Source organism: Conger conger, chromosome 15 (assembly GCF_963514075.1).
Source record: "Conger conger chromosome 15, fConCon1.1, whole genome shotgun sequence".
NCBI lineage: Eukaryota > Metazoa > Chordata > Actinopteri > Anguilliformes > Congridae > Conger > Conger conger.
The window spans coordinates 37,998,694-38,070,782 of NC_083774.1; positions in this window are offsets into that span (position 1 = coordinate 37,998,694).

Below are 72,089 nucleotides of genomic sequence, written 5' to 3' on the forward strand. Positions count from 1 at the left end.
GGAAAAGGTTATAAAGCCATTTCTAAAGCTTTGGGACTCCAGCGAACCACAGTGAGAGCCATTATCCACAAATGGCGAAAACATGGAACAGTGGTGAACCTTCCCAGGAGTGGCCGGCCGACCAAAATTACCCCAAGAGCGCAGCGACAACTCATCCAAGAGGTCACAAAAGACCCCACAACAACATCCAAAGAACTGCAGGTCTCACTTGCCTCAGTTAAGGTCAGTGTTCATCACTCCAACATAAGAAAGAGACTGGGCAAAAATGGCCTGCATGGCAGAGTTCCAAGACGAAAACCACTGCTGAGCAAAAAGAACATTAAGGCTCGTCTCAATTTTACCAGAAAACATCTTGATGTTCCCCAAGACTTTTGGGAAAATACTCTGTGGTCTGACGAGACAAAAGTTTTTGGAAGGTGTGTGTCCCATTACATCTGGTGTAAAAGTAACACCGCATTTCAGAAAAAGAACATCATACCAACAGTAAAATATGGTGGTGGTAGTGTGATGGTCTGGGGCTGTTTTGCTGCTTCAGGACCTGGAAGACTTGCTGTGATAAATGGAACCATGAATTCTGCTGTCTACCAAAAAATCCTGAAGGAGAATGTCCGGCCATCTGTGCTCAAGATGACCTCAAGCTGAAACGAACTTGGGTTCTGCAGCAGGACAATGATCCAAAACACACCAGCAAGTCCACCTCTGAATGGCTGAGGAAAAACAAAATGAAGACTTTGGAGTGGCCTAGTCAAAGTCCTGACCTGAATCCTATTGAGATGCTGTGGCATGACCTTAAAAAGGCGGTTCATGCTCGAAAACCCTCCAATGTGGCTGAATTACAACAATTCTGCAAAGATGAGTGGGCCAAAATTCCTCCACAGCGCTGTAAGAGACTCATTGCAAGTTATCGCAAATGCTTGAGGGTGGCCCAACCAGTTATTAGGTTTAGGGGGCAATCACTTTTTCACACAGGGCCATGTAGGTTTGGATTTTTTTTCTCCCTTAATAATAAAAACCTTCATTTAAAAACTGCATTTTGTGTTGTCTTTGACTAATATTTAAATTTGTTTGATGATCTGAAACATTTAAGTGTGACAAACATGCAAAAAAATAAGAAATCAGGAAGGGGGCAAACACTTTTTCACACCACTGTAAGTGTTACTTCTTCCTACTCCTTTTCGCACATGTAAGTAGGTTTAAGTGCTGGTGGAGGGAATTTATGACATCTTTTTACATTTTGTGGTTCATCTGTTTTTAACTACTGTTTTGTTACTATTTTACATGTTTGAAATAAAGATATCAAATCAAATCAAATCAAAACACCAAGACTGATGTGAATTGTATGAATAGGCTACAACTGCCTGAGCCAACTATTAGCCCAATTTGCTAAAATGTCACATTCTGGCAATCTAAAACTGCTCTAGAGTCCATTCTGATCAAAAGTTCAGAATTATATTCTGAATAGGGTTATATAATTTGTAAATGTAAAAAGTAGCAGGTGCAGCCGCCTTTAATAAAACGGACTGCGGTGGAGGGGGGTTAGGCTACTGGTGCACGGGCCGGTGTCTCCGTCACAAACATTGGCAAGCAGAAGGTGAATCGGTCCGCTCTTAGCCAATTCATTTTGTGGTGATAAAGATCTGAAGTAGGTCTACGTTAAGGCACACAGGCCCTTAAGCGAACCTCTTAAAGCGATGGCTGTAGCATGTCGGGTGAAGCTTTTAGAAGGGGAGAGTTGATGCAATAATCACGTTGTGCTTTCCACACCAGATACCATCATTATGAATGTGTTCATATTTTCCACATTAACCAGTGTTGAATAAAAGTGGGGTGTTTTTGGTAGAAAAAGTAGCCTATACAGTGCATATTTAAGTTAGCAGAGAAAAATGCGTTGAGTTTTAGTTTTTTCACCCACCAATCTGCGCTAGAACGTCAAAGGTGTTAAACGAACAAACTAAAATAAAAAAAATACTGTAGGGTAGGGGCAGGGTGGAGGGCCAGTAGCGACTGAGGTTCGACCCTTGAAGGCGAACTCACAAAACAGAAAGTGGGATACAACAATAAGACCTTCTCCCGGGACACAGAGAGGAACAGAAACTAACCCGTAGGCGGTAATTGGAAAGAACAGAAATTAAGCCCCAAAAAACGGCTGTAGAAAATAAAAACAATCCTCAGAAAACAGGGTGAATACACAAACCAAATATAGTGCTGGGAAGTGAACACTGTGAGTAAAAATAGTGAATATCCCAAATAAAATTACAACCTAGCAAAAACCACTCGGTACAAAACAAAAACCCATGAGGCGCAGCTCAGGAAGAAAAACACAAACTAAAATACAATACCGGGAACAACGTCCCTCTACCACCGGCTCACACGAGCCCCAAACAAAATGGAAGAAATTAAAACCTTTCAGGAACGCGTCGGTGAACAAACACCACAACCGAGCGCCTTCCTTACCTATTTTTTTGGTAGTCTCAGAGAGTTCTGATAAATTGACCAACACCGTACCGACTCTACCAGTACAGAGTCTACCTGGTGTCTTACCGGCTTTGTGCAAGTGCGAACGTTGAACACAAAAGCACTGAAGGGAGTCAGCACTGGCTTTAAATACTCTTGGGGAAGGTAATTCCCCAGGAGTTAATGAGGAACAGGTGGAACTAATGATCCTCGGCCCTCTGGTGGGCCCACCGGGTACTACCTCCCACCATGACAGGACCCCCCTACTAAGGAGCAGCCCCAGATTCCCCTTCAGCCCCCTGCCTGTGGAATTCACGGATCAGCTCCGGGTCCAAAATATCCCTTGAGGGGACCCAACAGCGCTCCTCCGGGCCAAAACCCTCCCAATCTATGAGATATTGTCTACCCCTGCCCATGCGGCGCTCGGCCAGGATGCAGCGCATGGTGTAGACCGGACCCCCGTCAACTAGCCTTGGAGGTGGTGGCCGAACGGCATAACCAAGTACTCATAATGGCCCGAGTGTGTATTAAAAGCGGTTTTCCACTCGTCCCCCTCCCGGGGGACCGGAGGAGGTCCAACTTAGTGAAAAGCGATGCCGTTTGCAGACGCTCGAATGCGGAGTTCATCAAGGGCAGGGGATATCTATTCTTTATAGTTATAGCATTCAGCCCTCTGTAGTCGATACATGGCCTTAAGCTACCGTCTTTCTTTTTGACGAAAAAGAACCCTGCTCCTGCCGGTGATGAAGAGGGTCTGATGAACCCGCTAGCTAGGGCGTCACGAATGTACTCCTTCATGGCCTTACTCTCAGGCACAGATAGCGAATAGAGGGAATCCCGAGGCGGAACGGTACCCGGATGCAAGTCGCACAATCGTACGACCGGTGCGGGGGTAACGAGGTAGCTTGTTGCTTGCTGAACACCTCAGCTAGCTCAGAATAAACCCTTGGGACGTTGGTTGGCAGCGAAAACTCGACCCACCATGACAAATACAGAAGAAAAAAAAACTGAATGATAAACGTGTTGTAGCCTATGCCTTTATTACAAAGATCTCTCACTTAAACAGCAAACGTTTTTTTGCGGAAATATATCACCAAGGTCTATGTAAAAAGCAGACAAACCGACTAACCCAGTCCCGATGGTCTGATATAGCTGGAGTTAAAGTGCGCGATGGTCCTACGTTAAACAGATGCAAGTTAGACATATGCAAGTTGCAATCATTACGCTTCGCCGTTTTCCACCGCGGCATGGTTATTCTTTCATGCAAACGTATTGTTAGTTTTGCGTTATTAAAGACAGGCTTCCCCGCAGTTCCACATTTAGATGTGAAACATGCTAATACTTTTTATTCACAATACGACATAGCTTAGGATTGTATCTGCATAAATAAATAATCATGATAAGCAACAAAACCTCCCTGTTAATTTACTGTCGCTACGTAGCGTCCCAATATTTTACTTCAATTGCCCGATATACTCTTATAACAATGTTAAAAACAATTTGGCGTCTGGTAGTTAACGCAAATGTGTTCTTATCTAACTTACTTGGCTGGTCGTACTTCTGAACTGTTCCTCAATTCTTTATTTCTCAGAACTAGTTTGAGCTGTAGCGTAGTGGTTAAGGTAAATGACTGGGACACGCAAGGTCGGTGGTTCTAATCCCGATGTAGCCACAATAAGATCCGCACGGCCGTTGGGCCCTTCAGCAAGGCCCTTAACCCTGCATTGCTCCAGGGGAGGATTGTCTCCTGCCTAGTCTAATCAACTGTATGTCGCTCTGGATAAGAGCGTATGCCAATAATGTAATGTAATTAAAATTAACCACCCAGGGACATAATTTGCCCACGTGATAATAACTTCCAAGCACTCCTTTAAAATAAACATTATTATGACCACGGGGATATCATCAATCATTGTGCATGCAGTATTCATTGTTTAGAAGAGTAGCCACATTTAACGTTTTTTTTATTTCCCCAACACATCTGAAAGTATAGCTTCCCATTTGAGCTGCTGTCCTATCCTGAAATATCTCCCTGGATTTGCAGAATTTACTTTTTTGCACCATTACTATAATGACTCTTTTGATATGACACTTTTTGTATGATGCGATCAATCAGGACTAAGATAAAGGAAAGATAAATGATGACGTGCACACAACAGCCATTCAGCAAGAAAAAGTGGAAATGCCTTTGTTCCACAGCCACATCGCTCACCTCTACGAAACCAAAGACAACCATCTCATTTTAAATGGAAGACAAGCTTTGGCCAGTCAATCACTACTTACTTTTTCAAATAACTTTCCAATGACAGATGTAATCAGTTTAAATCTGGAAGGAAGTCATCTGGCCCAGCATAGGTACATTCAGTATGTCTTTAGCGAATTCAGGAAGAAGGGCGTTCGCACAAAGTTCGAATATGCCTGCTGATGAGTTATGTTTCTGGAAATGGAAAAATGTACTCCCATATAATGTTCCACATTTGCTCTTTTTTTTTTAAAGATATTTTTGAGGCCTTTTTCAGCATTTATTGGACAGTATAGTATAGAGAGACAGGAAGAATGGGAGCGAGAGAGGGGAAGACGTGCGACAAATTGTCGGACAGTCGGATTCGAACCGCCGACGTCGCGGCTCGCAATGAGCATGCGGTCAGTGCTCTACAGGCTGCGCCACCGAGACACCCCCACATTTGCTCTTAAAACATGAAGCAAAGGTTTGTAATTTATGCAATCATTTTCTCTTTACTTTGCCAAGATCTTTGCAGTTGCATAATCAGTCATATAGCCAATATGTGCAGGGGCTTTTATGTATTACCTGAGCAAGTCGTGTGAGTTGTGGTTGTGGTGGGAATTTTAATTTATTCCTGGAAGAAAACACTCAGAGACAGAGACAGTAAATAAAATCCAATCTTTACTATGCGCATAGGGTCCAAGTTACACGCAAAAACAAGGACAGGGATTTTTCTCCTTTGTCTGGATATATGTATGTGCAGAGCGCAACAAATGTACGCCCCCTTTGATTAAACATTCCCAATGATCAATATTCAAAGACAATTCCCCACTCTTCTCCTTACTACAGATTGTTTATTCATATCTCCCCCCTTCAAGGTACTGTTTATGCAGATATATGTTCTCAAAACGTTCCCACGATGTAAGCATTCCCTGCGAGTCTGAGAAGTCTCTTATCTTGTTTTAACTCCCTATGTCCAGGGGGAGATAATCCCCATGGCAACCACCTTGCTGAGGTCTTATGTTTTTGGTTCTGCAGGCTCACAGGCTCCCAAGACAAGATAATATAGAACACACAGTTTATGGCTGTAGCCTTGGAGGCCCACAGGGTACAGAAAGGGAGAGACATCTCAACTCACACAGTTACAGAAAATAATATTCATTAGCACAAAGCAAGTTATGGTACTTATAATTATGTATGATCTGGATCACTCCAGGATAAGCAATTAATAATAAGATAAGCAATTAATAATAAAATAATCACATAAATGTATAATTTCAACAACAGTGGTTGTGGGTGGGAAATGCTTGATGAGAATTGTAATTATGATGCCAAATTGGAAGACCAACTTGCAAAGCCCAAACACATTGTAAAATATTGTTTAGCAGCTTACTGTATGAAAACGAATCAATCCATATTTAATACATAAGGAACAAGCATAATTAATTATACGTGATTAATATTACCTCAAGGAATTTCCTTTTCAAACTTGTGACCTTGAATGTGCAGAACTTCTGCCCTTGGAGAAAGCTCAAGTATACCGTAGTATACTCAAAGAGTATAGTGAAATTGAATTGAATATATAAGCAACATTATATATTCAGCTAACACTAAATCCATCAGTGCAGTATCTGTGTGTTGAACAGTCAAGACTTGTGATCAGCTTATGATCTATAGCAGTATCAAAACGGAACCCCAAAATAAACAATAATGATATAAATAATAATGAATCCCAAAATAAAAATAATAATTTTAATAAGATTTCTTCAGTGAAATGTGAGTGCAGCAACAACAAGCTTTAGACCCATGTTTGCTCATTTTAAGCTATGTCATAAGCAGTGTGTCTATTTCTCTATCATATTTAGGGGATGGTGTAGCCTTTTTTCTCTTTCTCTAACTATTTTTCTCTGACCAGTCTGCAGACTGGCACATATACAGTCTGCAGAAAGAGTGAGAGCCTCTTCCGCTCTAACCCTAGCACTAGCCACCACATCTCCAGAAAACATGGTCATTTACAACTCACCCTGCACAAAATGTTGCAAATGACCGTGTTTTTCCTCACCCCTGCACCCACACACACATCCCTGCACATACACACCCACACACACACACACACACATCCCTACACACACACCCACACACACATTCCTCACCCCTGCACCCACACACACATCCCTACACACACACCCACACACACACACACTCACACACTCACACACACATCCCTGCACACACACTCACACACACTCACTCACACACACACATCCCTGCACACACACACCCACACACTCATTCACACACACACACATCCCTGCACACACACACCCCCACACACACATCCCTGCACACACACACCCCCACACACACATCCCCGCACACACACACACACACACACTCACACACATCCCTGCACACACACACACACACACCCCTACACACACCCCTGCACCCACACACACACACACTCACACACACACACACATCCCTGCACACACACTCACACACACTCACTCACACACACACACATCCCTGCACACACACACCCACACACTCACTCACATACACACACATCCCTGCACACACACACACCCCCACACACACACTCTCACACACACACACACACACACACACATCCCTGCACACACACACACACACACACACACATCCCTACACGCACCTACACACACACACAGACACACACACACACATCCCTACGCACACCCCTGCACCCACACACACACACACACACACATCCCTACACACACCCCTGCACCCACACACACACACACACACACACACGCATCCCTACGCGCACCTACACACACACACACACACACACACACACGCTCTTATAGCACTGTGCATCCTTGCGGCCAGGCGTTATTTCAGTCCATAAGAATATTTATTTAAGAGGCAGCCACCTTTAAAGCAAACATGAAACGCAACACATCCACATGGCATCCGCTTGGGCGGTGGAGACATATGGGCAATTGCACAGTAATGTCAACCTGAGCATGAACATATAAACTTACTTACTTCCCAATTAAAGTTATTATGTCCCAAACAGTGGATTGCGACCATTTTGAAATCTCAGGATAATGCTTCAAAATGTCATTAGTCCCATTACCACTGAAATCAATGCTATTTGGCAGCCATCTTGAAAACATTCAAAACTACTTAAGATGGTTTTCTCAATGTCAAAACTGACATTCAAAACCATTTTAGATGATAACAAATGTGTTTTGCTAACATTCATAATCTCCTCATAAAAATCAAGACGAAGCAATAAATATTTAAAAAATAGCTATTTTTATGTTCAGCCAAGCCTCCTGCATTAAATGGATATCATACTTTCTGACTTTAAGAGAGTTTTTAGAAAGTGTATAGTCTCCCCAAAATACCTGTCTTTTTGTATCACATTATTTCTGGCTTAACAATATTTACAAAAATATGTTTTGGTCCTTCCCCTCAGCCAAGTGGGTACTATGATAATATGTATTAACATTTTATTGTGTTCAAATGTCATCCATAGCCCAGGATTCTTCCTGACATGACACAAACTAGCTGTGATCGTATGAACCACAGCTCCCTGCCAGATTGTAATGTGTTCACCCCATTCTTTCCATTTGCTTTTCTGATTGTCTGTTTTGAGTATTGACCTGCTTTGTGTATCGACCCGCTTTGTGTACCCCGACCTACGTCTCTTGGATTTTCTTTCCATCTATGTTTTGACGTCTTTTTCGAACTTGGATTGAACTTTCGGTTTTTGATTTCTGGATCACCCTCTGTATACTAACCCTGTCGGATTGCCTTTCTATGTTTTGACTCTAGCTCATTACATTGATTATGTATTGGATTACCTGTGCATGCAATTATCTGTCTGCATGCAATTGACCACTGCTTGTCTGACGTGCCCTGAGCTGAATAAACACACCTATTCTGCTTATTTCCTGGTTGCACTTGGTTCTTCTGTCCTGAATCCTGACACTTATGAACAGGCAGGCCACAACAAACTTTCAACAAACATTTTAGAGCCTGGTCTGCTATCTGTTAAGGCTCTGTTCCAGTGTGTGGATGGGCTCCATGGTCTGGTATCTGTTAAGGCTCTGTTCCAGTGTGTGGATGGGCCCCATGGTCTGGTATCTGCTAAGGCTCTGTTCCAGTGTGGCGATATGCTCTACGTTGCATATTGTGTATGTCTGTAAGAGCCTGTTGTGTGTTTATTCAGGTCAGCTCTCAAAACCCAGTACACACAGGGGCGCTCTGCCATACTCTGTGTCAGTCTGTTTGGCGTTTCTTGTTCTGTACTCTGTTCTGTACTCTGTTTATTATCCTTCCTGTACTCTCTGTCATTTCACCTGTCGTGTTATTATAATAATACGCGTGAGTCCAACTGTACTATGAACGTAAGAAGGTTTATTGACATGTGGTTACACTCTCGGGTCTCTACCAACTCACTCCCCGTCACCCCCTTATCACATCATCACCCGTCGCCCTAGACTAATGCAGTAACAATAACACCACATCTCCCTTTCTAGAATCAATGGGTAGACTGCCTTTGATTCACCAGACCTTAGAGGGATTATTCTGCCTCTGTTGCTGGAAGGTCTGTTCCTATCTGAACCTGAGCAAATCCAACACTTTTACTTTAGAATTATAGGAACCATACTGTAAACACAGCATATTTCTTTCCATAACATCTATACACTATGACTAACATATATAACCAGACATAACGTTGTATTTCTGAAATGTCTTTTTTTTTTCTCTCTTACAAGTCCAACCTAGTTGGTCTCACCACAGCTCTCCCAGACCTCGTTCTAGGAGTAGATGGCGGTTCTGGAACATTCTGCTTTGGTGGTTCTGCCAAACTCTGCCCTGTAACACCACCCAGGGGTTGTTCCGCTACTCCACCCCCACTCTGCTCCAGCGAGGACTCCATGGGGATGAGATGGCGGCGGTTACGCCTGACTGTCCCATGAGGTCCATCCACAATATACGAACGTGGGTTGGGGTGACTGCCAACCACAACTCCTGTTGCCGCTTGATCTGTCACCCACACTTCCTTTCCAGGAGCGAGCCTGTCGAGATTTTGTACACGATGACGCCGGTTGTAATGTTGTGCATCTCTCATTCTCTTCTCCTTTTCTTTCCGGACAACTGCTTCACTGTCAGGAAGAGCAGGAATCAATAGAGCTGGAAGCATTGGCACCGTTGTGCAAAGTCTTCTCCCCATGAGAAGTTGAGCTGGACTGTATCCATTTTGCAATGGGGTGGCTCTGTATGCAAGCAAAGCAAGGTAGGGGTCAGCCGCCTTCTTCAGGAAACCTTTCACTGTCTTGACTGCACGTTCGGCTTCACCATTACTTTGGGGATATTTTGGGCTGCTTGTAACATGACGGAAACCATACGACTCTGCAAACGCTGCAAAGGCCATTCCGGAGAACTGCGGCCCGTTGTCTGTCACTAGTGTCTCTGGAATGCCATGACGCTAAGATTGATTTGAGGTTGGGAATTACCTCTGTTGATTTTGTGGGAGTCAGCAGAGCGATTTCCACATATCTTGATGCATAATCCACTACCAGCAGGTAGTTCTTGTTCCCCAGCATAAACAAATCTGCTCCCAACTTTTGCTGGGAGCAGACCATAGTCTGCCTGGGTATTGTGATGGCATCAGCGGCTCCTTGTGGTTCTGTCTCTCTTTGCTGCATGTTCGGCAATTGAGGACCAACTCATTCAGCTGCTGGCTCAGCCCAGGCCACCATACCGACTGTTGCGCACGCTCCCTGCACTTCACTACACCCTGGTGACCTTCATGTAGTCTGGCGAGCACATAATTTCTCATTGTTGAAGGGATGACGAGCCTGCTTCCCTCCAGCAAGAGTCCATCTTTTACTGTGAGGAATGCCTGTTTTGCCCAGTACAGCTTGAGTGCCGGCTCACTGTTTCTGTGTGCTGGCCATCCTTCTTCAAACAGCTGCATCACTCGTGCACACACACTCTCTTAGCTCGTCCAGGTATGTAGTGCTCGCCGGCAGGTTCCCCATTATCATGTCCACATAGATATTTGTGTTCTCAAATAGCTCTTTTTCATCTGGTGTTTCTCCCTTCTTCACAGGAGCACGTGACAGCGTATCAGCTGTCCACAGGTATTTTCCTGGCACATGAGCAATGGAGTAGGAATATTGCATCAGGCGCATCCGAAAGCGCTGAATCCGAGGAGGGAGAGCATCCAGTGGTTGAGACCCCAGGAGACTCAGGAGAGGCTTGTGATCTGTCTCCAGCTGGAAGTGTCTGCTGATGAGAAAGTTTCGGAACCTCTCACAAGCCCAGGTCACGCCTAAGGCCTCCTTTTCAACTTGTGCGTATCTCTGCTCCGTCTGTGTGAGAGACCGCGACACATAGGCTACCGGCCTCCACACCTCATTCCATTTTTGGAGAAGCACACTTCCTAAGCCATAGGACAACGCGTCTGCTGAGACCTTGCATTCCCTGTTCGGATCGTACTTGGCTAACACCGGTGGGGACAACAGCGCATCTTTCAGCTCTTGAAAAGCTCTGGCCTGCTCTACAGCCAGCAGTTCTTCTTTGACAGGAGGTCTCGCAGAGGCTTGTCTCTCTCAGCCAGCTGCGGGATGAACTTCCCCAGCTGGTTGACCATGCCAAGAAAGCTCCTCAACTCACTCACATTTGACGGCTCCTCCATCTTCCTTACGGCCTCTGTCTTGCTCGGGTCGGGGCTAATGCCACTGGCGGAGATCACATGGCCTAGAAAGGTCACCTCTACTTTTGATAGGTCGCATTTGTCCATATTCAAGGTGATTCCCGCCTTTTCGATCTTCCCCAGCACACCATGCAGACGAGCATCATGCTCCTCCTGTGTTTGGCCCCACACCAGCACATCATCCATGTGGCAGACGACACCCTCGAGTCCTTCCGTGACCTCAGTCACCATTCTGTTTTGAAAATGTTCGGGGGCAGAGGCAATGCCGAAAGGCAGCTGATTGAAATAATATCGGCTGAAGGGTGTGATGAAGGTTGTGAGCTTTCGTGAGTCTTCAGTCAGGGGTATTTGCCAAAATCCCATGTTGGCATCCAACTTACTAATGTAAGGCTGGCTCCTGCCAGCCTTCCCAGTGTTTCCTCCACTGACGGCAGGATGTATTTCTCTCGACACACTGACTCATTCAGCTTAGTGAGATCAACACATATACGCACAGCACCTGTCTTCTTGGGCACCGTCACAATGCCGGAGCACCAGTCTGTCGGCTCCTTGACTCTGCTGATCACCCCGAGACTTTCCATGTGGGACAGTTCTTGCTTGACTTTGTCCATCAGCGGCAATGGAATCCTCCTGGGCGCCTTCAGCGAGAACGGTTGGGCCCCTGGTTTCAGCCTGATGGCATACGGCTGCGGCACCTCACCGAGACCACTGCATAGCTTTGGGTAACTCGTCTTTAGCGTCTCCAGCGTAATACTGTCTAGACGCGCCACAAGCTCCAGCTTACTAATAGCAGGCCTCCCCAGCAACGCAGTATGCAGGTGTCGAGTGACATACACATCCTCCATCACCTCTTTCTCCCCTCTCCTCAGCAACAGCCCGGCGACACCCACAACATCTAGTGGACTTCGCCCCGGTCCCATCAATGGTTTTGTTGCCTTCCGGAGGGTAGGTGGATCACTCTCGCTGTAGATCTCTATAAAAACTGTGTGAGGTATGACTGTAACATCGGCACCGGTGTCAATTTTGAATGCCACACATCTGCCATTGATGTCAATGTTGACCATCCATGGCTCACCACCAGCTGTGATGCTGCCTAAGAACATACAGTCCTCCTCCTCTTCAACTTCATGCACATTTGTTGATGCTCTACACAAACGCTTGTAATGTCCCTTTTTTCCGCATGAATGGCACATCACATCCTTAGCAGGGCAATCACGCTGTGGATGGTACGGAGAACTGCCACATTTATAGCACTGGACACTTTTCCCCTTGTTGTATTGGGCACTGTGTGGCTTAGCTTGATAGCTATTAGCATGGTGAGGTTTGTTTTTAGCATACTTCTTACTACTGCTATTATACACTCTGTCTACACATATAGCATCACTTGCTTCTGTCCTGGTGTCCCCCCGCAGAGAAGATTGTTGCCGTTTCACCTCCTCACTCTGCCACGCCATGTTTATTGCCTTTTCCAGAGTCAAATCTAGGTCCAGCTGCATGCGTTCAGACAGCCGCTTATCCATCAGTCCGACGACAAGCCTGTCTCGAATTAGCTCATCATGTAGCACTCCGTAATTACAATGCTCTGCCAGTGTATGTAATGCAGTAACAAATGAGTCCACAGTTTCACTTTCTCCCTGTTTGCGCATGTTAAACTTAGCACGCTCGTAGATTACATTTTTCTTTACTATGAAGAAGCCGTGAAGGCCATCACGCACTCCTTGGTAAATACCTCTTTGAGCAGCCGACATGTTTAGTCCACGCAGAATATCATCCGCCTCGTCTCCCATGCAATAAATCAGCGTGTTGATTTGATTCTCCTCAGAGCTTGCATTCAGGTTACTTGCCAGACGGAATCTTTCAAACCTCCGTATCCATTTGGCCCACTCTTGCGGCTTTGAAAAGTCGAAGGACTCCGGTGGCTGGATGCTAAACGTAGCACTCGGCCCTGCTACGACTCTCTGTGCTGCCATTGCTGCCGCCCCGTTAGCACCATCCTCCGTCATGTCCTTTCTTTCTCCCTTTTCACCGTCTACGAGCTCCAAACGACACTTCTTTTTCTTTTTTTTTTCAGACCTATACCACGCTCACTACAGGACTTCTGACACCATGTCGTGTTATTATAATAATACGCGTGAGTCCAACTGTACTATGAACGTAAGAAGGTTTATTAACATGTGGTTACACTCTCGGGTCTCTACCAACTCACTCCCCGTCACCCCCTTATCACATCATCACTCGTCGCCCTAGACTAATGCAGTAACAATAACACCACATCACCTGATCCTGATTATCTGTTCAGTAATCACAGAACAGTTTGTCATTTCAGTTCAATTACCTGCCTATTTATACCCATCTTTCCCTTATTCCTTGCCAGTTTATTATGTGCTCCTGTCATACCAGCACTTTTCTGTGTATCGACCCGTTTTGCTGACCCCAGGCAGTGGCTTTTGGATTGCCCTCTGGATTATCTGTTGAACCACTGTTACTGGACCTGAACCAGTTATGAAATAATATGCTCTTATTTTTCAGCCTTGAATCATGCTGAATGTTTTATACTTAAACCAGCAGTGTTGGATTGGATCAATCATCCAGACAGGTGAGACACTGCTTGTCCCCCAGGCAACACGAGACAGCACACAGTTAAGGGCATACTGGGGTCCAGACACAACATGTCCTCCTTCATGATGGGTGTAGTCAACAAATGAAATGCTCTACAACCCCCACTCCTGGCGACATGCAAAGAATGTTGCTGGTCATTGTGAATTTTGGTTTTTACTCAAGTTTTTTTCTATGTTTTTGCTCAGGTCAACAACCACAGTCTATGGTTGTTGACTTTCAAAGTCTTTCAAAAGACTTTCAGAAGAAAGTTATTTTGTCGTGGAACATTGCGCTGTTGGACTATATATACAGATTCCCCTCTTGGCCCCATGGGACAAACATAACACAGTCCCAAGGGGTCACTGTGAAGGCTGTGGCTGTGTATGTAATTCCCTGCGGCTTGGGGTCTCAGTCCCGACAGTGTTGGCATCTGCAGGGGCTGAGCACCAAAGCAGCATGGGTAAAGGGGCTTAAGAGGAGGATGATAGTTTTGGTGATGACGGACCCTCAGAACACCCAGTCCCACCAGTCCCACCATGTGTAGGCGTCCTGGGCAGAGCTGGTAGAGGAGCCAGCCCTGGACAACCTGTTGCACCAGGTCTATTAGGTCAGTCAGAGACCACGCACACTGTCCAAAAGAGTGTCCTTCCACCACAGAGAGACGTCCACCTCCAGCTGAATTCTCCTCAGAACGCAGATCTGACCCATTGTGAAGTCCCCAATCACTTCCAGTTGGTGAAGTGACTTGCTGGACAGGTCAGACCTCCACCTGTGAAGGAACTCATCTCGCTGGTGACGTACTACTGTGGGTGAGACACCTGGATGATTTCAGCATGGCCATCCAAAAACTGAACACTAATACATCTGGTGTCATAATGGGGAAAAAGATGGTTACGCATATAGATAATAGCAGGATGTTTCATGACAATCAGTGCGAGTGGTGAATATGGCTTCTATGCCCCTTATAGTGATATCCACCAATACGGTGATCTAATTTATATACCTGATTCTGCACTACTATGCGGGTTGAGCATATGGTAGTGGAATTTGGATAGACCAGTTTTGGGTAAATCAAAAGAAAGAAAACGAAGAATCCGATACAACCGATACAGTTACTTACAATAAACATATAAACATTACATACATACACAAATGCTGTGGGTAATGAATATTTTCCTCTGACACAATTCACCTATTCCAGTCTAAGGCTTCAATGAGCTCCCTTAAGACATGACTAGGAGACTTGAGCAGACAAAGGTCCAGAATATCTTGTATGACAGCAGTAAGCAAATCCTCAGCGTATGTTCTGCAGGCTAAGTCATGCTTGATGGTACGGATCTGATGAAAAGGAAATGGCTGATAGAATTGAAGCGCCTGCGCTCCAATTCTTACTGATTGGAATATATTTTTATTGATTATTGATTTTATGTTTGAAACCAGTGATCAGCTGGTTTACCAAACATGCTGAAAATTAGGATTATTAATTATCCTGTAAGTATTTGGACGGCAAGTCTAAATACACAGAAACTAAATCATCGAGCCGTGCCTATAACCATGCATACATTTGTACAACACTGCAGTATGTTGGATACAGAATGCTAACAGAACACTGGAAATTATATAGCTTACATGCACCATTACAAAATTTATAATGCAGTTATTTGCTTTTAAAAATATACATTTATTCGGGGTGAATATCTGCATCAATCCAGATATCCAATCAAAGAATTGATCATAAACAAAGAGATCAAAACAAAATAAATTATACACTTCATTGGGAGTGCAGGTTCACTGTTCTAAAGACAAGTGACACAACAGGTGACAGACAAAGTTGGGGAGGAAAGACAACAATCAAGAAGACAACAGTGGAGAGCTATGCGGGAATGACCCATAAGCCAGTCTTTGCCAAAAATGACCCCCCTTATGAAGTTTTAATGCCCAGGGAATAAAACAAGAGAAGAAATTGCTTCTACTCATTATTTTTAAATTTGCTTAAGCATTTCTCCATTTGGAACACCTTCTTCCAAAATATAAGCCAATTTATTTCCCCTAGGTTATAAATACCTCTCAGGTCGTAAACGTCTTCCCCAGCAGTGGCAGATGAGGCTGGCCACTGTTGGGTCAGTAAACTTTAAGGGTTAATTTTTGTCATTGACTGGTTTATCTATGGTCTAGGGAATATTCTAATATATATACTTTGTGTTAGTGGGAGAAACCACACAAACATACAATTAGATTTAGGTACGCACATGCCTCAGTTAATCTAACTGGCACCCAAGTAAGTATGTTAGTGTTATCTAACAACTCCTAAATGGCATGCAAAGACATGCAGTATACCGTATTCAATAATATAAATCCTCTGCATTCACAGTGGTGCAACTAGAGCACACAAAGTAAAACAGAGGAACCAATATGGTGCACCAAGATGCACTATACTTCTGGCCTATGCCTATATATAATTACATTTATCCGATAGGACAAATTATATAATCAGGGATTTCATCCTGTTTTACTGCAGATGTATCCCCACTAGGGCAAAGCCTATGTGACATCTATTATAGAACATTTGGTAGATTTAATTTTACACATGTCTATAACAAATATTTCACAAACTATTGCCTTTGTATTTAATTATAAGTATACAACTGTTACTGATACAGGTAGCACAGGCCAGAGGACTCAGTTTCCAGCAGCTCAGAAAGACAGAAGTTCAGTGAGGCGACACTCGACACCAGTCTCAGAGGTCTCCCATAGGCCCACATGCAGCTGATTCCCCAACCTTGTAGCAGCGCATCAGAGGGTTGGAGACTTGTATCTGCTGTGGCACCCAGCGGCCCTGTGACGTAACATCGGGCCCAGTACACAGAGGTATAGTGACCACTGGTACAGGCCTCCCAAACTCTGTTTCTAGAGTTGGAACTTAAAACCTAGGCTATGCTCCTGACTCAGCAGTCAGTCGCAACTTATAATTATACACTTAAATAAGATGAAGAAGCTTGCCACCTTTAACAGAGCTCAAACTTACTTCAAAATTAATATTATATATATGTGCATGTTGTCATATTGCACATCTACGGGCAGCCATCAAAAATACTACTTATATACTTTCAACTGTGACATGCTTGTTTCTAAAACTGTTCCTACTGTAGCCTATTTGCTGTTTAACATGCATACCAACATTTCTCTCTCTCTGCCCTCTACAATGATCGTGCTACGTACCCTGAGGGGTAGTAATCTGCAAATATGGCTGGTTTCTACGGTCCCAGTCCTGTCCGAGATATGTCGATCCCCTAAACAGTATTCATGCAGTAAAATAACACAACTCTCTCTAACATTACTGATAGAAAGAAACCATGCTGCTCACCACACCAAGGATCGCAAAACCAAATGGAAGGAAAACCACACACCCGGGGTAACGGGTATCATGCCGGGTTGCACAACACCACCAGAAGGAGCAAACTTCAGACCCCTCACCCCTCCACATGAATGGAATTAGATCACGTCGGGGTCACCAACTGTAAAACCCCACGCTAACCCAACGACGGAATTTAGCGAGGGCTGAAGGTATCAGCGTGCTCGTCCTTCTGGTGTTGCTGAAAGAATACTAATAGGGTTAAAAATTAGTGGCCCCTATGCGGAGATTCTAGATCAGCCAATAAATAAACCACGATACAAAGGCAGTAGTACCACTCTGCCTTCCGCTCTTTACTGGTCCGGGCTGACCGAGAATCTCCACAATAAGGCCAATAGATTCACCTTCGTTTATCTGACTCCATTTTAGAATAATAATTTAGATTAGTTATCCACATTTAGTGGATGTCGTATTTATAATTTTGACTTGATCGCTATAGGAATCCTGTACTGAGATTTAATCTCCGAACAGTCCTCTGCTGGTACCGCCGCATGTCACATCGCACGTTATGTGCACGTCTCACGAACTGACTAGATATCTGTAGTCATCACAGAGGTCGCAGGAATAGCTACTCTTGGGTATATCTGTTTACAGCCTAGGGACCCAAGCAGACCAACCTAGGTACGGCTGTGCTCGACATGAATGAACTACCATGCGGAGGCGAGGGATTTACCATCATAGGTCTACGGGTGCTCTACGCCGTGATACATTAAGCGTAAATATTCATCCTCCCTAGACCAGTTTGAGGGGGCAAACCAAGCATTCACTGTATAACTTTGAGTGTCAGTAAGCGAAACCACACAGATCAAGTTTTAACAATTTATTTTACCAGGCAGGTTAGATACACGTAATTACATACTAGTTCCAAATCAAAAAACATCACAACGGAAACCAAATTACGGAGTCTTAAAAGTCATAACTGGTAATAAAAGCTACATACGGGAGTCTGGCTACAGACACCCTGTACGTAGAAATTACGTGCACTGTGTGCACGGGAGGCTGATTGCATTCTCCCAGATTGCTTAGTTTACTGTCCTTAAATCCAAAATCTGGCCTTTGATGTTAACCCTAAAAATGGGTCACCATCTGTAATTTGGAGCCACGCCTCCCCAGGAAACGCAGGGGGGTTGAGGCACATGGCTTCCACTGGGGCAGAGCTCCACACAGTTTTTCCTCTGGTTCCTGGTTGGTTATGATGTCCAGGGTTTGCTGTTGCAGAAATAAAACCATTGCACCAGTCACACTTAAACAATCAGAATAATACCAAACATGAATATTATCTAAACTGACTTTGTCATGAAACATCCAGTGCTGTACACATCATTTAGTGACTGAGTAAAGAGGGAGAGAGCAATAAAGGGGGGTTCAGGAGAAGGTCAGGGCCTAACAGGTCGTGCCCTCTGAAACCTTCCCGTGCCGTAAAGGATGTTGCCCTGTCGTAACGAGTTTTACGGCCTGAGTCTTCCCCCACAGGCTCCTGCCCGTATGGGTGCGGAGATAGTGGGGGTTAATGGTGCATGCTCCTGGGTTAAATTACTTTACAGCCACATATTCCACAATACCAGAGGAAGCCAGCAAGCTGACCAGCTCTGAGTGATAATGCCAGAATAATAATTTAATAATGAATAATTTCCGCCTTACACTATAAACTAGCCTTATAACACTGCTTTCTCTGACACACAGTTTTACAAGAAGAGAAAAAAAAACACCCAATTCAATTCAATTTGGATTTTAGTGCAAAAGTGAATACATACATTTACTAATTTTCTTTATGTTTCATTTAAGCAGGAAGACCCGACTGAGATGAAACACAATGAGACGAAGACAAAAACAGTGAACAGTCAGCGGGAGCCAATCATACTGGGAGGAGACCACTGTGCAAATAGTAATTAACTTTAGGGATTAAATCAGGACTGCATTTCAGTCATAATGAATCATATAGATGAGCTTAGACCCATAAATGTTGTGTTTAAAGTCAGCAAAGTGTATGGTTCTTGCTAGTCAAGACCACAGCTATGATACTGCAGTGATGAATGGGTGTACTCTCATGTTTCAGACGGTGCTTGGCCTGGGATAGGCTAATGAGTTGCCATACAGTTTTAATGAGCACCATTGCATACATACCTAGCTATCATATTGAAAATGGTGGGTGGATCTGGCTCTCTGTGGTGGGTGGGTCTGGCTCTCTGTGGTGGGTGGTAGGTGGGTCTGGCTCTCTGTGGTGGGTGGTGGGTGGGTGGTGGGTGGGTCTGGCTCTCTGTGGCGGGTGGTTGGGTCTGGCTCTCTGTGGTGGGTGGTGGGTGGGTCTGGCTCTCTGTGGTGGGTGGTGGGTGGGTCTGGCTCTCGGTGGCGGGTGGGTCTGGCTCTCTGTGGTGGGTGGGTGGTGGGTGGATCTGGCTCTCTGTGGTGAGTGGTGGGTGCGTCTGGCTCTCAGTGGCGGGTGGGTCTGGCTCTCTGTGGTGGGTGGGTTTAGCTCTCTGTGGTGGGTGGTAGGTGGATCTGGCTCTCTGTGGTGGGTAGTGGGTGGGTCTGGCTCTCTGTGGTGGGTGGGTGGTGGGTGGATCTGGCTCTCTGTGGTGGGTGGTGGGTGGGTCTGGCTCTCTGTGGCGGGTGGGTCTGGCTCTCTGTGGTGGGTGGGTGGTGGGTGGGTCTGGCTCTCTGTGGCAGGTGGGTCTAGCTCTCTGTGGTGGGTGGTAGGTGGGTCTGGCTCTCTGTGGTGGGTGGGTGGTGGGTGGGTCTGGCTCTCTGTGGCGGGTGGGTCTGGCTCTCTGTGGTGGGTGAGTGGTGGGTGGGTCTGGCTCTCTGTGGTGGGTGGTAGGTGGGTCTGGCTCTCTGTGGTGGGTGGGTGGTGGGTGGGTCTGGCTCTCTGTGGCGGGTGGGTCTGGCTCTCTGTGGTGGGTGAGTGGTGGGTGGTGGGTGGGTCTGGCTCTCTGTGGCGGGTCCACCTACCACCCACCCACCACAGAGAACCAGACCCACCCACCACACTCTGAGGCTCTGGGAGCACAAGGGAAAATCCCATGGGTAATTGCTGCAGATTACAGTGTGTTTGTGTGGTGATAACTATTTGCTTTCCCCTTCTACTGTCATCTGAACAAAATGGCCACAGTTTGTTTCAGCATAAACCATGATTAGCGGTTCACGGACCTATCAAGGGAGGTCCCGCCAGAGAGGGCTGCAGCTTCATGGAGGAAAGGGCTGGGGCACCCAGTCCAGGGCTTCATGTTTAACCCTTTCAGTCCCAGGCCCAGTATGAAGTGGCTCCACCATGGGGCTTTGGCTTTGGTTGAGAAAATGGAGTCGGGTTTTAATAGGGGCTTAAAACAATAGTATAGCAGGCAAATTAAGAAGAATTAAACCCTCAAGGAAATAATAAGACTATTGAGTTACATTTTGGCTTGATGCCAGGTGCTCTTTAGAAAGGGCGTGAATGCAAATAGACAAGACAAGCGACTTTAGAGAAGTTAACAGAAAGTAATAGAGCTTCCACGTCAACACAAGTCCAGGGCACTCTGGATGACATGGTAGAATTACTTTCATCCCTTAAGTATCATGCCCTTTCTTAACACAAGCTTCAAAATGACATATGCAAAATAAAATGGTTCCTACCGCAATACCGGCTTGGTGCATGTGTCAAACTGAAACACCAAAGCTCAGAGCAGTGCCAGGAAGAGACTTAAATAGTACTCCAAGCAGCTGACTGCAATCGGCCATGATTACAACCGCATTCCACATGTGGGAAGCAATCTATAATAAGATCCAGTATACTAGTAGATTGATTGAGGTCCATTGACTAACGTTTTTGTCAAATATCCAACCCCCAAGTCAAACACTTTCACAATTTCACATGCCACTTATCAAATTATTATTATTATTTATTATTTAAAAGCAGGCCTGCTCCTTATTTATAAGCATACATAATAATAATAAAACATTTTGAGATTGTATTTAGATGCTCACCGATATAAAATGGCGGTCACGTCACTGAAAATGGCTTCTAGTGTAGAGTCAAATGCGTTTTCACTGTCTCCCTAAGAGCTATTCAATCAGATGAGCAATTTCTTTCAAGGCCTCCAAATGTCTTACAATCTTATATTTATTCTTAGTCATCAAAAATGATTTATTTTTTGTTGTTAAACATCAACCTTTTTAGGCATAAAGGGTCAAGCACGTAACTGCCTTAGTGTGCTTACTAAAAATGAAAGGAAAATGATTATACCGGCAAACAAAATCTTTTTTGTTTTACACAAGCACATAAAACAATATACCTTTGGAAACCTAAGATGATACTCAGTCGTCAGTCTAATACCATAATTCTAACTCTAGCTAGAATCCAACACATCCAACGAAGAGTAAAGACAGAGGTACAAAGAAAGCAGCCTATGCCTTATGGCAAAAAGCCTTTATCAGGGTGTAGCCCAATGCCTGGCTGGGGATATACAGCAGGCTTCAGATAAATGCCACCCCTGATAAATCTACACAAAAAGTACTGTAAAATAAAAAATGATAGTCATTAATGTTAGCTTTATTATCCAACATGTGTAAAGTTGTACACTTTATTAATGATTCAATTGAATGAAATCAAGTCATATATTTCAAATTAAAAAAATCTTTCCTAAAAAAAACCAGGTGCCCGTGGTTTCATACTTTGTGTAACCCTGGCAAGGATGACAGCCACGAGTCTTCATATAAATTGTGATGGTTAGAGAAGACATCTGAGGGAGCCACACATGAATGGAACAACAGCAGAACTCTCTTAGGTTCTGGTGCTGTTCTTCACTAGAGCCAGACCCACCCACCACCCACCACAGAGAGCCAGACCCACCCACCACCCACCCACCACAGAGTCAGACCCACCCACCACCCACCCACCACAGAGAGCCAGACCCACCCACCACCCACCCACCATAGAGGGCCAGACCCACCCACTGCCCACCCACCACAGAGAGCCAGACCCACCCACCACCCACCCACCATAGAGGGCCAGACCCACCCACTGCCCACCCACCACAGAGAGCCAGATCCACCCACCACCCACCCACAACAGAGAGCCAGACCCACCTACCGCCCACCCACCACAGAGAGCCAGATCCACCCACCGCCCACCCACCACAGAGAGCCAGATCCACCCACCACCCACCCACAACAGAGAGCCAGACCCACCCACCGCCCACCCACCACAGAGAGCCAGATCCACCCACCACCCACCCACCACAGAGAGCCAGACCCATCCACCACAGAGAGCCAGACCCACCCACTGCCCACCAACCACAGAGAGCCAGACCCAACCACCCGCCACAGAGAGCCAGACCCACCCACCACAGAGAGCCAGAGCCACCCACCACCCACCCACAACAGAGAGCCAGACCCACCCACCACAGAGAGCCAGATCCACCCACCACAGAGAGCCAGACCCACCCACCCGCCACAGAGAGCCAGACCCACCCACTACCCACCCACCACAGAGAGCCAGATCCACCCACCACCCACCCACCACAGAGAGCCAGATCCACCCACCACAGAGAGCCAGAGCCACCCACCACAGAGAGCCAGACCCACCCACCACAGAGAGCCAGAGCCACCCACCACCCACCCACCACAGAGACCCAGACCCATCCACCACAGAGAGCCAGACCCACCCACCACCCACCACAGAGAGCCAGATCCACCCACCACCCACCCACCACAGAGAGCCAGACCTACCGGCCGCAGAGAGCCGGACCCACCCACCACAGAGTCGATCAGTCCTTCATTTTATGATATTTAAACTTTTTTTTATGCTTAAAACATGGGAGGAAAAAAATATTAGGTTCAGTCTTATTTTCACAGAGATCACAGAGGTTGCATAGGATATGCTTTCCACATAATATCTGTGTGATGCCTAAGAAGCTGCTAATGCTGCTTATCAGATGGAAAGGATATTAGCTCTGTAGATTTCTTCCTTGGCCCAGAGGGGAAATCAATCAAAATAGTTCCTTTCCTGACCTTGAGCATAGATTGTAAACTTCCAATCTTATCTAGTTTTTCATTTCTCTCACATTTGTGTCAAGAAAATTTGTGATTAATGTTCAACCAACAACTTGATAAAAAGTTAAGTTGGCTTGCCTCTGGCTACTTTTGGAAACTGTTGTGTCAAACCGAAAGCTAAGTTTAAAGTTTATATGAAATTCTAACCAGCCAGTTTGCAAATATCTTTCTTCATTAGCTAGCTATGAGCTGACCAGGTAGAACAAGTTAGAGCTATGGCTGCCACAGGTACTGGCTCACTTGTCTTCATTATTGACGTAACTGGTGATAGAAGCAGCACAACTAATTCTGAAGAGTACAGAAGCATCTTATTTGTTCGAGTTCAAACAAAGGCCTACAAACTCATTGGATGGCGCTTAGACAATGGCTGTGTTAAAAACCGTTACTTACTATAATACTTGTAATACATTTCAATGAAAATCAGCCTGAAATTTAGTATGAGTAGTATGTTAGTAGTATGTTCAAAGCCGAAAACTGGAAAATTCTTGACTGGCCAAGTCTGTCGCCTGATAGGAATCCAATTGAACATGCATTTCAGATGCTGGAGAGAACATTTAATGCAATAAGCCCCTGGAAAAACCAGAAGCAGAAGATTAACAGGTCTGGCAGACGATACTCAACACCTGGCAAGGTCTATGGGTCACAGACTTCAAGCAGTCATTGCCTACCAAGGATATGCAATGAAACACTAAACATGACTACTTTCATTTAGATGACATTCAGACTTGATGTTGGGGGGCTACTGAAAGTATTCAGACCCCATTTTGTATACTTTATTGCGTTAATTTTAACTTTTTGCTTATCAATCTACACTCAATAACTCATTATGACAAAATAAAAACAGACATTTTTGCAAATGTATTCAAATCAAAAACTGAAATCTCTCATTTACATAAATACAGTATTTCTGGTCTTAAATTTTATTAATTTAATAGGTTCTCAAGTTAAAATTAATGAGGTATGATATCCTGCGGATATTAATTAAGTATAAGTGCCACTAATTAAAATTTCAGCCAGAAGAATTCTGGTTAAAAGGCCTGTCACCTGCAACTATGTTCAGTTTTATCCCCAAATGAAGCAAAGGTCTGAGGCTATTGTCAGGGAAATGTACATCCAATACTCTGGACATGGAGATATTGGCATGTTATGGGATAACAATGTCATTATTCATTAGTCTTAAACACAAATCAGAATAAGACGGGGCAGAAGAATCAATGAGTTGAAGATGGGTAAAAATTAGTGAAGAGGCAAGAATGATATATCAGCAAGAACCTAAAGATACAGGTGGCACAGTGAAATTCTGCTGACTAACTCAACAAACCAGCCCTGGGCTGTGAGAATTAACCATCTGTTGTCAAAATAATGTGGTTTGTGCTCACTGACAATTATTGATGGATTTGTTTTTTAAAAGTTATATATAGCAAGTATACTACTGAAGACTAGATCTTAGGATTGCAACCTTATTTTATGGATATTTCCAGTCACCTGCTTAGCTAATGGTGGCTTTACACTGTGCAATAATGGCCGTCTTTTATGATTGTTACACATCACACTGTGTCATGTACCCCCACAACATCCTGTCTCTCACTGCTGTCACACTGTGCCATGTAGCCCCAACAACATGCTGTCTCTCACTGCTGTCACACTGTGCCATGTAGCCCCAACAACATGCTGTCTCTCACTGCTGTCACACTGTGCCATGTAGCCCCAACAACATCCTCTCTCTCACTGCTGTCACACTGTGCCATGTAGCCCCAACAACATCCTGTCTCTCACTGCTGTCACACTGTGCCATGTAGCCCCAACAACATCCTGTCTCTCACTGCTGTCACACTGTGCCATGTAGCCCCAACAACATCCTCTCTCTCACTGCTGTCACACTGTGCCATGTAGCCCCAACAACATCCTGTCTCTCACTGCTGTCACACTGTGCCATGTAGCCCCAACAACATCCTCTCTCTCACTGCTGTCACACTGTGCCATGTAGCCCCCCAACATCCTGTCTCTCACTGCTGTCACACTGTGCCATGTAGCCCCCCAACATCCTGTCTCTCACTGCTGTTACACTGTGCCATGTAGCCCCCCAACATCCTGTCTCTCACTGCTGTCACACTGTGCCATGTAGCCCTGACAACATCCTCTCTCTCACTGCTGTCACACTGTGCCATGTACCCCCACAACATCCTGTCTCTCACTGCTGTTACACTGTGCCATGTAGCCCCAACAACATCCTCTCTCTCACTGCTGTCACACTGTGCCATGTACCCCCACAACATCCTGTCTCTCACTGCTGTCACACTGTGCCATGTAGCCCCAACAACATGCTGTCTCTCACTGCTGTCACACTGTGCCATGTAGCCCCCCAACATCCTGTCTCTCACTGCTGTCACACTGTGCCATGTAGCCCCAACAACATGCTGTCTCTCACTGCTGTCACACTGTGCCATGTAGCCCCCCAACATCCTGTCTCTCACTGCTGTCACACTGTGCCATGTAGCCCCCCAACATCCTGTCTCTCACTGCTGTCACACTGTGCCATGTAGCCCCAACATCATCCTGTCTCTCACTGCAGTCACACTGTGACATGTAGCCTTGACAAGATCCTGTGTCCCACTGCTGTCACACTGTGCCATGTAGCCCCAACATCATCCTGTCTCTCACTGCTGTCACACTGTGCCATGTAGCCTCGACAACATACTCTTTGCCAAATTAATCAGGGGATGATTAGGTGGCAGGTTGAAAGAGCCAGGGTTGGGAATTTAGCCAGGACACTGGGGAACCCCCCCGCCATTGTGAACAGTGTCATGGGAGCTTTAATGACCACAGTCAGTACAAACTACAATCCCTGTCCTTGAACCTACCATAACATTCACATTCAATCTGTGTAGGAGCTGCCACGGAGTGTGGTCCGACTGGGACCTGTAAGCCCTGTCTGTGCTCAGCACCCTGGCCTGCTAACCCTCAACCAGACCACACTGATGCCTTCCAGGTTTAGAACACACTCAGGGGTCACACATCCTTCATCCTCAGGGGTCACACATCCTTCATCCTCAGGGGTCACACATCCATCCCCAGGAGAGAGAGAGAGAGCCAGAGAGAAGGAAAGAGAGAAAGAGAGTTTTTGAGTTTTAAGCCACCTTTATTGTGACACTAACAAATTGAAGCTTAACATCACAGGCTATTAAAAGGCAACAGAAAACGAAAAAAGGAAACTTACAAAACACACAGAATGCAAAACATAACTGCAACAGAGACTAAGACAACAGAAAAAGAAAGGGAAAAAGGTTCACAGAGCAAGACACAACTCTCCATTTCCATAAAGAGTACACAGGACCCTCCCAAACCCACACATTTTCCTGAATCCTTCTATGTTTCCTACCCGCCTGTAGTATGCATGCTCTACTCTGAGCCTGGCTGCAAGCAGCCCCCTGAACATTTTCGCAGCGTCTACTGACCCCATCCCTCTGATTTGATTCTTCCGTGTTTTCCATGTTGCTAGTTTAGCTACCCCTGACAAAAAAATTAATGAGTGTTTGTACACGCTTCTTCTGTGCTGTGAATCTTGGCCCAAAAATGAAAACCTCACAAAGGACAGCCCTCCCCAACACTAGGATCCAGGTATACCAGATGTCTGTTCATGGCTATAGCCCTATGAATGATCCTCCACTGGAGGTCAGCTGTCCGTTTCTCAATGCCAGGCTTATACAGGGACCTCCAGCAGCCATTTAGGGAAAAGTTCGGACCAAAAAATTTGGCCCACCTCGACGCCTTCATCCCTGCCAGTGAGCGTAATTGAGATACTTTCACACAAGCATAGTATGCTGCCTTCTTTCCTACTGCCTGAAACTCCCCCAGCTCCGGGGTCCTAAAAGACAGCAGTTGCCCCTGCCCCTCCTGCCACTCCCCCGTGTTGGCAGTGACAGTCAGAGCAGGGAAAACATACTCACATTCATCATCCCATTGGTCAGTTTGGGTATTGTTTTCCACAAACACTCTGAGGGGTTCTGGCAGGGATGCACAGACCTCTTCTATTATCCTCTGCAGCACCCTTGAGGACCTGATGCTGGCCATCTCTCCAAGCACTTCCACTGAAGCTTGCCTTATTAGGTGCCCCAACTTCGTACACCCTGCCTCCCGCAAGCTGGAACGTAGGGTGGCTGAGGACAAGGTTTCACTGGGTAGGAATCTGTTATAGAACAGTGGCTCCTCAAATATCTATCAAAAGCTATCAAAAACCTTTTTCCTTTTTTGATTTAATATATAAAGTAATGTATAATTTAATATATAAAGCATATTTTTTATTATAATTTGTAATTTGAGATGAAGCTAGTTCAACTAATGTTCAAAGTTCTAATTGAACTTCAATTCAAATAGCAACTGGGGTGCGGGACAGAAGAGCCGAATGCAGACTCAGGATGAGGTGAATACGGCAGGCTATATACGGCAGGTTAGAATAAAGAAAGGCAGATCCAGGCAAGCAGAGGTTGGAAACCAGCAACCAGGTATATCGAGTGAAACAGGCAACATTCACCAGGTGGTCAGTCCAAACAGGGCAGAGGTACAGAAATCCAAAATCCAAGAATGCAAAATCTAAAGAACCAGGCCGGGTCGAAATCAAGAAATCCAAAAATCCAAAAACAGAACTGTACGGACTATAGGACAGAAAACAGGCTAGAACAGAAGTAATACCTTACGCCAAGGAAACCGATCTGACAAACTACCACTGCAAAAAGAAAAGGACAGGCTTAAATACACTAACAAATGACTAAACGATAAACAGGTGTTCAAACCGCTATTCAGGAAACAGGACAGGGTGAAATGAATCACTAGATAACAGAACTACGGAAAGCACCAGGGGGACACAAACACTGGACAAGAAACTGGAAACACCAACACATAGAGAAATCACAGAGACGGATACAGATGTGAGAAGACTAGTAAGTGCTTCATATAATGAAATGATTAGATCTTGAGTATTTATTCAACATTTTACAGGTATTCTGAAGATCTATTGTCTCCTACTTCATTCTGAAATATTTGATTTTGGTCACACTACAGCTGTGAAGGGAGGGCTTTCTGGAAAGATCTCAAAGCGCAGTTGCTGGCGTTGTGATACTTGTATTATCACCTACAGGCTCTTCTGAATGCCAGCCCCTAGGTGCAGCTCATCATGAAGCCCGACAGATCTGCACAGTCTGTGTGGCAGTACAGACCCAGAGAACACACACCACTTCAGCACCCTGTGTGGGAGTACAACTACCTTAACGCTGGTGTAACGGGACCTGCAACTACCCTAACGCTGGTGTAACGGGACCTGTAACTACCCTAACGCTGGTGTAACGGGATCTGCAACTACCCTAACGCTGGTGTAACGGGACCTGCAACTACCCTAAAGCTGGTGTAACGGGACCTGCAACTACTCTAACGCTGGTGTAACGGGACCTGCAACTACCCTAACGCTGGTGTAACGGGACCTGCAATTACCCTAACGCTGGTGTAACGGGACCTGCAACTACCCTAATTCTGGTGTAACGGGACCTGCAACTACCCTAACGCTGGTGTAACGGGACCTGCAACTACCCTAACGCTGGTGTAATGGGACCTGCAACTACCCCAACGATGGTGTAATGGGACCTGTGACTAGAATTATACAGAAGCCTAGCAGGGGCATTTTGGACTAGTTGGAGTGGTGACACGACTAAGACAGATAAAAGCGGCCGATTGGTTAAAATGCAAATGACATGTTAATTACACAATGGACATAGTGGTTAAAATAACCACTAACACTAACCACTAACTAATGTCACAGGCAATGTGCTAAACCTTTCAATAGAGGATTGGTAATGATGTACTATTTGTCTTCTTTATGTGTACAGTCGGCATTAAAAATAAGGGTGTAAATCAACGTGATTTCAACAAAGGCAGAAAGCACACACTACAGGTGAAATGCTCATAATTCATGCAACAGTTTTCATTTACGAAATAAGAAAAGAAGCCAAAAATAAACTGACACATTGCAGCACATCAAATGTGTTTAACACAGAGCAGCTTAGCTGCTGCCAAGGGCTAAACAGAATGACAGCATTTCTATTTGCCGTGTATTAAATGTGCCAGAGTAAAAAAGCCAGCTTAATAGATAATGAGAACAATCTCCCCATTCAGCAAGTAAGTAGTCTTCAGAAAGAGCGCAGAATCCCCTCTGTGCCTTATTTCCTGTGTCTTGGCCTTTGCAGCGTTCTGTAGATACACAATGCTGCCATTCTTCTCTGAGGCAGCTCTTAAAAGCCTGCTTATATTCAGGACTCTGACAGTAAGAGGATGTGAGCCACAATGGAGTTGCTGCAGCATCAATACCATGGCCTGTTATGCAACCGCTCGGCCTGCATTGACTGCCCAGCGCCTGCAGCCATCTCCACTCCAACATCCAAACGTCCCAGAGGACATGGCTGCACGGACATGAGGCGATGGGCTTTTTGTGTGTTTACAGGGCACCCACCCAGGCCTCTTAGGCCAGGTCAGTGAAGGGCCATCTCCAGCTGAGGGAGGCTCACGTAGGCCCCAACACCAAGGGTATGGACTTGCTCCCTTCCTCATGCAGCCAAGGCGGGCTTGGCTGTGCGTGTAAATCTCGGATGGACCCTGGAATCGTTTGGCATTTTCCTGCATTTGTCCTGAGGCTGTGTTGTGTGATGGGGAAGGAGAAACAGGCTGAATCGTTATCGTTTTCTGACAGGGCCCGGGGGGGGTTTAGTCAGAAAGCGGCTGATGGGTATATTCCGAGTGCGATAGGATCACATTCTCCACAGACATTACCAAATGCTCGTAATCCCCATGCTGTGAGATCACATTCTCCACAGACATTACCAAACACTCATCATCCTCATGCTGTGAGATCACATTCTCCACAGACATTACTAAACACTCATCATCCCCATGCTATGAGACTATATTCTCCACAGACATTACCAAATGCTTATCATCCCCATGCTGTGAGATTATATTCTCCACAGACATTACCAAACACTCATCATCCTCATGCTGTGAGATCACATTCTCCACAGACATTACCAAACACTCATCATCCCCATGCTGTGAGATCACATTCTCCACAGACATTACCAAACACTCATCATCCTCATGCTGTGAGATCACATTCTCCACAGACATTACCAAACACTCATCATCCCCATGCTGTGAGATCACATTCTCCACAGACATTACCAAACACTCATCATCCTCATGCTGTGAGATCACATTCTCCACAGACATTACCAAACACTCATCATCCCCATGCTATGAGACTATATTCTCCACAGACATTACCAAACGCTCATCATCCCCATGCTGTGAGATCACATTTTTCACATTCATCCTTTAGAATCCAGGTCGGTCTCCTTGCATAAATATATCAAACTCATAACCTTTCAAGTAAATTGTGTGCACATGAACCCCCTGCAAACACACAAACTGGTTTGTAATTTTAAAGAACAATTTGGCGAGATGTAAGAGCCACACAGATGTTCAGTGAAATGATAAGAGGATCACTCACTCTTGATGTAGCTCTCGGACCTTTATAGGCTGTGTTGTTGTCAACTGATTAAATTTAAATTTAAATTCAAGCATGCGCATAGAAACATTAGCCAGATCATGACTGATCCATCAAAGACTCAAAAAAGTTAGCCACCGAAAAGCATAAAACTACACTCCCCAGATTTTCTGTGAGTGACCCAGGTCTGATGCTGACAGAGCAATAGCCTCAGTGTTTACAGGTAATAATGTAATTACTGTGTGCATCACATATTCAGCGTGTACAGGTAATAATGTAATTACTGTGTGCATCACGTGTTCAGTGTGTACAGGCAATAATGTAACTACTGTGTGCATCATGTGTTCAGTGCGTACAGGTGATAATGGAATTACTGTGTGCATCATGTGTTCAGTGCGTACAGGTGATAATGTAATTACTGTGTGCATCACGTGTTCAGAGTGTACAGGCAATAATGTAATTACTGTGTGCATCATGTGTTCAGTGTATACAGGTAATAATGTAACGACTGTGCATCATGTGTTCAGTGTGTACAGGTAATAATGTAATGACTGGGCATCACGTGTTCAGTGTGTACAGGTAATAATGTAACGACTGTGCATCATGTGTTCAGTGTGTACAGGTAATAATGTAATTACTGTGTGCATCATGTGTTCAGCGTGTACAGGTAATAATGTAATTACGCTGCATTACACAAAGCCCAACAAAGCTCTTCTGTTATTAGATGACTGAAAAATAAATAACCACGATTTCTAGCTTTGTGTAGTATCTCTATAAAGTCCCGCCCTCCCTTTCTTGGTGGTGCTAGCCTAATGCAGTTGATAGGGCTAGCCTAACGCAGCTGATAGGGCTAGCCCAACGCAGCTGATAGGGCTAGCCTAATGCAGCTAATATGGCTAACCTAGCGTAGCTGATAAGGCTAACCTAACATAGCTGATTTGGCTACCCTAACAGAGCTGATATGGCTACCCTAACACAGCTGATATGGCCAACCTAACACAGCTGATATGGCTAGCCCTCTTGGCTGGCCTCCCAGCATCCGCCATCAGACCCCTCCAACTTATCCAGAATGCAGCAGCTCGTCTGGTCTTCAACCTTCCCAAATACTCGCACGTCACCCCCCTGCTTACTACCCTCCACTGGCAGCCTGTCTTGGCTTGCATCAAATTCAAAACATTGGTGCTAGCCTTCCAAGCAATTAAGGGGTCTTCCCCAGCTTATCTACAAAAAAATCTTCAGACCCTACACCCCTGCCAGACCTCTTCGTTCAGCCTCCACAGGCCGCTTGGCACCTCCCCCTCTCCGAACCTCCACCTCACGCTCACGACTGCTGTCTGTTCTGGCTCCACGGTGGTGGAACGAACTCCCCGTTGAGGTCAGAACTGTAGGATCTCTCCCCACCTTCAAACGCAAGCTGAAGACACACCTCTTCAAGCAGCACCTCTCCCCTTCCCTCCCTACCTCCCTGTGAACCTTAATTGTTGTCTCTGTGACTTGCTTTGTGTATCGGTATTTTTTAGCTGGCTAGGTAAGCAGTGTTTTGATAGTTAACTTTGGTCACTTTTGCTCTGTTTGTTTGTTTCTTGTTTAAAAAATAATAAAATTGGCCCTCGTCCTTATCTTTGTTGTACAGGTAGCAGTTCAAATTGTACTTCCCTCTAGGGTCTTTCAGCGAACTTATCCCTGGTTATGGATATGCACTTTGTTGTACGTCGCTCTGGATAAGAGCGTCTGCCAAATGCCAATAATGTAATGTAATGTAGCCTAACACAGCATTTCACTGCTGATGGTATTGGGTGTTACACAGGTGATGGTGTTCGTATCATGCAGGTATATGATGGTGGCAGCAAGCAGGAAATGCAGATGGAACCTTCACCAGTAGGTCTGTCTTCATAAGCGATGCCTCGGCTTCCACAAGGTAATGGCAGATGCTCCGCTGGCGCAGGGAGGCGGCTTTGAGCAAGAAACAGAAACAACCACACTGTCTCTCTACTGAAACAGAAACAACCACACTGTCTCTCTACTGAAACAGAAACAACCACACTGTCTCTCTACTGAAACAGAAACAACCACACTGTCTCTCTACTGAAACAGAAACACCACACTGTCTCTCTACTGAAACAGAAACAACCACACTGTCTCTCTACTGAAACAGCAATAACCACACTGTCTCTCTACTGAAACAGAAACAACCACACTGTCTCTTCCCGGAAACAGTACTAACCACACTGTCTCTCTACTGAAACAGAAATAATCACACTGTCTCTCTACTGAAACAGAAACAACCACACTGTCTCTTCCCAGAAACAGTACTAACCACACTGTCTCTCTACTGAAACAGAAACAACCACACTGTCTCTCCCCGGAAACAGTACTAACCACACTGTCTCTCTACTGAAACAGAAACAACCACACTGTCTCTCCCCGGAAACAGTAATAACCACACTGTCTCTCTACTGAAACAGAAATAATCACACTGTCTCTCCCCTGAAACAGAAACAACCACACTGTCTCTCCCCGGAAACAGTAATAACCACACTGTCGCTCTACTTAAACAGAAACAACCACACTGTCTCTCCCCGGAAACAGTACTAACCACACTGTCTCTCTACTGAAACAAAATTAATCACACTGTCTCTCCACTGAAACAGTAATAACCACACTGTCTCTCCCCTGAAACAGAAACAACCACACTGTCTCTCCCCGGAAACAGTACTAACCACACTGTCTCCCTACTGAAACAGAAATAATCACACTGTCTCTCTACTGAAACAGTTATAACCACACTGTCTCTCCACTGAAACAGTAATAACCACACTGTCTCTCCCCTGAAACAGAAACAACCACACTGTCTCTCCCCGGAAACAGTAATAACCACACTGTCACTCTACTTAAACAGAAACAACCACACTGTCTCTCCCCGGAAACAGTACTAACCACACTGTCTCTCTACTGAAACAAAAATAATCACACTGTCTCTCCACTGAAACAGTAATAACCACACTGTCTCTCCCCTGAAACAGAAACAACCACACTGTCTCTCCCCGGAAACAGTACTAACCACACTGTCTCCCTACTGAAACAGAAATAATCACACTGTCTCTCTACTGAAACAGTTATAACCACACTGTCTCTCCACTGAAACAGTAATAACCACACTGTCTCTCCCCTGAAACAGAAACAACCACACTGTCTCTCCCCTGAAACAGTAATAACCACACTGTCTCTCTACTGAAACAGAAATAACTACACTGTCTCTCTACTGCAAGAGAAATCATTTGGCCCATGGTTTCTCCACCCTGCATTTCTGACAGTGTGTCATTTCACTGCTCAAATAGAGATGAGCAGTGAAATAACATACTGTCAGAAATGCAGGGTGAAGGAACCATGTGCCAGTTTTAATGAGCCGGCAGATAAAGGGGCAGACAGAGCATAATCCAAGCAACAGGCAGGGTTCAAAATCCAAGTGGTCAGTCCAAACAGGGCAGAGGTACAGAAACGTGATACTGTGGAGGCAAGATCACTGTGAGATTAGTCCCACTCAAACACCCTCTACATACCTGCTCGAACACCTACTCACTCTGTGTACCTGCTCAAACGCCTACTCTGTACACCTGCTCAAACACCTACTCACTCAGTATACCTGCTCAAACACCTACTCACTCAGTACTCCTGCTCAAAGACCTACTCACTCTGTGTCCCTGCTCAAACACCTACTCACTGTGTGTCCCTGCTCAAACACCTACTCACTCTGTATACCTGCTCAAAGACCTACTCACTCTGTATACCTGCTCAAAGACCTACTCACTCTGTATACCTGCTCAAAGACTTACTCACTCTGTATATCTGCTCACCTACTCACTGTGTGTCCCTGCTCAAAGACCTACTCACTCTGTATACCTGCTCAAAGACCTACTCACTCTGTATACCTGCTCAAACACCTACTCACTGTGTGTCCCTGCTCAAACACCTACTTACTCTGTATACCTGCTCAAACACCTACTCACTCTGTGTCCCTGCTCAAACACGTACTCACTCTGTATACCTGCTCACCTACTCACTCTGTGTCCCTGCTCAAACACCTACTCACTGTGTGTCTCTGCTCAAACACCTACTCACTCTGTATACCTGCTCAAACACGTACTCACTCTGTATACCTGCTCACCTACTCACTGTGTGTCCCTGCTCAAACACCTACTCACTTTGTGCACCTGCTCACCTACTCACTCGGTGTCCCTGCTCAAACACCTACTCACTGTGTGTCCCTGCTCAAACATCTACTCACTCTGTGTCCCTGCTCAAAGACCTACTCACTCTGTATATCTGCTCACATACTCACTCTGTGTCCCTGCTCAAACACCTACTCACTGTGTCCCTGCTCAAACACCCACTCTCTCTGTATACCTGCTCAAAGACCTACTCACTCTGTATACCTGCTCACCTACTCACTCTGTATACCTGCTCAAACACTGACTCACTCGGTACTGTAGCCCTCTGCATCATAGTGGTTAAGGTACATGACTGGGACCCACGAGGTTGGTGGTTCAATCCCTGGTGTAGCCACAATAAGATCTGGTTGGGGCCCTGAGCAAAGTCCTTAACCCCATATTGCCCCAGGCTGCATTGTCCCCTGTTTAGTCCAATCAACTATAAGTTGCTTTGGATAAAAGTGTCAGCTAAATAACATGCAATGTAATGTACTGTTAATTGATCATTGTATAGGCTGACAGGTAAAATCAGTGGAGTCCTAATTGCTAAAAGTGTGAACACCTGGTCCCTGAAACTAAACAAATCAATGAAAGGTTAAAATACTAAGCAAATGGCAATGAGACCACCTTGACTTGAATTGAATTAAAGGATCAAAAACACATTTTCAGCTTGTGTATTTGTTTATTTTATACAGTAAGTGCACTTTTAGACATTTACAATGTATGAAACATCTTGAGGTAGGTTCAGGAAGTTCTTTCACAACTCAAGGTATTACTGAACAAGTCGTTATGACCTAAAGATAAAATAATAGAAAGTGGTGTATTATTTGTATTATGCCTGAGATCCAAGTTTGAATGAATATAATCTTATTATAAAATCAGTTAATTGACTGCCAGAGCTTTCAGAGTCAAAAGAAGATGATTTCCAAACTGAGCTGTCTGTAAGCGAGACTGTGAATATGCTGCTTACCCTCTGCAGGTCGCTGCATCTCAGACATTCCATTAATGTTTCTGCAGAGAAAAATAAGCTGCCAGCTTCAATAAAACAAAAAATGTCTGTAGCTTTCACCAGCAAACCACAGCTTCATACTGTATCAATGCAACACTGTATCCCTGTTTCATCAGTATTGGTTTGTTTTCGTTTTGCATGTCGAAAATGGCACTTGGTCAAGCTATGAAATATCAAGTTTCTATGCGCATTTAAGTGTTTCTTCATTGTGGAACAATGCTTCCAGTGCTTATACTCTGCAAAATGGTTATTGTAAAATTGACATCTTTCCATTTTCCGAGTTTACAAAACTTTAGTTAAGAGGTAATCATGGCAGTGCTTCCTGGATTCTCTCAATTCGTTCTTAAGACAAATTCTTGTTCAATGCCTTTTAATCCACCAATCTGCATGGATTGTCAGGAGGCAGAACCCAGGAACCAATCGCGAACTCAAAGGATTTCCAATGAATGTCATTATGGAGTGACTGGCAGGTCGAGCATGGGCAAATGGGAATGTAATGGACAATGCAGCTTGTAGTAATCATGGCAGGGGTTTGGTCACCAAACAGATGTAACACAGGAAATCCAAAACAAGGTCGTGGCCACAGGCAAAGGTTTGTTAACAGAAAGACTGTCAGAGAAGGCAGACAAACCAAAACGACGTCCAAAAATCACAAACCGAGTCCAAGCACAGCAGGTAGAAAACAGACAGAAGGACAATCCAAGGACAGTGCTTGGACAGGGTACACAAAACAGCGGCAGATCAGACAACACAATGAATGGCAGGAGCACATTACAATCTGGCACTGGACATAGGATAGAGGCGGGTTTAAATAGACAGATAATGACAAACAACGACTAACAGCTGGGTAACAGGGAATCACCTAACAAGAAACAGGTGAAATGGATAATGAACAGAATACAGAACTACAGTGGTCACAGAGGGAAATAAAAGGGAAAACGCTGGAGACTTATACCAAAAATGGAGACAAAATACACAGATCATGACATATACATTCCGTTTCACAGCGTGAGGAATTCCTGAAGTGGAAGTTCCTGTATTCCCATTTCTCTTAGGTTACACCAAGCCCATGCCACTGATAGATACAGTGCAGAAGTGGAACTGGAAATGATTCCTGACTGACTGAGTGACCAGTGACTAACTGACTCCTCCTCATGGCCAGTTAAGTTTGTTCATGATGTGGCAACAAAAAACGTGAAGCCTACAGTATCTGACATGTATTTGTACTTGACTTATTATTATTATTATTATTATTATTATTATTATTATTATTATTAAAGGTATCAATACGAAAACGCTGGAGAGAATTGAACAAACACATAACAATCTGGCAACTAACAGAGGGGTTTTTATACACAGGTAACGAGAGGGAATGGGAATCAGGAGGGGAAACAATCAGGAAGTGAAACATAGTGTTATGTTCCTGCGTTCTGTGTGTTAGTGTATCATTGTTTAGTATTATTTATTCTTGTAATTTATTATTTTTCATATTTCATGTCTGGTTCTGTTTATTTTCATTAGTCTTTGCACTCGTCCTCCCCTGTTATGTCTGCGTCTGAATGTTTTCCAGTCGAGTCACTCCCCTGTCTGCGTGCCCCACTATTCGGGTGGTTACGGTAGTTTTCGGGGTTCAACATTTTTTCTAAACTCGCGATTCTTACTTCTTGCTTTTTCTTGATAGTTAAATGTTGTAAAGCACTATTCTTACTAACCACTACTAGTCTAGGTTTTGTACAGTACTAATCCGATTAATACACTTACTGTCTGTCTAACTAACTAACAATCACTTTTATTGGGTAGTTTAGAAATATTCACGTTACTAACTCACTAACGCATCTCTTAGCATTTCTGCGCTGTTCTATAACTCCGCCTTCCTATGCTATCCCTTATTACTCGTTTGTTTCAGCGAAGTGTTCGCACCTGTCTCTTAACTATCACTACGTCTTCAATCTATGCATTGTCTACTCTCTAGTCCAGAGCCGTTTGTTTTACATGTGTGTCTTTGTGAATCCAGTCCGCGTTTTTGTTTTCCCCCTCGTTATTGTCCCATTACCCTTTCATGTGTCTCACCTGATGTTTATTTGTTAGACCGCCCTCACGTCTAGTTTGTCTCATTCCCCTGTGTATTTATACCTGTCCTTTTCAGTTGCACGCTGCTAGTTTGTCTTGTCCTGTTTCTGTTCCCGAGCCCTTGATTCCTTCCCCAAGTTCTAGCCTCCTTGTTTCCTTGCCCTTGCCCTTGCCCTTGCCCTTGAGTCCTTGCCCTTGGTTATCTGCTTATCTGGTTTTCCTGTTTTGACCCCTGCCTGCTTCCCTGGACTATTCTTTGTGTTTTGTGGAATTCTGTACCTCTGCCTGTTTGGACTGACCCCCTGGATTTTGACCTTGGCTTGTTTTGTGACTACGCTCTGACTGCCCCATCACCTGTGAGTAAACTTGCCATTTTCCACACCCCTGTGTCTGCTTCTGGTTCCTCTGTCCTCCCTGCCGCAACACATAGGCAGAATACAGAACATGAAAATCACGAAAAACACGAATCTCAGTACTTGTATTACTACATAAGATATAGGAATGTTTGAGAAATAATGATGATTTAGAGATAACAATTCTAACTAACAGATACAGAGGCTAACTTACCTGAAAAATGGCCAGCTATACATAAAGCGAAGCATCGTATAATACTTGTGGTGTTCAAATTAAAAAGCTATTTAATTTTAATTGAGATGCTGATATTTTTACTGCAATCTCCACTGTTGGATGAACTGCTTGCTTTCTTCTGCACGGCCAACTTTGGCTTTAACAGAATCAATCCATGCCTCTGATACTGTTAATAATGTTAGCTAATCCTAACCATCAGCTAGTTGGTTTGGATTTCATATTAACTAGCTAGCTTTCACTGTCGTTGCGCAACAGCTGTCTGTATATAGAGCCAGAAACGATGTGTACTGTGTAAGCCTTCTCACGCAAACGCGTTTCAACAAGGTTAGTCAGTCAATCAGAGACACGAGTTTAGGCCAGCCACCAGTGTCAGACAAAAAAACAAATCTTAATTAGCCGCAAATCTCTTGGGACAAATATTTTTCATTACATTACATTACAAGGCATTTAGCAGATGCTCTTATCCAGAGCAACATACAACGAAGTGCAGCTCAAACACAAGTACAAGTGCGAAGAGGACCTGAGAGGACAGTACAGTTCCGAGTCCTAGTGTAACCATACAGATTGTGGTGGCCCGATCAGGAATCGGTACACCACTGGAGTGGAACGGCCCGTGCGCCGGCACCAAGCGCTAGGAAATGTCATTAACCACGTGTATTTCCCCTGTTCGTATTTAACAGAGCCGCACCGGGGAGAGAACCAGCGAGGAGAATCAGCACCATGGCCAGCGACACGGGGAAAGACGCTTGAGGAATGTGAGGAAGAAATGATTAACCTTTCTTATTGGACAGGCGCAGCCGTACCGACTCCAAGAGAGAGAGAGGGGCCTTACAAAAGACGGGGCGCAACCACAGAGCGGGGCTGAGTAAGGAGGGAGACGGAGACGCAGCCCAGTGCTTAAAGAAAGGGCCACGAACCCGAACAATGACACCACGGTGGAGCCGCGGGGCTTCGGAGACTCGGGAAAAGGCGTGGGCGGAACGGACCACCCACAGTCACCGATGGACCGGTGTTTTTCTACGAAAACACGTTTTTTGTTGGGACTTTGTGAAAGTGCCCTGAAGGCACGCCAGAAATAATTAAAATATATTTTTTGATGAACTACTCTTGCTCTCTCTGCCTCTCTCTCCCCACGGGGCGCCACAAGATACAATCGGAACCCTTGAAGAATACATCAACTGCCAAACTAGCATACCACAGTTGGCAGCTAGAATACCCCGAGTACAACAATACAATGGCTAATACAAAAAAACAATATCTATACAACTATATAAGTGCCATTACAGTCTATGGCATATATAAGGCTAATCATGGTGGTGAGTTAGGGAGGGAAAGGTGTAGCCTGAAGAGATGAGTCTTCAGTCTGCGCTTGAAAGAGGTCAGAGACTCTGCCGTTCTGTCATTCCACCACCATTGGGCCAGGACAGCAGTCGTGAGCGAGAAGTGCAGGTGTGGCGAGGGGGAGGCGCCAGAAGGCACAAAGTGGCAGAACGGAGGGGTCTTGCTGGTGTATAGGTCTTGATAAGTGATTAATTATATACAGGGGCTGATCCCTTAACTGCCTGGTACGCGAGCACCAAAGTTTTAAATTTGATGCGAGCCATAATAGGCAGCCAATGGAGGTTGCTGAGCAGGGGGGTGACATGTGAATGTCTGGTAACATTGAATACCAGACGGGCTGCAGCATTCTGGATGAGTTGTAGGGGTCTGATGGCAGATGCTGGAAGGCCAGCCAGCAGAGAATTGCAACAGTCCAAGCGGCACAGGACCATTGCTTGGACAAGGAGCTGAGTGGAGTAGGTGGTGAGAAAGGGTTGGATTCTCCGGATGTTGTACAGGAAGAACCTGCATGCCCAGGTCACCGTATCGATGTTCTCGGAGAAGGAGAGCCTGTTGTCCATCACCAGTCCAAGGTTTCTTGCACTAGGGGATGAGGTCACTGTGGTATCCCCTAGTAAGATGGAAAAATCGGAGAAGGGAGAGGTTAGAGCAGGGATGAAGATTACCTCTGTCTTACCATGGTGGTCGCCCATCCAGCTCTGGATGTCTCTCAGGCAGGCGGAGATACGGGTAGAGACCCGTGCGTCTGATGGGGGAAAGGAGAGAAAGAGTTGGGTGTCATCGGCATAACAATGATATGAGATGCCATGAGCAGAGATAACAGGGCCAAGGGATCTTGTGTAAATGGAGAAGAGGAGGGGTCCGAGGACTGAGCCCTGGGGGACTCCTGTAACAAGGGGGCGAGGGGTTGACACTCCTCCAGCCCAGGATCCCTGGGAGGACCGGCCAGAGAGATAAGATTTAATCTAGTTTAAGGCTGTGCCACAGATCCCTGTAGATACCAGGGCGGCTAAGAGGATGGAGTGGTTGACCGTGTCAAACGCTGCAGAGAGGTCAAGAAGGATCAGGACAGAGGAGAGGGAGGTTGCTCGTGCAGCCTGAAGGGAGAGGAGTGCGGTCTCTGTCGAGTGGCCAGGTCTGAAGCTGGACTGGTGGGGGTCCAGCAGGTTATTCTGTGAGATAAAGGAAGAGAGTTGGTTGGAGGCAGCTTGTTCAATGGATTTGGATGGAAAAGGAAGGACCGATATCGGACGGAAGTTTTGAATGTAGGAGGGGTCTAGAGTGGGTTTCTTTAGGAGTGGGGTGATGTAGGCCCTCTTGAATGATGAGGGAAAGCAGCCAGAGGACAGAGAGGAGTTAACAAGGGAGGTGACAAATGGGAGGATGTCAGGCATGATTGCCTGAAGGAGGTTTGAGGGGATGGGGTCCAGGGCACAAGTAGTAGGGCAGTGGGAGAGCAGGAGGAGAGACACATCAGAATCTGTAAGGGGACAGAAAGAGGAGAAACAGAGGGCAGGCACAGAAAGGGAGGCAGGCACAGAGGTGGTGGTGGTCAATGCGCTCTTTTCCAGTAAGAAGACACCTACAGTTGCTTTGCAGAGAATTGCATAAAAAAATAAACCTAATCAAATCAAAACAACAAGCTCTAAACAGCTTACTGTTGCAGGTGTGGGCTGGTGTGATCAGACAGGCTCGAATGTGCCGGTCTAGGAGTCTTGCTGATCCAAGTGTGGTAGTGCGGGCAGAAACTGAGTGAAGAAGTCTCTCCATTCTTCCACATTAACACACACACACGCACACAAATACGCATGCACACATGCACGGATGCACACACTTACGACACACTCAAACACACAACACACACACACACAAGCAAATAACTAATGTATACACACAAATTACACATAACACATGCCCATACAAAGACACACATAGATCCACACACACAAGTTGCATTGAGGCTGTACAAGGGTCTCAGTGCAGTGGAAAACAGCAACCTTGCAGCCTTTAAAGACTATTCCCTATCTGAGCAGAACACTTTCAATAGCTTGTGAAAAGATGCCATTTAATTCTTTAAATTATTCATTAAGAATGGAAGATGCCAAAAAAGTGTAATTCAAAGCAGATCATTCCAACACTAGAACTATGTTCATGGTATCAGTGACTTTATCCTCATAGGGAAACTCCATAAGAAATGTTCTGCAAGTTACCCACCCTCTATTGTTAAATAATGGAGGAAATAACTATTTCAAAAGCTCATTTGAATAACAATTATTTCTGCAACAAAATGCACTCTGATTTATCATAGTTTTCAAAATAAATTGTCATTTCTGTTCAACAAGCTTCTGCCTGGGAGTAGGTTTGTGACAGTGCCAATGCGGAGATAATCACCCTGCTAATGACAAGACCACAGCTCATATATGGAGCTTCCTCTGACATACACTCAAAGCCAGGAATTCCACACTCATTTCTTTTCCCACACAGGTGGGCAATCCAAACTCCAGGAAAGATGCCTTGCAGCATGGCGGTAGCACGGATAGGTTAAGACAAGCGCCAAGCAACACAACATGCTCTGGCTACAGCTGAGCAGGGGAATAGGCTGGCGTTTCTTACACTCCGTGTTTGGGCTTCACCGGGCGGGAGAGGGATCACAAACTCGCAAGCCAAGCGGAAGGTGGGCCAGACTAAAAATGATTAGTCTGGCCCGCGTTGTATCTACTAAAGAAGATGTGTGGTCTGGAATTTATTATCTTTAATTCAAGCTTTTAATCTTGCTAACACCATAGCCTGAAAATGCACAGGTAACGTGCATTACCTCAACATAAAAAGCACGTGTTTAAGAAAATCTAACAGCTTGTTAAAGTGCTGGCATTGCAATTGAAACGAAAACCATGATACAAAGGGTGGCCACAGTGCCAAGTTTGGGAGCCACTGATCTAGTTAAATATATAGCAGTAAGTAGTAAATTCACCTTCAGCTAAATTTTCCTTTGGGGACAGTCCAAGATGATACCTTATGATAAACCAAATGCATCATTCCATAATCATGGTTTCCGTCTGTTTATTGTTGGAATGAAACTGGTATCTGTACCATGATTGTAAGAGACTTAAACATGGTTTCTATGGTAATTAAGCACATAACAGTTTCTGTATTTGAATCATAGTAACTACAGACAAACCATGATGGTAATGGCTTAAACATGGCTTCTATGGTATTAATTAAGGTAACCCCAATGACCACAGTTGATTTGTAATTATCACAGAAAAACCACATCTGTTCATAGAAGCAGGCCTGGACAATTCAGTGAAGCAGAACAAAAGAAGATCTCGCACACAGTAGCTGTGATGTATATGCAATTTCAGACAAGCTGTGTGTGTACATGTGTGTGTGATAAACAGATTGAGACGGGTGCGTGGGGGTTGGACCCAAAATGCACGACTCAGAAACAAAGGTTAGATAAAGTCCCGTCAGGGCTTTATTCGGGACGAATCCCAGGAGCGTAGTCAAAACAAGCAATGTCCATACAGGTAGATCTAGCCAAACAAATATTAAACAAACAAACAGCACGGTGCTGAGGGAAGAGGCAAACTCGTAGTCAGTAAACGTGCAGGGGGGTCCGGTAGCAGGAGAGCTGTCAGTGGGGCAGATGTACAGGCGGACGGCAGGCAGAGTCGTAGTCGAGGGCGATGCGGAAGTCGAAACCATAAAACAATCAGCGAGGGAAAAGTACAAAGACGGTAGGCGAGGACGTGGTCAAAAACAAACAATGGTCAACGAAACAGAAATCAATAACGATGGTCGGTAAACCAGGCTTGGATCTTAACGTGAATCAATCAGAAAATAATGCTCAAGAGTTGCGTAGTAAAACTAGAGGCAGACAATTTCGCGAAGAGCAGTTGCGCGACTGGGCTATAAATGCGGGTGTAGACAGGTGTAGACAATTAGTTAGAGCGTAGCAAGGAAATGGAAAACAGGTGCGATGGATGACAAGTTTAACAAGGAGATTAGTAATCGTTAGTAATAAACCTATCCTGCCCTAGCATTAGTAAATTAGTAAATGACATGCACGAGAAACGTAAGGTAACATGAACACATGATTAGTTTGTTAGTTTCTACCCAATCCTGATCTAGCGTTAGTAGTTTTGGTAAATAGACAAATGGAAACAATTAGGGAGTGAATGACAGAAGGAGAGAGAGAGAAAAGGCGGAACGCAAGGTTTGCGGAAAGACATGTAAAAGTGTATGCATAAACAACGACCAGTCAACGTAACAATAAACATAAATCAAAACATAACACAAAGCGAAACTAAGACGATAACCAATCAACATAACAAATATAATCGTACGAAACATAACTAACAACATGACGAACCTAGACTAACATAATACATGATAAGACACTACGTGACTAAGACAACATGAATAAACATAAAACATGGCAAGACAGACCTGAAACGTGACACAGATGCCACCAAGGCAGTGTCTCCACAGAGACAATATCTGACCTTGCCAACAGCTGGAAGCCATTCCTGTCATCAGGGTCAAAGGTCACACTCAAAGGTCAAACCAATCACAGAAATTGTGTCACCAAATTACAACCTCTCCTTCAATAAAGAGCTTAAGCGAAAAGCACACTCGATTAAGCCCACAATATAGAGGAAGACTAAGCCCTGCAGGACTACCATATGCCAATTCCATTTGTGCTCTGCAGATTTTCCAGATCGATGAGATGGGGAGGAATGTCTTGGAGTACTTCAGGAAAAGAGGGAAAGAGGAAGAAGAGAGCAGAGAGGGGCGGGAGGACGAGAGGGAGAGAAAGACCCTTGGTTTGAGACCGCTGCAGTATGCCCATCCTTTTCAAACGACCACAAGCAAAAAATGGGATGAACACAAAAAAACAAATGAAAAACCATCAAACAAAAACAAAAGTTTGAAATGTACTAGAATGGCTAAAATTGTACCCAAATATGCAGTCATTCATAAAGGAGTTTAGCCAGGTCCCAGCTAACATTTGTACTTTCAGTATTTCTGTGCCCTCTATGAAAACAGCCAAATTCCCATCTTTATGCATTTAGCATTTAAGAGCTAGCTGGCACAATGATTTTCCACAGTGCTTTGCCGATGAAAAGCCGTTCTATTTATTCTATAAATAAATACATTTTGAAGATCAGTTTCATTTGGAACCCGGCGTAGCTTTTTCACAAACACAAATGCTATTTGAATTACAAATAAACAAACAAAAATAAGTTCAAGATCCTTCAAACAAGTGGGCTGCATAAATATGCACAAATGTGCTGTCAACTAAAAAAAAAAATAGTTATTGACACAAACTTTATTGAACTTTAAAGCTTTATTAGTGATCCAATGGAATCAATCGGTCTTAAATTTTTCATATAAAAAATATTTCCTCAAAAAACAGGTTCCATGATTATTGACACCCCTGGTTTAATACTTTGTGCAAACACCCCTGGTGAAGATGACAGCTATGAGATTTGCCTGCTATTACTGTTTTGTAGTGCAGTGTAACTGAAGTCAGTACTGTGTTATAGTGCTGTGTAACTGAAGTCAGTACTGTGTTATAGTGCTGTGTAACTGAAGTTAGTACTGTGTTGTAGTGTTGTGTAACTGAAGTTAGTACTGTGTTATAGTGCTGTGTAACTGAAGTCAGTACTGTGTTATAGTGCTGTGTAACTGAAGTTAGTACTGTGTTGTAGTGCTGTGTAACTGAAGTTAGTACTGTGTTGTAGTGCTGTGTAACTGAAGTTAGTACTGTGCTCTAGTGCTGTGTAACTGAAGTTAGTACTGTGCTGTAGTGCTGTGTAACTGAAGTTAGTACTGTGTTATAGTGCTGTCTAACTGAAGTTAGTACTGTGTTATTGTGCTGTGTAACTGAAGTTAGTACTGTGCTGTAGTGCTGTGTAACTGAAGTTAGTACTGTGTTATAGTGCTGTGTAACTGAAGTTAGTACTGTGTTATAGTGCTGTCTAACTGAAGTTAGTACTGTGCTGTAGTGCTGTGTAACTGAAGTCAGTACTGTGCTCTAGTGCTGTGTAACTGAAGTTAGTACTGTGTTATAGTGCTGTGTAACTGAAGTTAGTACTGTGTTGTAGTGCTGTGTAACTGAAGTTAGTACTGTGTTGTAGTGCTGTGTAACTGAAGTTAGTACTGTGCTCTAGTGCTGTGTAACTGAAGTTAGTACTGTGCTGTAGTGCTGTGTAACTGAAGTTAGTACTGTGTTATAGTGCTGTCTAACTGAAGTTAGTACTGTGTTATTGTGCTGTGTAACTGAAGTTAGTACTGTGCTGTAGTGCTGTGTAACTGAAGTTAGTACTGTGTTATAGTGCTGTGTAACTGAAGTTAGTACTGTGTTATAGTGCTGTCTAACTGAAGTTAGTACTGTGCTGTAGTGCTGTGTAACTGAAGTCAGTACTGTGCTCTAGTGCTGTGTAACTGAAGTTAGTACTGTGTTATAGTGCTGTGTAACTGAAGTTAGTACTGTGTTATAGTGCTGTGTAACTGAAGTTAGTACTGTGTTATAGTGCTGTGTAACTGAAGTCAGTACTGTGTTATAGTGCTGTGTAACTGAAGTTAGTACTGTGCTCTAGTGCTGTGTAACTGAAGTTAGTACTGTGTTATAGTGCTGTGTAACTGAAGTTAGTACTGTGTTATAGTGCTGTGTAACTGAAGTCAGTACTGTGTTATAGTGCTGTGTAACTGAAGTCAGTACTGTGCTCTAGTGCTGTGTAACTGAAGTTAGTACTGTGTTATAGTGCTGTCTAACTGAAGTTAGTACTGTGTTATAGTGCTGTGTAACTGAAGTTAGTACTGTGTTATAGTGCTGTGTAACTGAAGTCAGTACTGTGTTATAGTGCTGTGTAACTGAAGTTAGTACTGTGTTATAGTGCTGTGTAACTGAAGTTAGTACTGTGCTGTAGTGCTGTGTAACTGAGGATAGCATGTTGTTTTGACCCATTGCCTGGACTTTGTTTTAAGAACTGCCTTATCCCCTCTGAATCTGTTTGCTGGCTATTGACCACTGCCTGTTTGACTTGCCTGAACAAAATCAATTTTCTGAACGAACTCTTTGCCTGCTAGATTACTGTGACTGGGTTCACTTTTTCTACAGACCTGATACCAACAACAGTGCACTTTAGGATGTGAAACACCGTGTAAACATCCCAGGATGTAAAACAGGGCCATGCTGTACAGTACATTTCTCCAGGTTATCGTTCAGCTGCAGAGCAGTTAGTTTATTGCAATATTATTGTTTGCCATTGAATAAATACACTCACCAAGCACTTTATTAGGTATTTATTAGACTTCTACTGCTGTAGCTATCTCTATCCACTTAGAGTTATGATGCGTTGTGTGTTCAGAGATGCTCTTCTGCACACCACTGGTTATTTGCGCTACTGTCAGCTTTCACCAGTCTGGCCATTCTTCTTTGACGTCTCTCATTAACAAGGTGTTTCTGTCTGCAGAACTGCTGCTCACTGGTTTTTGTTTTTGTTTTTTTGCACCATTCTTTGCAAACTAGAGACTAGTGTGTGTGAAAATCCCTAGAGATCAGCAGTTTCTGAGATACTGAAACCACCCTGTCTGCCACCAACAATCACTCCATGGTCATAGTCACATGTTTTCCCATTCTGATGGTTGATGTGAACATTAACTGAAGCTCCTGACCCGTATCAACATGATTGTATGCATTGCACTGCAGCCACACAATAGCCTGATTAGACAATCACATGAATAAGTAGGTCTAATAAAGTAAAAATGTTCCTAATGAATCTTAATCTGACCATCAGGGATCCAGTAGGGTACAATGCAAGACAATTAATATGAAACTAAATTAATTTGCAAGAACATAACTTTCATACTGTTCTCCGATTTTTTTTTACGTTCTTCCTTGAATCAAAAACCAAAAGTAAACTTTGATCATCTGGTGTGCTCCTTGTTATATTTGATATAATATTCTTTGGTTTCCATAAGGAAGTATAGCCAAAAAATAACCACTGTTGTTTCAGTGGTTGTAACCAATGTGCTCCATGATTGGTTATTTTCCCTCATATCAGGGATCATCAGGGAGAGTTTTCCTTTATTGTGTCTACGTCCGCCCCCCTTATTCCCTGGCAGTGCTCACATTTTTGTGGGGTACAGGTTGTGACTGCACTGGACAGTATGAGGGGTCTTCGGAGGTTCATACAGAGTTGGGCCTGAGCTGTGCCTTTACATAATTAACACTGGGGGAGTGAAGATCCATGCGCTCCTTCTCCAAGAATCGCCCATAATTCAGCTGGGCAAAACCAGCCAACCACATCCTCTGGAGACAGGTTTATTGCTTTATAAAATGTACATCCAAGCATGGATTCTTCCTAGGGTTTATATCACCATAATTCAATACCACTGAACCCAGAAGTTCCTATGCTGATTATTATCATTGACCATACTGTAGGAGCATTTCAGTAAAGACTTGCCAGTTATAAATTTTGAGCCCTTATGACTCAGCTTAAAAAGTGGCATTTACTTAGGTTTTACTTTAAACTAAACAAGAACGATTAAACAAATGATCATTTTACTAAAATAAGACATAATAGAAAAAAGTGAGTATGTAATGTGAGGCAGTAAAATTCTTAAAAGCAACCATTTTACTGAGTTTTTGCTTGACCAAGCAGAACATACAGGGTGACACTTTTATGAGTGTCTGCACAAATCTTTGCAGATGTGAGAAGGTCAGTGTAAAGCTGCGGTCTTACCTTTGGATCGGAGAAGAGGAGCATGATGGGAAAGCAAACTGCCTCATCTTGGCCTGGCATTCTCCGGAAGAGTCCACCAGGTCGGGCATGCCAAGGGAGGTGCCCACAGTCTCTGTGACAATCAGCTCGGGGTCCAGGATAAAGAGTCCCTCCTGCGAGATCTCCGTCACGTAGGTCAGGTGTTTCTGAGAGTCAACAATGGCAAAGTTACAGGAGGACCAGTGACTGAGGGTGAGAGGATGGCAGGGTAGCGGTCTGCAGAAATACAGTGTTCAGTGTTTCCCACAGACATCTACAATGACCACAGACTCTCATTCCTTACAAAACTGCAACCAATAACATCTGCTCTTATCTACTTCAACCATTGACAACATCTACACATACAGTCTACTTCAGTAACATGTTCAACCACAGAAATCTGTTCATATCTCCTTCAACTAATGAAAATACCTGTGCATATCTACTTCAACCAATGACGATACCTGTGCATATCTACTTTAACCAATAACAACATCTGTGCATATCTCCGTCAACCAATTACCAATAATCAATTATTGGACATAGACATGAGTCTACCTTTGGGATTCCATTGAGGGAGAACCTCTGTAACACCATGTGAAGGTGTTAGTCATAATGTAACTCGACCCATGTATTATGGTTCTATTCAACTCAGCTTACATTAATGCTTTATTACTGTTGCACTAACCTGTGAAGGTATTAACCAGGCTTGACACAATTTGTCATATACTTATCTATCTTTCTATGTAAGTCGCAGTTGATATGTAAGAGCAGCTGCTAAATAAAAGTATTGCAGTGGAATATAACATGTGGCTATATCTAGCCAATTAAAAAATGTTTTGCAAATAGATATGTTCAAATTCAAACATTCAGCATTCAAACTATTTCAGTCAACAAAATGATTGATGGTTTGGTACTAGCCATCTTTTTTCTGTTTCCTCAGTAAGCTTGTTGTTATTATTATTGAGGTGAGCCAAGATTTGAGAGGTTTATGTTTTTCTTTTAAGCCCGTACAATAGCACATCAGTGACAAAAAACAAACAAAATAATAATAATGCTGAAATTGAGGCACTAAAATTGGTTTCCATAAATGGATCTCTGTAACAGTGACCATAACCAAAAATGTTCTCAAAATTGTTTTAATGTTTCCAAACACAATCATAGATGTTGAAGAAGAAAATGGACACATGGAATGAGATTTAAAAGAGCAATTGTATGTTAGACAAAAGACAGTTATTGAGCTTCACTAATATTTGCTTTGGCAGTAGACGTACCTGTGTTCTGTCCATTCTGTAAAATTGATCCGCTATGGTAGCTGAAAACAAGAGAAAATAGACACATATAGCCAGACACATAAAAATACAAGAATATCCCTTTAATCTGAAATAAAACTAGCACATGTATGTGAAAACTAAGCAGACAAAACAGTTACTAAAAAGTAATACTCAAACTTTTTAAGTCAAGCCTTGCAGGTGAAACTGACTTTGGCTTTATCTGCGGAGACAGCTTGATTTTAAGAGGAATAAATTGCAAGGCAGTGAATCCTGTATCTGTCAACAGATCAATAAGCCATATGTCTGGTGTGAAGACGTGTCCCTGAGTGACTCCGATTTGGCACAGAACAGCAGTGCGGACTGAGGGGCCATCGAAGATCTCCAATCAGACGGCCTGGCCTGCCCCTGCTGTGCCACCACTGATGTGCCAGATGTTGATCAAACAACTGGAACCTATTACCACATCTGAGAGGTCATCAGACCAGCTGGCAAGCCAATGCTATTGGCTGTCAAATAGCAGCCACACAAGGTTTTGAGTCAAATGAACTTGGCAACTGCACGCTCCGCAGGTATGGCAGATGATGTGGTTAATAATGAGTCTGAACACGGAATACAGAAATTAGTTTCAGGGGCATCTATCTCCAAGGCCGGTAAGTTATGAAGTAGCCTACTCTCCATGTGATAAAGGGAAGTTTGCTGTGTCATTATGTTATGAAGTGGCCTACTCTCCACGTGATAAAGGGAAGTTTGCTGTGTCATTGTGTTATGAAGTGGCCTACTCTCCACATGATAAAGGGAAGTTTGCTGTGTCATTGTGTTATGAAGAGGTCTACTCTCCATGTGATAAAGGGATGTTTGCTGTGTCAGTGTGTTATGAAGTTGCCTACTCTCCACGTGATAAAGGGAAGTTTGCTGTGTCATTGTGTTATGAAGTGGCCTACTCTCCATGTGATAAAGTCCAGTCCATGCAGGGTAGACTAATAGGAGACCCAAATTGTCTTTGGGAAATGAATGTGTGAGTCAATGGTGTGAGGGCCCTGTGATAGATCCAGAGCAGAATTCATGGTTCCTTCAATAAGGTTTGGTTGCAATGACTTTTTCCAAAAATTGGTGCAACTAGTCAACTAGTAAAGGGAGAAATTACATAAAAAAAGAAAAGAAAAACACTTTTGTCATCAAATTAATGAAATAATAATAATATTTAAATAAATACAATTATTAATTACGAGCAGATGCATTTATGAATTAAGAACTGATGCGTTCATGAATTATGAGCTGATGAATTTATTAATTATGAGCTGATGCATTTATTAATTATGAGCTGATGTATTTATTAATTATGAGCTGTTGTATTTATTAATTATGAGCTGATGTATTTATGAATTGTGAGCTGATGCGTTCATTAAATTCAGCTGTTGTGTTTATGAATTATGAGATGATGTGCTTATGAATTATGAGTTGATGCATTTATGAATTTACACACAATTGACAGAGAGGTCAGTGGCCTGTAAATGAGGGCAGGTGCTTGAAAAGGTCAGTGCAGAGTCAGAGTCTTGCTCCCATATAAGAGTTTTACTGTGTTAATCTGTGAGCGACCAGGCATTGATGTATTGAGCTCATTCGAAAACTGACTCCATGCAGTTGATCGATAGAAAAAACAGAAATCAACCTCCATTCCACACAGAGTACGGCCAACCAAAAGGTAACTTTACGCTCCCCTGGAACACGTATGAGGGTTTCCACAAAAATAAAGGAAAAGTGTCAGGAAAGATATCAGGTTGCTGTCAACAGAAAGGGTTAAGTCGAAATCAGGAGGGAGAAATAATTTATTTCATATGGTGAACATTAGCAATTTACTGCATTCATAAATCAGCATTGATCTCCCCTCTGTGGGTGCCTTTAAATGTCCTCATGATCCCGCTGATAGAGATTGAATGGATTAGGGACTCATTCAGTGCTTAATTTGACTAATCAGAGCTTGGAGGAAACTCCGCAAGAAGTGTCCAAGACCAGTCAGTAAATATCCCGTCTTTATGATGAAGGTACGTGCAGTCGAGGTACTGGGCCTCGAGGATTGGGATAGCTGTGTCTCTCCAGATACGGGTGATTGGTACTTCATCACCCAAAATGGATGCACCCAGACGTATGTTCAGTGGCGAGGGAGATGCAGGGGTTAGCACTGCTGCCATACAAAAAGGCTGTTCTGGTTTCGAGTCCCGTCCGGCCTGATCCTCTTTGCGTCGAGTTTGCACACAGGGATAACTCCAGATACTCCGGTTTCCTCCTACACTCAAAAACATGCATGGTAGGTGAGGTGAACTCCTGCCGTTGCCTTGAACTGGAGTTGGTCCCTGGAAGCCACACTGTGGCTGCCGACTGCCCCTAAGTTACTAGTATGGGCCAAAGGATGGGTCAAATGCAGAGGATATTATATTGCATGTTATCCTCACTGGTTTCAAAAGAGCAGCGGGAGGAAAGCTCTGGAACACTGCAGAAAGGTTCCGCCTATTATCTTTTGATGATCTAATGCAAACACTGGTGCCAAAACGCAATGCTTCCGTTATTGTGATGTTTACCATAATGTTTAAATTATTGTAGCATGAGTACAAAAGACTTCAAAATTGAGCTCAGGGCAAATAACAACTTTGAAACAAGCTGGCATCAACATAAATATATGGAGTAATTGTTGCCAGCTGCTGCACTATCCTGAATAGACAAAGATTTTCACTGATAGCCAAGCAATGAACTCCCCTGATGGTCCGAGCATGGAAAATTATGTGCCCACCACAGTGAGTCAGGGCTTATTAATGTAGTATATTTACCCATTTAACTGATAAAAATCTGACAATGAATGAAAACTCAAAGCAGAGGTATATTTCTAGTTTTCTTTTTGAATTAAAGCAGGAAGATGAAATAATTTAAGCACAAAGTTCTTGTTTTTCTGTCTACATTAAGTACTGCTTGTATCACACCTCCCCCACCATCTCAGTCCTCCCTCACTGCTTATGACTTAACAGTGTTCTTTGACGAGAAGGTTGCAGACATCCACAGCACCTTCAGGACCACCACCACCACCCTCTGTGCCTGCCCCCAGTTTCTCCCCTTTCTGTCCCCTTACAGATGCTGATGTCTGAACTCCTGCTCTCCCACCGCCCTGCTACTTGTGCCCTCGACCCTATCCCCTCAAAGCACCTTCAGGCAATCACACCTGACATCTTCCCATTTGTCACTTCCCTTGTGAACTCCTCCCTGTTGGCTGCTTTCCCTCATCATTCAAGAGGGCTTACATCACCCCACTCCAAAAGATGCCCACTCTGGACCCCTCCTGCATACAGAACCATACGTCCGGTATCTCTCCTTTACTCCGTTACTGAACACCAGTGAGATTTAAAACAAACATTGTAAACCTCATTAATCCCAGGAGGTTCTCATGGAAAACAGTGCACTGTGCAAAAGCACATGTAAAAAGTGATGATGCTTTCAAAAATTCTTAAATTAACAGCTATTTATGGAGACATTTACTATAAAGAGCAGTGCATGCAGTCATATAGGAAAATCAGTTGATTCAAACATATTTGAGAATGTGCCACAGTTGTTCTGCAGACTTTGCCTGTCTCACTTGCTTCTTGCTCTCCAGGTAGTCCCAGTCAGCCTTGATCGAATTTGTCTATTACTAAATATCTTTATTCAACACAATACATCTCGGAAAATGAGGGGAAGTTAGGTTAGGTTGGTACTGTAGCAATCAATTTTTTGAGGACTTTGATTCCAGAGAAACAAAATCTTGGCATCTAATCGCTGACTGCAGTGGGCTTTAGTGGACAGGCAAAAAAAGGCCTGGGTTAGCCATGCTCTGAAAACCCTGTTATTCAAAAAAGCTGGAAGTAAAAAAAAAATTATATTTCCATTATTATATGTTACAATTTCAATGCATGTCGCCTCCAACCCTCTCCTGTCTTCGTTTCCAATGTTCTCAAATTGAGTTTTCTTCAGTTGGTGGCCTGAAGACTACAGGCTGGACATGTGGGGTTGGGCCTTTGTGAATAATGGACAGTCACTACTGAAAGGCTTCCGTCTGACAAACAGCAGAAGTTAAGCAGCTCCCAAAAGACGCCCTCGGGGAGAGGAAAGCTGCTTTTCTTCAGAGAAATGACAATTAAGCTTCATGTCTACTGGAAGCAGGGAATGTGCACGGTGGGTCTTGCTGTGAAGTGGTCTGTTTTATTGGACTCCTGACTCAATTTCCTTTGCAAGATGCAGGCACTTATCATGCAATACTATTATTAAAAAAGTAATGAATCGATATCTTGGTAAGTTTTTGATTTCAAATGGCGGCCAAGACAAACTTCAATCCGGATTTCGCCCCCATCAGAGTACCGAGACTGTGGTAAAATATCAGAATTAGTGTTATTAGATCTTAGTGCGGCATTTGACACTGTAGAGTCGTTCCCGTCGTCTGATACGCAGGTTTCAGCCCGTATCTCTGCTTGCCTGAGGGACATCCAGAGCTGGATGGACAACCACCATCTAAAGCTCAACCCAGGTAAAACTGAAATGATATTCATCCCTGCTAATACCTCTCCCCATCTGGATCTCTCCATTTCTCTCGGGGATACCACACTCACGCCGTCACCCAGTGCAAGGAACCTCGGCGTGGTGATGGACAGCAGACTGTCCCTTTCCGAGAACATTGCGGCGGTGACCCGGTCTTGCAGGTTCTTCCTCTACAACATACGGAGAATCCGCCCCTTTCTCACCCCCTACTCGACCCAGCTCCTGGTCCAAGCGATGGTTCTGTCCCGCCTGGACTACTGCAATTCCCTCTTGGCTGGCCTCCCAGCGTCCGCCATCAGACCCCTCCAACTCATCCAGAATGCAGCAGCTCGTCTGGTCTTCAACCTTCCCAAATACTCACACGTCACCCCCCTGCTTACTTCCCTCCACTGGCTGCCTGTCATGGCTCGCATCAAATTCAAAACATTGGTGCTAGCCTTCCAAGCAGTTAAAGGGTCTTCCCCAGCTTATCTGCAAAAAATCATCAGACCCTACACCCCTGCCAGACCTCTTCGTTCAGCCTCCACAGGCCGCTTGGCACCTCCCCCTCTCAGAACCTCCACCTCACGCTCACGACTACTGTCTGTTCTGGCTCCACGGTGGTGGAACGAACTCCCCGTTGAGGTCAGAACTATAGAATCTCTCCCCACCTTCAAGCGCAAGCTGAAGACGCACCTCTTCAAGCAGCACCTCTCCCCATCCCTCCCTACCTCCCTGTGACCTTAATTGTCGTCTCTGTGACTTGCTTTGTGTATCGGTATTTTTAGTTGGCTAGGTAAGCAGTGTTTGGATAGTTAACTTTGGTGACTTTTGCTCTGTTTGTTTTTTTGTTTGTTTGTTCAAAAAAAAAAAAAAAAAAAAAAAAAAAAAAAATGGCCCTTGTCCTTACCTTTGTTGTACAGGTAGCAGTTGAAATTGTACTTACCTCTAGGGTCTTTCAGCGAACTTATCCCTGGTTATGGGTATGCACTTTGTTGTACGTCGCTCTGGATAAGAGCGTCTGCCAAATGCCAATAATGTAATGTAATGTAGATCTTAAAATTCTGCTTGACAGATTAGAAAATTGGGTTGGACTTTCAGGCACCGCCATAAATTGGTGGACAGTTTTTTTGTCTCAGCTTTGAGTTGCCTTGTGTGTAAGTAAATAAACTTGACTTGCAGTGTGTTGTCACTAATCATTGTTTGCATCTCCTTGGTGCTGAAGAGAAATCCGAACAATTCGTAAAAAAACGTCCAGCTGTGAATATCTCTCAGTAAGACTGATTAAATCAGGGGGAGAAAAACTTTTCAAGTGTAGTTCTCTTCTGGTAGTATTGCTGGGCCATCATCAGGACTCCGTTTTTTTCACTGCCTCTGCTCAGGAAGCGTCAATTCCACTCCATCCTGTCGAGGACCCGGCCCTAGGCCCCCTGATGAGAGATTGACGGGGGATGGGTTAGAAAGGAATGCATTGTTAACCCCTCGCACACGCCATCGAGGTGGTAGTAAGAACGCCCGTAAGAAGAAAAATATGTGGTTCAGAGAATGAGCAGCCATGCTTGTCAGTAGAGGAGTCTGAAGTCGGGGGACTTAGATTTAGGGTTTTAAGGAGCAAGGTTAAAGGTCTGACTGAGAATACCCCAACCCTACAGGGGAGGGGCACAATGCCTGGCTAAAGAAAAACAAAAATAAGGAAAACGGAAGGGATGTCAATACCGAAAGAAAATTAATGATTAATGGCGGATGATTTACACTCAGCTATTAGCTGGATGTCCTTTGTAGATCCCTTAAGGCGCCGCGGAGAGGGGCACCTGAAGAGTGTGTTGGGATGGTGGCAGGCTTTAACGTCTGGCTTACATGAAATCAAAGTTTGGAGGAAGTCAAGGAGAGATTATGAAACTGACACAGACACCAGTGATGAATAGGTTCATTAAAAACAACATAAGGGCTAGTGTTTTTCCACTCATATATTAAGTTGGGGGAAATTCCCAAACCAGAGGGGCCCATGAAATAAAATATTGGGGACGGTTCTTTGGAGGTATGAGAAAATGACAATTGGAAAAACAGAAATAATTAATATGGTCATTGAAAAACAGGTTATATAAAAGATAAATGTCTTCCCGCTTGACATAATGGGGACATTTCTTATCAAAAAAGGTACACTTTTGTATACAAAAAAGATATATAAGGGATAAGTTTTTAGACCTTAGAGCAGGATCCCAGAATTTGGCTTCAGAAGATATCTACGAGCTGGTGAAGAAAGATCCACGCAGAACAATTATAACCAAGCTGGAGTGGTAATTATAATCTATATTACTTGTAGAAGTAGGAAAAGTAACATATTATAAGTTTACTTTTATATATCTTTTATTTCTTATTAGGATACTATATAAAGTAGAAAAATGTAGAGAAATTATCATATTTAGATAAATATAATATTATAGGAATAGTTTCTTTTTAAACGTCAAGAAGGGGGAGCTATAGGATAAGGCTAAGGCCAAAGAGGATGGATATAGGAAGGGTGTACCTTGATTTTTAAACATCGTGGTGGAAAGGTAATTTAGAAAGAGCTAAGAGGGGTATATGTAACTTGCATGTGATTAGCAAACTGCAAAAGATGATATGTACACTGTAATCTGTACAACTCTATTCTTTTGATTGATTATAATAAAATATATCTTACTATAATCATATGTGACAAAGAGTCTTTAGAGGAATACATTGAATACAGGACATCGATTACCAGATTTGCATCACACCCTTCACTTCGAGACTGGGCTGGAAGTTCAGTAGAACTTACCAGGGCTCCAGGACGTTCGGAGTACTTGAGTTCGTCCCCGAGACACCTCATGGTGAGGTACTGCTCGTGGGAACGTGAGGTCTGAGCTCGGCAAGGGGTCCGTGGCTCACGACAATCCTTGTCAGCAATTTCTTGTGCATCTGTGCATGAAGCCACAAAGCTGTTCTCTCTGAATTCTTGCAAAAATGCGACCACTGCCTGGGTTTCACTTCTGATTGTCTCCATTCCCACCAAGGGGATATTGTGCTTGCATGATTAATGTCGTACCAAACATTGTACCACAAAACAACGGAGATGATGAAATTTCTTGAGCAAGGCATCTGGCCAGTACCGCTGTCATGCTATCTCTTTTACCAACTGAATTGTCAACCAATGCCTCCAATGCCACATGAACTTCTTCCAGGTGATATCGCAAAACTTTCACGCTGTCAATATGAGGCTCCCAACAAGTGTCTGAGAGGGGTTTGACAGTCAGACTGGTAACATGCTCTTTGAGTATGGACCAGTGAGATGTTGAAGAGCAAAACATTATAAACATTTTCTGCAGCACTCCAAAAAATGTCACAGGTTGCACTGAAGATTTGCAAACCTTGCAAATGCACATGTACCGGGTCAAACTCCACCTCACCCAATAAATTACCATTGGAGGGGTCCCACAAAAGACTCAGTTCCATTCTGGTTAGTAGTGCACATCAGTGATTTTTTTCTTCAGAGAAATGACAATTAAGCTTCATGTCTACTGGAAGCAGGGAATGTGCACGGTGGGTCTTGCTGTGAAGTGGTCTGTTTTATTGGACTCCTGACTCAATTTCCTTTGCAAGATGCAGGCACTTATCATGCAATACTATTATTAAAAAAGTAATGAATCGATATCTTGGTAAGTTTTTGATTTCAAATGGCGGCCAAGACAAACTTCAATCCAGATTTCGCCCCCATCAGAGTACCGAGACTGTGGTAAAATATCAGAATTAGTGTTATTAGATCTTAGTGCGGCATTTGACACTGTAGATCTTAAAATTCTGCTTGACAGATTAGAAAATTGGGTTGGACTTTCAGGCACCGCCATAAATTGGTGGACAGTTTTTTTGTCTCAGCTTTGAGTTGCCTTGTGTGTAAGTAAATAAACTTGACTTGCAGTGTGTTGTACCGTGTTGTACCGGGTCAAACTCCACCTCACCCAATAAATTACCATTGGAGGGGTCCCACAAAAGACTCAGTTCCATTCTGGTTAGTAGTGCACATCAGTGATTTTCACAGTTGACAGTTCACAGTTGTCTTACCGGCAATTCCAGACTTGAGAGCATGGCAGGTCTCCACGTCGAAAATGTGTGCTTTTGACTGTTCATGCGATTTGAGAAGATCTGCAATATGTTTCCAATCATTACATACATCCATAATGTGCAGCAAAAGCAAAAAGTCCTCTCCTGAGTTTCAGAATATAACCATGACCATTAAAATTTTTTAGAAATTTTTAAGGGTGATGTAATAGAAGTCTTTGGAAATCTTTGTGGAACCGAGTCGTTATTTTGTATATAATCTGATTTGGCCCTCTTCTTACTAGCACAGTTCTGACAAATTTTGAAATCCTATATGGCCATAATGAGTCGTCTGATATCTTAATGATCGAAGGGAGCTTGGCAAGTTTCCGCCGGCCCTGATCAGAACTTGTCTGGTGGAGTAGTGACCAATCAGAACTTTTCTGGTGGAGTAGTGACCAATCAGGACCTGTGTGGTGGAGTAGTGATCACGGAGTACCACCAGTTTTGTTGAGCTACGCTGGCCAGTGCTGAACATCGTCATACACTATTAGCGAAAAAGGACTGCTAGGGAAAGCTGCTTAAATTAGCTGATCATCATTGTGCTAAATAGCCTTGCCATCAGAATTTCCTGAAAAATGTTCATCCTTCAAACCAACAAAGGGTGAAGAAGAGTCTGGGAGTTCTCTGGGAGGAAATAAATAAAATAAAATAATTTGGTTGATGGCACAGCTGCTTAGCAGCCTGGACCTTACACCCCAGAATTTCATGCACTATATAATGCATTTTACATCCTATTAAACAAGCGGAAGGAGAACACTCTGAGCCGAGGTCAATGCCAACCCCCCCAATTCAGATCTCAGTTGCCCCCACAATTCACTGAGCTGCATTCCCCATTCTCAAACCACAGATACTGGACTGAGGATTGTCTGTGATTGTCATGTAGCAGTTATTGCCACTGTCTGTCCATCTATCCCTCTCTTTCACTATCTTCCATCTCTCTTTCACTCATTCACTCCCTCTTCTCGGCCTTACCTCCTGTAGCCTCTCAATGCGAGCGCGGCATGTTTCCAGGTCTCTGTTTCCCGGGAGACCGATAAGGCTCAATAGGATTGCTGGGAGAGACGGGGTGGAGGAACAGAGTTCTGTTAGCATGTCGCTCACAGGGCTAGGAGAGACGGGGTGGAGGAACAGAGTTGTGTTAGCATGTCGCTCACAGGGCTGGGAGAGACGGGGTGGAGGAACAGAGTTGTGTTAGCATGTCGCTCACAGGGCTGGGAGAGACGGGGTGGAGGAACAGAGTTCTGTTAGCATGTCGCTCACAGGGCTGGGAGAGACGGGGTGGAGGAACAGAGTTCTGTTAGCATGTCGCTCACAGGGCTGGGAGAGACGGGGTGGAGGAACAGAGTTCTGTTAGCATGTCGCTCACAGGGCTGGGAGAGACGGGGTGGAGGAACAGAGTTCTGTTAGCATGTCACTCACAGGGCTGGGAGAGTCGGGGTGGAGGAACAGAGTTCTGTTAGCATGTCGCTCACAGGGCTGGGAGAGACGGGGTGGAGGAACAGAGTTCTGTTAGCATGTCGCTCACAGGGCTGGGAGAGACGGGGTGGAGGAACAGAGTTCTGTTAGCATGTCGCTCACAGGGCTGGGAGAGTCGGGGTGGAGGAACAGAGTTCTGTTAGCATGTCGCTCACAGGGCTGGGAGAGACGGGGTGGAGGAACAGAGTTCTGTTAGCATGTCACTCACAGGGCTGGGAGAGGCTGAGCTCTCACTCTGTAATCCTGAATATAACTTTGGCCGGTCATTTTACAGGTATACACATTGCAAATCTAAATAAAGAAACTACTGTGTGCAATTCCATAATAAACTAGCCACCCGATATGCAGTGTACAAAGGCCCAAAGCTGGAAGACACACATTTTTTAAATTATTTCCTAGAATAATAAAATACATGAAAATACAAGAAAATTGTGGAAACCATGAAAAGCTCTTCTGAAAAGAATTCCTAGTCCTTATCTTGGTAGTAAGATGCATGGAGCCGAATGAGCCACCTGTCCATCATCTGATACTTACAGAGTGTCCATCATGTGTCTAACTGCCAATCACTCATCTGATACTTACAGAGTGTCCATCATGTGTCTGACTGCCAATCACTCATCTGATACTTACAGTGTCCGTCATGTGTCTGACTGCCAATCACTCATCTGATACTTACAGAGTGTCCGTCATGTGTGTGACTGCCAATCACTCATCTGATACTTACAGTGTCCGTCATGTGTGTGACTGCCAATCACTCATCTGATACTTACAGTGTGTCCGTCATGTGTCTGACTGCCAATCACTCATCTGATACTTACAGTGTCCGTCATGTGTGTGACTGCCAATCACTCATCTGATACTTACAGTGTGTCCATCATGTGTCTAACTGCCAATCACTCATCTGATACTTACAGTGTGTCCATCATGTGTCTAACTGCCAATCACTCATCTGATACTTACAGTGTCCGTCATGTGTGTGACTGCCAATCACTCATCTGATACTTACAGTGTGTCCGTCATGTGTCTGACTGCCAATCACTCATCTGATACTTACAGTGTGTCCGTCATGTGTGTGACTGCCAATCACTCATCTGATACTTACAGTGTGTGCATCTTCTATGATAATGAGCAGATACTGAAACTCGCTCAATTCAGGAACACATTTCAGTTAGACATATACTGCACATTTCAGATAGACATGCAGTGTACATTTCAGTTGGACTTTCAGTGTACATTTCAGTTAGACACACACTGCACATTTCAAATAGATACAAACTGCACATTTCAGATAGATACACTGCAGATTTCAGTTAGACACACACTGCATGCACATTCCCAGTTAGACATACACTGCACATTTTAGATAGACATGCAGTGTACATTTCAGTTAGACACACACTGCACATTTCAAATAGATATAAACTGCACATTTCAGATACACACTGCAGATTTCAGTTAGACACACAATGCATGCACATTTCAGTTAGACATACAGTGCAAATTTCAATTAGCCATATAGTGCACATTTCAGTTAGATATACAGTCCTCATTTCAGTTATACCTACAGTGTGCATTTCAGTCAGACATTTCATCAGGAAAGACATTGCCCTAGAGAATTAATCATGAGACCAGCGCATTAAATTATAATCGGATGGGTCGGCAACAAGTTGTTCAGACAAACTGGAGGCAATTTTTTTCACTGAAGAATGGACTGTTACCTAGCAACACTGGAACAGGAAGCTTACGCTCTATTTAACTCCTCTCTCTATTTATCTTTTTTGTTCTTTCATAGGAACAGCAATGATATCTAATGACTTAAAAGGGCATCCAAGAAAGGGGACATACAATACAGAACCATTTTGAAGCACACTTTAAATTAGTCGAGCACTGCAGGACTCTCCTAAATAATAAGGAATTCACACTGCCATACACACCTTTATGTAATATACAATATCTTCCCCGGTTTTAGTCTTCTCCAGCATGTAGGAGGTCACACCACACCGATTCCGTTCATCTTTAAAGACTAAATGGCGCATAAGTGAATGCATGTTTCGTAATTTGTTCATTCCGTTCTCATCACACATAAATTTGCACATAGATTTAGGAAAATATTGATAAATGAGGCCCAATATATGGATAAGTACACAAGATAAAGGCACTAACAATGGGCAGGGTTTGGTAAGTGAATTTGATGAAGGATTTGTATGATTTTCTAGGTTTTATATGTGCATGCAAAATGAGATTTCTCAGTAACTAGAGAATGTGGACTTTCATGGACTTTCAAAGGGAGAGCTCCTATGCATTCGCCTTCATAGAAGCTCTCCCTTTCCTGCCACTAATATTTGACTGTTGAATATCCCCGATCAGCTGTTTGCAAGTAAAAGCTATTACTTTGTGTGCTGATAACATAGCAAAGTCCTGCACCTCCAGAATCAGGCAAAATCTGTGTTGGTATGCTTTCTCATCAGCAGGGAACTGATCATTAAATGACCTTTCCATTGGTCCTTAATGATCTGAGGAATAGTTTTGGTGAATGTTGGGAGCATTGTTTTTAATTCAATTCAGTTCAATTTTATTTGTATAAAAGATACTACAGAGTAGCAGACATTTTTAAAAACATAATTGATATTATGACCAATAAATATGTCACGTTTCATGCCTGTCACATCATGTTTCATGTTTAGTTATTGTCTTAGTTATTTTATTGTCATGTCACATATTATGTTAGTCTAGTCTCACCATGTTTTTATGTTTTATTTCCTGTTATGTTTCATGTTTAGTCTTGTTACGGTGCATTTTCTAGTCTTGTCATGTCACGTTATATAGTTTATTCATGTCACAGTTAAGCAAACTTGTTATGTCACGATTTGTTTGTTTCATGTTATGTGGTTCTGTTCACTTTATTGCATCGCTGTTGTCTGAGTCGTGCATTTTGGGTCCAACCCCCCACGCACCCGTCTCAAAATATCTTTGATCAACTCACTTTGCCTACCCTGCAATTTTTCCTGGGCTCCATCCCCCATCCTGAGGCCTCTGCAGCCCTGTTCCTTCCCTGGTCCCTGGTTCATGCCCACCTGAGGCCTCTGCAGCCCTGTTCCTTCCCTGGTCCCTGGTTCATGCCCACCTGAGGCCTCTGCAGCCCTGTTCCTTCCCTGGTCCCTGGTTCATGCCCACCTGAGGCCTCTGCAGCCCTGTTCCTTCCCTGGTCCCTGGTTCATGCCCACCTCAGACCTCTGCAGCCCTGTTCCTTCCCTGGTCCCTGGTTCATGCCCACCTCAGACACATTCTGGAGCATCAGCCTGCATAAAACTGCTCACGATACTTTCCCTTTTTTTTCAGTACCGTAGCCTGCTATTTATGCATTTCTTTTTTCTGTCTGTTATTCTGAAAAGCGTCTTCTGTAAAACATTGAATTAAATAGGAAAAGCCAGGGCCTGTCAGCGGGAGCCAGGGAAAAGGAGGAGCAGGGCCGGCTGGGTGGAGCAGCGTGGAGCAGGGCCGGCTGGGTGGAGCAGGGCCGGCTGGGTGGAGCAGGGTGGAGCAGGGCCGGCTGGGTGGGGCAGGGTGGAGCAGGGCCGGCTGGGTGGAGCAGGGTGGAGCAGGGCCGGCTGGGTGGGGCAGGGAAAAGGAGCAGGTGGGGCAGGTGGGGCAGGGAAAAGGAGCAGGTGGGGCATGGAAAAGGAGTGGGGTTGTCACGTTTCATGTTTGTCATGTCATGTTTCATGTTTAGTCATTGTCTTAGTTACGTAATTGTCATGTCATGTATTATGTTAGTCTAGTCTCGCTTCATTTTTATGCTTTATTTCTTGTTATGTTTCATTTTCATGTCATGTTATGTTTCATGTTTAGTTGTTGTTACGATTTAATTGTTAGTCTTGTCATGTCACGTAATATAGTTTATTCATGTCAGTTACACACTTATGTCACGATTTGTTTGTTTCATGTTATGTTGTTCTGTTCATTGTTTAGCATAGAACAGAACAACATAACTTTTTCGTCTTTCTGCAAACCTTGCATTCCTGCTTTTTCTCTCTCCCTTTCTGTCACTCACACTTCCCTAATTGTTTCAATTTCCCTTGTCTTCTTACTTATCTACTAACTTTAAGGTCAGGATTGGGTAATACCAACATTCTAACCATGTGTTCATGTTTACCTTATGTTTCTTGTGCATGTCGACCAATGCATGTGTACAACGATTACTAATTATCTCGTTAACTTGTCAATCCTCCACACCTGATTTCCATTCTCATGCTACTCTCAAGCAAATTGTCTGCACCTGTCTAAACCTGCATATAAGCTCAGTTCCATGTCATGTCTTTGCAAAATTGCCTCCTGTTTGTCAGTGCACCGCTTTAGCGGTTTTTGTCAAGCCATTGTCTACCTGTTATGATCCAAGCCTGTTTATTGACCGAAGATTATTGACTTCTGTTTTGTTGACCATTGCCTGCCTGTACCATGACTTTGCCTGCTGTCCTTGTGCTTTTGCCCCGCGGAGCGGACTTTGGTCTTGACTCTTGCACCGTCATCAACCCTGAGCCTGCCTACTGCCCGCCTGTACTTCTGCCCCGCTGACAGCTTTCCTGGCTAACGGGCTTCTTGCATGGTGTACCGATTACGAGACTGCCTTCTCCCTCGGTACTGTACTTTGGTTTTGGCAGGATTTTACGTGTATGAACATTGCTTGTTTTTTGACTACGCTCACTGGACATTCCCTGAATAAAGCCCTGACGGGACTTTATTACACCCCTGTTTCTGAGTCGTGCATTTTGGGTCCAACCCCCCACACACCCGTCTCAGGGGTGGGGCAGGGAAAAGGAGTGGGGTGGGGCGGGTGGGGCAGGGAAAAGGAGTGGGGTGGGGCGGGTGGGGCAGGGAAAAGGAGCGGGGTGGGGCAGGTAAAAGGAGTGGGGTGGGGCAGGTGGGGCAGGGAAAAGGAGCAGGTGGGGCAGGGAAAAGGAGTGGGGTGGGGCAGGTGGGGCAGGGAAAAGGAGCTGGGTGGGGCAGGTGGGGCAGGTGGGGCCAGGGCAGATTGGAGCGTTCTCTTACTCATTGAGCAGGAGAACACAAGATAATATTTGGTATTTTTAATTATCTATCAGTATTTTTTCAGTTTTGGTGGATTGAGTGACATCTGTGGTCACTGGTGGTCACAAAAAATTGTGGTCACACTCCAAACTCCAGAGTTTCATTAAAACTGAATTATTCCTAGTGGAGCATATCATTCTTATTTTTCTTAGTTAATCTAGCGGTAGTATATTATGGAAAAAGAAGACTGTCTAGAGATTTTAATATGTGGCAGTTTACTTTAATATATAGTGGGCTCCAGAATTATAGGCACCCTTGATAAATCTGCGCAAATCTGCGTAAACTAAAAAATAATAGTTATTAACATAAGCACCCCTGGTTTAATAATTTAATTTAACTTAACCATTTCTGCATTGATTTTGATGTAGGGTGGCCTGTAGCGTAGTGGCTAAGGTACATGCTTGGACACACAAGGTCAGTAGTTTGATCCCCAGTGTAGCCACAATAAGATCCGCACAGCCGTTGGGCCCTTGAGCAAGGCCCTTAACCCTGCATTGCTCCAGGGGAGGACTGTCTCCTGCTTAGTCTAAATCAACTGTACGTCACTCTGGCTAACAGCGTCTGCCAAAGTTTCCCGGTACTTTGTTGAATGAATTGAGCCATTATTCTTAAATAGTGCCCCTGGGCCACTGGCTGCAAAACATCTCCAAAACATCAATGACCCAGCGCAGAAGTTGACGGTAGGTATCAGGTGCTCCTTGCATGCATTCCATTTTTCTGCCAAACATGTTGATGGTGTGTATGTCCAAACCGTTCAATTTAGCCGTTCAAGATGCCTGGGTTTGTTTATTGTGCTGGCTGGAGTAATGGCTGGCTTCATGCCACCCTTCCAAATGTATTTTTAATTTTTTATACTTGGTGACCCCAAGATGCAGCCAATCTCTACAATTCTTAAACTGTGATCCTTGGGTTACGTATGGCCTTCCTCATCATCTTCCTTACCGTTCGTGGGGATAATATGCACTTGCATCCACTTCCTGGTAAGTTGGCAACAGTTCCATATGTTTTATTTTAATACAACTTACAGTGTTAAGTGGTATGTTAAGTGGTATGTTTCACCATTTTTGTATTTTTGTGTACCCATTATCCAACATGTCTTCTGAAATTGACAGTTCTTTGGCTTTTCCCATGCTGATGGTTGACAAAGGAATTTTACATGCTTGTTACCTCATTTTTTACACTCCAGTGAAACAAGAAGTGATGGAATCACTAAATTAAAGTAATTAACTTTGTGTTTTTCAGAATAAATGAGATTACTAAATAAAAATGTAATGAGAGTAAATATATGGAAATAAAAGTATATCGTTTCCCTGTATATTTGAACAAAGAAATATAGATCATTATCCATGTTGTTAATTATATGCAGCCTTTTTTCTCCATTCTTATTCAGGGTGCCTGAAATTCTGGAGCCTGCCATATTTCCAGGATACTCCTGTGCCTGACACCATTACATTACATACTGTGCAGTCCATAAGTATTTGGACGGTGACTTTTTTTATTATAATTTTTTTTACTCTGAAGTTTAAAGAAAACAGTCACTATGTGGTTAAACTGCAGACTTTCAGCTTTCTGCTTTACATCCATATTGGAGGTGACAGACACTTATCAGACACTCCCTAAGACTGTTGTAGGAAATTCATGAGGTGAAGGATTCTTACCAGTGAGGTCATGGTGAACCCAATGACCTCGATACATCCGTCGTCATGCCACTGGGACTCAAAGTCACAGTGGTGGCTGGGGTTACCCCAGGGCATGGGGCCAGCACAAGGGGGTGGAGCTCAACATCTAATGGAGCAGCAACATTTCAGAGGTCTCCAGCCCTCATAGAGATAAACACAGCTACACAAAAGTCCGGTCATGGGATAGACAACCGGCTGAGGCAATAACAATCTTAAAGGTACAATAGGTCATTTCTGACTTCTAACGGTCAAGAGAGGAATCACAGCAACAAACACGCTCATACCCCAACACTGTTTATCCCTCCCCTTGTCTGTGAACGTGCTGACGTTGAAATGCCATTGGCTGTGGCAATGAGCTTGAATTATTGTACAGCTGTACAATGTTTTGGTACAGAGTGCCGGCCTGTCAACTGCATATTTTGAAACCTGAATTTAAGGACTATAAACACAGGCAGAGGATGAGCCAACATGTAAGTGAGCCTATTTCAATAATAGGAAGGGATTTACAATGGTCTTATAACAATGTTTTAACACAAAAATCTTACCTATTGTACCTTTAACTAAATTAATTTAACTAATGAACTAAAGCTTGGTCTGTGAATATTCAAGAGCAGAATGCCCAACCAAAAAATACAAAAATATTAAAAAAGGATGAACAGACGAGTTCTGATGCACAAAAAGCTGGGTAACTGTGCAACTATTTCATCCCTTCTTTAATCAACTCAGCTGAAAGCCTGAAAATATTCACTTTTCTGAAAATATAATGATAAAAATATTGTGTACATTCAGTGTACAATTTATTAGGCAGACCTGAGCACCAGCTTGTTAATGCAAATATTTAATCAGCCAAACCTGTGGCAGCAACTAAATGCATAAAAGCATGCAGACATGGTCAAGAGCTGCTGTTCAGACCAAATGTCAGAATGGGGAAGAAATATGATGAAGTGAAGTGACTTTGACCGTGGAATGATTGTTGGTGCCAGACAGGGTGGTTTCAGTATTTCAGAAACTGCTGATTTCCTGGGATTTTCACGCACAACAGTCTCTAGAGTTTGTAGTGAATGGTGCGGAAAAAAATGCAGTAAGCAGCATCTAAGCTGGCAAATATGTGCTGTTAATGAGAGGTCAGTGGAGAAGGGCCAATGGAGAAGGGTCAGTGGAGAAGGGCCAGGCTGGTCGAAGCTGACAGGATGCAAATATCCATGCATAATGAGACAATTTATTTGCCCCTATTTGAACTTCTTTTCCCCCTTGGTATGTTGAGGAACACTAGGCATTGCAGCTTGAGCTCCTGGACCTTGGAGGTGAGATCTGTGCCGTCGCACTGGAGGGAGAGGAAGGGGCCAGAACTGGGGGGAAGGAATCAAGGGCTCAGACAAGAAAACAGGACAAGACGAACTAGCAGCGTGCAACTGAAAAGGACAGGTATAAATACACAGGGGAATGAGACAAACTAGGCGGGGCATGGGAGTGAGGGCGGTCTAACAAATGAACATCAGGTGAGACACATGAAAGGGTAATAGGACAATAATGAGGGGGAAACGAAAACGCGGACTGGATTTACAAAGACACACATGTAATACAAACGGCTCTGCACTAGAGAGTAGACAATTGCAGAGAATCAGGAGATGCAGAGATACAGAGAGACAGGTGCGAATTCTTCGCTGAAGTAATCAGTGATAGAATAGGGAGGGGGAGTTACAGAACAGAATTGAAACTGGAGATGCATTAGTAAGTTAGTTAAGTGATTTAAATTACAAATACCCAAAACTAGTGAATGTTAGTTTGTTAGTTTGACAAACATATTAGTGTGTTAGTATAATTAGTACTGTACGAATTCTATGTTAGTTGGGATTAGTATATTAGTGCTATGTACAAACATGAAATGGAGAGAAAGCAGGAAGTAAGGAATGCAAGATTGGAAGGAAGATTGAACCCCGGAACTACCATAAACACCCGAATAGTGGGGCACGCAGACAAGGGAGTGACTGGGCTAGAAAACATTCAGACTCAGACATCACAGGGGAAGACGAGTGCAAAGACTAATGAATATAAACAGAACACCAGACATGAATATGAAAAATAATAAATGACAAGAATAATGATAATAAACAATGATAAACTAACACACAGAACACAGGAACATAACAAAGAACATCTATATACATATGTATATTGTCGAGGACCCGGCCCTAGGCCCCCCTGATGAGAGATTGACGGGGGATGGGTTAGGAAGGAATGCATTGTTAACCCCTCGCACACGCCATCGAGGTGGTAGTAAGAAGAAAAATATGTGGTTCAGAGATAATGAGCAGCCATACTTGTCAGTAGAGGAGTCTGAATTCGGGGGACTTAGATTTAGGGTTTTAAGGAGCAAGGTTAAAGTTCTGACTGAGAATACCCCAACCCTACAGGGGAGGGGCATAATGCCTGGCTAAAGAAAAAAAATAAGGAAAACAGAAGAAGATTAAGAGGCTTCAAGGGCCTTCCTGATTATAGCACAAATAATTTATCGGATAGATTCAAAGGACTGACTATAGAAGAGTTGGAGGATGATTTACACTCAGCTATTGGCTAGATGTCCTTTGTAGATCCCTTAAGGCGCCGCGGAGAGGGGCACCTGAAGAGTGTGTTGAGATGGTGGAGGGCACTAACTTCTGGCTTGTATGAAGTCAAAGTTTGGAGAGAGTCCAAGAAGAGATTATGACAGGGAGACAAATACCAGTGATGAATAGGTTCATTAAAAAATTACATAAGAGCTAGTGTTTTTCCACTCGTATATTAAGATGGTGGAAATTCCCAACCGGAGGGGCACATGAGATAAAGTATTGGGGAAATTTCTTTTGAGGTATGAGAAAATGACAGGGGGAAAAACAGAAATAATGAATATGGTCATTAAAAAACAAGTTACATAAGAGATAAATGTCTTCCCGCTTGAAATATTGGGGACATTTCTTATCAAAAAGGTACACTTTTGTATGCAAAAAAGATATATAAGGAATAAGCTTTTAGACCTTAGGATGGGATCTTAGAATTTTGCTTCAGAAGATATCTGTGGGCTGTTGAAGAGAGAGCAACGCAAGACAGCTGTAGTCAAGCTGGAGTGGCGCGCTCCCTCTGCGCGCCACTCCAGGATATGGATATGGAGAGAGGAGTGACGTATGCGGTGCGGACTCAGCCCAAGAGTTGTGGCAGCGGGACTGATGTCGAAGAGGTGTTCATGCGCATCCCTCATCATACAGAAAAGCTGGTGAAAGAGTTAAAGGGCTTTTACGACATGCTTGGAGCCGTGAACTGCACCTAGAGGCCAACAGACGGGATGCGGGGTTCCTCCACGCTACAGAACACCTTCCTGCTGGACCCACGCAAGAACCTGAAACCTCCCCCCTAACCTCAGTGTCAGTGAGGAGAGGCATATTCTGCGGCTGCACTGCAAAAACCCCCGACGTGTTCGAAGACATACCAGTGCACATCCCATACAACAGGCAGGAGAAGTACGAAGTGCAAAGTCACGTCTTTCAAAAGTCTGGGTCCTGATCCTGCCCCAGATTCCCAAACCAATGCAGCTGTTCAAAGAGCTCATCAACAGCAAGTAGGAAGGATCAAATCCCGCAGAAAACGAGATGGCTATATTTAGGGCATGGGTGGTAATTATAATCTATCTTACTTGTAGAAGTAGGAAAAGTAATACATAGAAGTAATACATTATAAGTTTCCTTTCATTTTTATGTCTTTTATTTTTTAGTAAGATATATATGATATAAATAAGTAGTAGACTTTAGGGGTGTTCGTACCCATTGTATTAATGGAAGTTCAGTGGCTTTTATCTCCGTGAAGGGGGAGCCATAAGATAAGGTAAAGGCCAAAGAGGAGGATGGGTATTTGAGGGGTGTACCTTGACTTTTAAACATCATGGTGGAAAGGTAAATTAGAAAGAGCTAAAGGGGTCCGTGGCTCACGACAATTTTGGCGCCCAACGTGGGGCACAAGTAGTTGAAAACTGCTCACAGCCTAGCAGAGATGTGGACTCGAGTCATTGTGACTCGGACTCGAGTCGACTCGAGTCACCTTTTTGACGACTTGCAACTTGACTTGACAGAAAATAATTTACTTGAGACTCGACTTTGACTTGGAAGTTAAAGACTTGAGACTTGATGTGACTTGAGACATGATGACTCGAATGACTTGTGTTCGTTTTGTTTTCAGTTTAAATATTATTCAAATGTTCAAGTTGTCAAGGTTACCGGTATGCGAGCGCGTACACTGGGAATGGCATGGTCATGATTGGATGACTGCCCTGTCATGTGAATGTGATCTGATCATGGCGACCGCGACTGTGCCAAGAGTCATCACTTTTGGATTTAAAAATTTCAAATGTGATGGAAAAAAACGAACTGCTGAATGCAAGACCTGCTCAACAACGATTTCTGACAGCCAGAGTACAACATCAAACTTTGTTCGTCATTTGAGGACTCATTCGGATCGGTAAGTGTGAGGGGTGGCTCATGTTAGCTAACGTTAACCAGATAAAATGAAATAACCAGCGCTTAGTTTGTAAATCAGGAGGTCCCGATACAAAAAGAGGCTGCTGTTCTGTCGCGTCGGAGGGAGAAAAAAAATTCCTGGAACGCCGCCAAGAGTTACCCACTATCCCGTATTAGCCGGGACATCCCATACATTGGGCTAAATTAGTTTGTATTGACTGCTACTCTACTCTGCTCACTGATCGGAATCCTTGTTGCTTCAAAAAGTTACCGGTTATTTTAGTCTGAACACTGTGGGTATGCTCAGTGAGCATTACTTCTTCTTCGTGTGTCCTTCTGTTGCCGCCACAGCACCCGACCGTGATGCTGCCCCCACACAATTGCACCCCCAATACTCTCCATTACCAGCTCCCAAAACAGACCACAGACACCAAATGCACATTAAATAACACATTTAATAAACATAA